Raw genomic sequence first — 72,089 nt, 5'->3', positions numbered from 1 at the left:
AAATATATCAGTAGTACAGTATCATCACAATAGATGCAGCATATCCATTTATTTTTCAAGACGGATATCAAGAGCAAAATTAGTAAAATTAGAGCCAGCTGACTAAGAAGCGAAATCTGGAAGCCATTCTTCATTGAAAGAGCAGTAGAACTGTGCAACTAGGGAAGGTGATGGCCTCGTGGTATTATCGCTTGACTATTAATCCAGAAACTCATCAAATGCTCTGAAGATGTATGTTTAAATCCTGCCACGGCAGATGGTGGAATTTGAATTCAACAAAAAAAATGTGGAATTAACAATCTACTGATGACCACAAAACCATTGTCAATCATTGAAAAATCTATCTGGTTCACTAATGTCCATTTTGGAAAGAAATCTGTTGTCCTTAGCCGATCTGGCCTACATGTGACTCCAGAGCCACAATGTGGTTGACTCTCAATTGCCCTCTGAAATGGCTGAGCAAGCCACTCAGTTCCAAGGGCAATTAAGGATGGGCAATAAATGCTGGCCAGCCAGCAACACCCATGCTTCATAAATGAATGAGAAAAGGGTTTTTGCTCCAAAAGAATCATTGAATCATTGAATCGTAGAGCACATAAGAGGCCCTTTAGCCTATTAAGTCCACACTGGCACATTAGAACCACCTAAAACTGCCACTTAATTCCATCTGCCAGCACTTGGCTCATAGCCCTGAATGTTATGACATGCCAAATGCTCATCCAGGTACTTTTTACAGGATGTGAGGCTACCTGCCTCTATCACCCTCCCAGGCAATGCATTCCAGACTGTCACCATCCTTGGATAAAAAGGTTTTCCCTCACATCCCCCCTAAACTTCCTGCCTTTCACCTTGAACTTATGTCCCCTCGTGACGGATCCTGCAACTAGGGGGAATAGCTGCTCCTTATCCACTCTGTCCATGTCCCTCATAATCTTCTACACCTCGCACCTTGATCAGGTCACCCCTCAGTCTTCTCTGCTCCAATGAAAACAACCCAAGCTTATCCAACTTCTCTTCATAACTTAAATGTTCCATTCCATGGAGCATCCTGGTGAATCTCCTCTGCAACCCCTTCCAGTGCAGCTAAATCCTGTGGACCGAGCCTGTGGAGCTTGGGTCAATTTCAGCTTTCAAGACTAGAGTTGATAGATTATAGTTCAGTAAGGATTTCAAGGGACTTGAGTCAAAAGCAGATAACTGAGTAGAGGTGCAGATTATCAATGATAATGGCAGAACAGGCCTGAAGAACAGAAAGATCCTCTCCTCTCCCCATGCATCTCCTCCCTCCCTCCAAGCTACTCCACATTTCCTTCATCAATATTGAGAAATTGTTCACTTGCATCAGTCCTACTCTTTGGAACTGTCTCCCTAAAGCTTTGCAATAATTTCTTCAGCTGGGTTTCCTGGCATTCTCCCAATCTTTTCCTTTCACCACAACATCCATTTCCCCTGCATTTATTTGTGAACCTTGGTGGAATGTCTTCTCATGTAAAAAGGTGCTGGATAATTGCTAGGTATTGTTGTTGATAACCTATTTGTTTTTGAAAAAAGGCAAGAATGTGCTGAAAGGATAAAGAGAGCTTTGTGTAGAAAATGCAACCTAACGAATTTTGGAGTATTCTCTAAAAGACTGAATCGTTTTCACATAGGAAGCAGTGTCATTTATATATAGGTTTTATATTGAAATTGAGAGCTCCTCTCTGACTGGCGGTATTGCTCTAATGCAGTTCTTGTCATTCCTCATATGTCTCTGATCAACAATCATATGTTTCCCATTGAAATCTGTGCTGACATGCATTTTAATAACATCTGAAAGAATTGCAAGTGCTTCAAATACTCGAGCAGGTAAAACCTTTCCATTGGGCAGAATCATTGTCTGGAGATTCAGTGATTGATGAAATATTTTTTCACAGATGACAACTTTGTTGCAGGAGGTTTGGTGGTTTACCCTCCTGACTGCTCCTCAGCCCACGCTTTAAGAGTGAATTCTTGTGAGCTGGGAAGAGAAAGTGGAAAGTTAAAAAAGAAATATTGAAGTATTGTTTCCTTTGTCAGTTTGCATGACACTGTGAGATTATCTCAGAGAGTTATTTTAATCATAATTGGATCAAGGAATTCTAAAATCAGAAGTATTAGTCGGCCTGCAGTGAGGCTAACAGCGTGTGAGTTTTATTGAGTTACAGGTCAGTTTCAAAGGCACTGAAATGTAACTGTACATGAGGTTAAAGTCTGAAAAGCAATTTAAGGTGGAGCAAGAACACAAAGATTTTCACCACGACAGAGAGAGAAAGAGAGAGAGAAATTGTTTTCATGGTAAGAATAATGGAAATGCCTGAAAGTCCTGAGTCTCAGCTCAAACACACAATCACCATTTTTGCAGGGGTGGAATTGGAGTAGTGTATGTTTTACACGTATGCAATTTATGGAGGCAGCTGGCCATTTAAATCATCAGATATCTCCACTGCAGTGGGATGTCAGTGGGCCAGGAGTGCAAAACCAAAGTGTGCAGATTAAACCATAAAGGAGCAGATCTGAACTTCATGGATTCATTTGGCTAGCCAGGGTATGTCTCTGAAGAGGTATGGTGCAAATTTGGATCTGATCCAAGGGTAACTTTTGGGGGGAGAAGGGATAGGGGATAGGTAGATCAGGTGCTTTGTGAAATTATTATAAGTAGGCATAAATGTATGTAAAGAATGCATAAACTCATTTCCATCAAGTTCATTCGAACTGTTGACAGGCATGTCAAGGTCAACTGTTTAAACTATCAGAAGAACATATCAAAGCATCTGTCAAAGAAGCTGCCAAGCTGTCAAGGCATTTGGACGTCCTACCCGCCAAATATTTGAAAAAAATCTGGAGCGGGAAAAATGTGATTGCTTGCTATTTCACTCTATCTGTGACATAAACCTGAAGGATTCCATGACTGGATTAGTGCTGCCTGACTGATTTCACAATCATCCATTACCACAGTAGGATATCTACCATTTCACAATTTGATTGACAGCTACAAATGGTCAGAGGCCCTATGATGTGGGACCATGAATTTCAATGGCAGTTGTTATAAGGGATTCTGTAGTTAAATTAAATGTTTATTGCCATAAGACTTTATGTAGTTGAAAGATTGCAAACATAGTAAATGGGTTTTTATGAATGAGTTTTTTTCAAAATAATGAAATCTGCAAAAAACACTTGGAACTTTAGTTCACAGCACATTATCTCAATGGCCCTGAGTTCTGCCCACGGTGGATACTAAGTAAGTTTGCATATGTTTAAGGGTAAAGGGTGGAGACATAGAATGAAGGAGTTGGCACTAAGTTGGCACAGGGACTATGAAGAGCATGGGGGTGGTGAAGGGGCATAGGTTGGCATAGAGGGTATAAGAGTTTATGGAGTTGGGTAGGGAAATGAGTTGGCATGGATGGGGCAAGGTGAATGGATGATGGCTGGAAGGATGTTTCATGTTTTATTCTTTATTTTTAAATTGTAGACACCATTCTGGAGCCCCACGACAGGCCTTCCTCCCAGCCTGCCTCCACCCTTGGCAGGCATCCTTCTCAGTTCTTCCTGAGTAGCCCGACCTCATTTCTAATCCAGGCCTCATGCCTCAGACTGAAATTTTAATGTCTGGGCATCCATCTTTGAAGGTAAGGCTCACAGAGCAGGGAGTTCTCACATCTCTGCATGGTTGACCCAGGAATGAATGGATTATAACCCCACAATGGGGGAATCTTGTACTGTTCCTAGGGACATGGATCAACACAGGAGGGGAGAGGTAAATCGAACAGGAGGCCAGAAATCAGCTTCCTGATGAACTTTTTCAATTATGTTCAGGGATGTTTGAAGGCAAATATCGGGAAACACATTTGCCTGTCACGTGGGGTCATTAAAAGGTCAGCTCACCACAATTAAGTTCTCCTCTGAATTAATTCATCAGCAGGAGAGCAATAAGTGCTTTCAGATTTACAAGTGCACCTGAGAGGCATACAGCAGGTGAGGCAGTAAACTTGCTGGAGTTGGACTGAGTAGTCACTGTTTTTTCCTTCTTTGCGGAAGAATGTTCATTGAGATGATGATTGGGCGGCAGCCATATAAGGGAGTGGAAAGGCTGGCCAAAGGAGGGGGAGAGACAGGGGCAGGGAGAGAGCCAGGGAAGGAAGGTGACTGTGCAAGGACGTAGGAAGGAGAGAATGGCCTGGCCTAGGTGTGGGGTCCTTTTAATTAGTGGGGGCTGTCAAGATTGGCAGGAGAGAGAGAGGGTCGTGAAGGACAGGTTCGATGATGACTAAGGTGGAGTCTGGGGATTGGACTGAAGGTTGGGCAGCAGCAAACGGAACAGTCGCAGTGAGGAGGGGCAGTGGGATGTTGTGTGGTTACAGGTCCAGTGTCGTGGCCAGGTAGCTTGTGGTCTCATGGGGGTGCTCACAAAAACAAATAAAACACATGATGCTGAAAATGGGAAGTGTCAGGGTCCAGTTGGGCTTGTGGATTGTAAAGGTGATGGTTCAGAAAAGAAGAAAGGGTATGCAAGGTAATGGGTAGAGGTTCAACGGTATCAGCAGAAGGTTTAAGGTTAACAGAGGGGAGAATAATAGTTAGTTTGGTGATGGGGGAAATGTTGGTGTGGGGTTGAAATTTGATGAAACATGTCTGGGACATTATGAATATTTGCTCAAGGCTCTCCTTCACAATACGCTTTTTCTGTTCATGTAAATTTTCAAAGTGGAGGAGGGTTTTTCGGGTGGATGGAGTTAAAAGTGAACTGACTAAAGGGACCCCCTGTTAATCATGACTCCACTGCACGAGGACCACGCCTGGTGTATTCTCCTCTCTATGGGGAAGCCCACACATCAGCAGGTTTGCCCCTGATTCATCAGTCTCATTATATTGAGGTCCCAGCAAGGCCAAGAGCTGCAGTAAAGTCTGTGCTGATGGGTAAGTCAAGTTGACCAAAGCAGGAAGACCAAAGTGTGGAGTGGAGGGTTAGTTCCCAGGGCATGGGGAGGGGTGACAACAATGTGTCAGTTCAGTGGTGCTGAAAATGGGAGGTATCAGGGAAGGACTGGGGTGCATGGAAATGGCTGATGATGGGGTAGGAAGAGTATGATGGCAAGACAAAGATATCTCAACTACGTTGCAAGGATAGTGGAGAGATGTATAATGGAGGGTATGCAGACATGTCTTTCAATACACCAGTCAATACTGCAGTTTTCCATGCACATGAATGTACAAATGAGAGAAGATCTCATCTGTAGTCCTCCATGGTGGGCTTCACCATGGTGGGGAGAGGCCAGGGTTAAACCGATGTTAGGTATAGAGCTACCCATTTGCTGAAATGCTTAAGGTGAAAGGGACCACTTCAAAAAAAATGCTGTCTAGATGAATCACTGCAATTTGTTGACATATCATCTCAGGCGCACATAATGCTGGTTCCAGGCAATCCTGCACCTCTATTAGCTATGGTCCAACTGAGGAGGAAGCAGTGGGCTTCCTGTCTGGCCTGTCAGAAGATTCAAAGTGCTCCTCGTTTATATATATCTAATGAACTGATGGCGCGTGGCCAGATGTCCCCAGCCCCGAGCAAGAATCACTCTCACCTCTCAAATAATACTCCAGACCAGAAGATTTCACCCAACATTATTAATGTCAGCTTGACTTTTATTCAAAATAGTGTGATTTTATGTAACTGATATAGAAAATGGATTATTTTGCTTGAGGGAAGAATATTCACAAAGACAAGGGAAGACATTCTTGATTCCCTTCGAAACAAACTGTTTGTTCCTTAATCTATCCCTAAACTGGATCTAACAACACAACTACATGGCAGAAATGCAGTACTTCTCTGAAATGTCAACCTCAATTATGTTGTGAAGTGTAGGACTGAGGCTAGAATCTATAACTTCCTGGCCTTATAGGCAAGAGTGCTGTTAACTGAACCAAGACGGACCTGTTTTATTGATTGATAGGTGAAATATTCAGAGCGTGTGAATCGAAAACATATAACTGAACAAATGAAAAGCAATATATCCAAGCTGCTTTTTTTAATAAAAGCACGTACTGAGTCCTTTATTGATTACACTAGTAGTCAGCAGCAGTGGTGGAGCCTGACTCTCAATTTGAGAATGATGACTACTCAAGGGCTTAAGTTTCTGCCTTTGTGCGCCTGAAGAAGCTGATTCTTGATCTTTGGGCACAGAAGGCAGGGTGGCCCATTTGGAAATGAGATCCAGAGTGCAGGATTTGCTCCCTTTTCTTTTCTTCTGTCACTCTGTCTCATTCATAAAATCCCGGAAGTGGCTATTTGGCCCTTCAAGTCTGCACCAACTCTCTGACAGAATATTTTACCCAGGCCCTCTCGCTCGCCCTATCCCTGTAATTCTACATGCTTCCCATGGCTAATCCATCTAACCTACACATCTTTGGACACTACAGTGCAATTTACCGCTGCCAATCCACCTAAGCTCTTTTGAGTGTGGGAGGAAACTGGACCAGCCAAAGGAAACACAAACAGACAGGGGAAGAATGTACAAACTCCAGATAGGCAACCAACCAAGGCCGGAATTGAACCCGAGTCCCTGGAGCTGAGAGGCAACAGTGTTAACCACAGTGCCACCATGCCATCCAATAGGGTTCTTTAGTGTTCTTCTTTACGGTTTACCAGTTACCCTAAGAATGCCCTCATTTGTAAAACTCACTGTTGTTTCTGTACAGATCTATGTATATCTCAATACTGTATATGATGTTGTAGTGCTGTGTCACAATTACTAAATCATGTGACATTGCATCACAGCTACAATAGTATTAGGAGCTCTAATGTAACTCTTAACTCTACATACGCCCAAGTCATTATCCCAATGATATATATCTGCCTATATCTCCCCTCAAAATCTGACTTTTGAGGTAACCTCTGTGTGTCTTGACCAATCTTCCCAATCTGGTCCTGATTTCATTTTGAGATTCAAGAAAAACTGCACTCTCTCAACATTCAATAGCAGTGTCTTCCACCCGGGTGGTTGTAAAGGTTCTATTTGTTTCTGATTCCCTGACTCCATTCTGATCTAAATAGAATGTCCAAGGTTCCATTGGCTTCCTTCCCAAAAATATCATAGAACAGTAGAAACTTACAGTTTAGAAAGAGACCAATCAACCATCGAGTCTGCACCAATTCTCCAAAAGAGTATTCCACTAGGTCCTATTCCCATAACTCCATACATTTATCATGGCTAATCCATCAAACATACACATCTTTGCACACTAAAGAACAATTTAGCACGGTCAATCCACTTAACCTGCACACCTTTGGACTGTGGGAGGAAACCGGAGCACCCAGAGGAAACCTACACAGACACATGGAGAATGTACAAACTCCGCACAGATCGTCACCCAAATTGGGAATCAAATCCAGGCCCCTGGAGCTGTAAGGCAGCAATGCTAACCATTGTATCACCATGCCTTGTATCAATGATCTTCTATTCTTCTTGATATTTCCCTTGTCCATCTCAATTTCAGTTGTAGAGCTCTCTCTATCACAATGTCTTCTCTCTCTTGGTCAGCTATCAACACATTCACCCTTCACTGCCATACCTTCAAGTCTCATTAGAAGGCTGAGGGGGGATCTTGTAGAGACATATAAGATATTGAAGGGGATAGACAGGGTAGAGGTAGAGAGATTCTTCCCGCTTAGAAAGGATAGCAGGACTAGAGGGCACAGCCTCAAGATAAGGTGGGGGGGGTGGAAAGTTTAGATCAGAGTTGAGGAGGAACTTCTTCACCCAAAGGGTGGTGAATCTCTGGAATTCTCTGCCCGTTGAAGTGGTGGAGGCTACCTCGCTAAATACATTTAAGACGCGGGTAGATAAGTTTTTGGTAGGCAAGGGGATTAAGGGTTATGGGGAGAAAGCAGGAAAGTGGAACTGAGCCACTTCAGATCAGCCATGATCTTACTGAATGGCGGGGCAGGCTCGAAGGGCTAGATGGCCTACTCCTGCTCCTATTTCTTATGTTCTTATGTTCTTATGTTCTTATGAAATTCCGAGTTTGACTATCACTTTGTTGCTCCTTATGTTTCCTAATTTTCTCATGATCATGTGAGGTAATTTTAGGCTGCAGGGTGGAAAAGCGGTGGCGGGCAGGAAAAGCAACACAATTCCTTTTCATCAGTATGGTGGGTTTCTGCACCAGATCATCTGCTTTCCTGCTCATTATATATGCACAAATGTGAAGGGTGTTATATCTGGTGGAGGGGTGGGCTGGGATTTGTCCCCTCTGCTGTGATCTCATCGGATCACCTTGCCAGGCATCATATTTAAACTGTATCCAGATACCCTGTTTGCTGCCCAGGAAAGCCAACTGCCTCCACTGGGGACATTTTTGGAGGCTGTGGAAGCACATAGGGACATCCTTTAGCCCCATGGTGACAGAAGGAAGTCCACCAACCTCACTATCAAGGCTTGGGAGGAGGTCATCTGGTGGCCAATGCCAATACTCCTCAGAAGAGAACCACTATCCAGTGAAGGAGGAAGATGAATGATATATAAATAGGTTTTGGCTCATTTCACTGTGTGCCTCTTCTATCTGATGATGTCACAGAATCACAGAATCCTACAGTGCAGAAGGAGGCCATTTGGCCCAACTAGACCATACCAAAAACAATCCTACTCAGGCCCCAACTCTATAGGCCATAGCCAGTCCCCCTGACACTAAGGGACAATTTAGCATTGCCAATCCATTAACCCACATAGCTTTGAACTGTGGGAGGAAACCTGAGGAAACCCAAGCAGACATGTAGCGAAAATGCAAACTCCAGACAGACAGTGGCTCAAGCCAGAAATCGAACCCGGATCCCTGGCAGTGGTGCCAGGGCCATCCTTGACATGGTGGCCCTGGCACTGTGCTACTGAGTAAAAAGCCTGACAACACCAGGTTTTAGTCCAACTGATTTATTTGATAGTAAACTCACAAGCTTTCGAGTGAAGAGGGAGTCCCCTCGAAAGCTTGTGAGTTTACTATCAAATAAATCGGTTGGACTAAAACCTGGTGTTGTCAGACTTTTTACTGTGTTTACCCCAGTCCAACGCCAGCATATCCACATCATGACTGTGCTACTGAGCCACTCTTATACACTCCATTATCAGTCAAGTGTCATAGATAACACTACCCCCATCTCATCATCTGTCTCAGTTCTATGGTACTGAGCTATCTCATTGCAATGTCTGACTATTCTCTTCACAATATCGACATGACTGAAGCATCTGCCTCTAAGAGAGTTGTGGTTGGCCAAAGCACCTCTGAGACCTCTTTCAGAAGTTCAGGTAACATGGCTTCATGAGTTTAGGACCTGATACTGCTTTAGCCCCCCAATGCTTTGGCATTGTAATCTGTTTGATGTGAATCTAACAGCATTTAATAGCAACGAGCATTGAGTCAGTGCATCTTTCATTGGTCTCCATGTACTTTCTGTCAGCCCTGAGTGAACTTTACACGTTCAAGGTTCTTGTGTGCTCCTGTCTGCTTATTGTGTTACATCATCTCCACGTGTACATCTGAACATCACCCATGATTAGTCCCCACCTTCTCATCTCCATGATTTAGAGCTATTAGCCTCACCGGCTCTTGTTGAACCTTCCAATCCCTGCTGGTTGGTTAAATTGTGCAACCTAGCAGGTATGTTCAGAGGCTCCAGACCCCTGACTTGGACATGAGAGAATGCAGCACTGTACCAGAAAGTTTGGCTAGCATTTTGTCACATTAACCCTCTGCCAACTCTGAAATGGCCAATTGACATGATAATGTGCAATGTACAATAATGTGCATCTGTGTGCTTGAGCCCTGTGTCCATATGTCAGACTGTTGGAATGAAAATGTGGAGGCCTCAAATAGGAGGAGAACGAGACTTTAAGAAATCTGATGTGTGTTCTTTATTATCAAGAGTTTGGGCCCTTAAGGCATAGATGGAGTATCAGCATTTTCAGATTCGCAGTTGCGAGGCAACACAAGGAATTGGGAGGCTCCAAATGAAATCATGGCCATGAGTGCTTGACAGATATCAGACTATGCTGCTCCTGAAGCTTTCACAGTGACCAGAAAGGTGAGCTGAAGTGCAGCCTCACATCCATTACTGAGAGTTACAGATAACGGCATATGAAGATATGACTAATACTCAGGGCACCACCTCAATTCTGCTCAAGAAAAGCACTGCAGCTATTATTACCACATAACACAAAGGCCATATGATCCCAAGGCTGCCTTACCTCCAAAGATTGAGGACATCGTGACACAGGATTGTAACTTCTCATTCAGAGATGGATGTGATAATTAGGATCGCAACCAAGGTGGACCCAGCATGGAGGGCATTGGTCAAAAAGATTCATATAACTTATTCCTGATCATCCGCCTAAAGCCGGCAACTATAAGCTCCAACACTGTGCCTGATATAGATGATGCATCTGTTACAGCAATTGGTGGCAATTCTGGATTGTTGTGCAACAGAGGGGGCGATTCTCCCAACAGTACTGAATTAGCGAGTAAACTGGTCTAGATCACGACTGTTTTCTCAGTGCAACTTCAGACCCGAATTTCCCCACTCTGTGCAATGCAGTGGTCACAATCGTAAATATCATTGGACACTCAGGTGGGGTCTATTCACACCAAAGAGCCTGAAATCAGTGGGATGAGTGGGGACTCTGGGAGATTGCGGAAAAGACCTCCCAGCATCCAGATCGCTGCCATCAAACTCCCAGAGATATCGCTGGCCTCATTGCTGGCCCCTACAAACTCCCCCTCAGACATTGCTGTCCGCCCCCCCATACAGAAATCGCTGGCTCCCCCATATAGAAGTTGCTGCTCCCCCCCCCCTCCCCCCATCCACACTCCCCTAATAAGCCAGGGTTGTATATAAGCTGCAGGAATGGACACACAGCCAGTCACACCACAAAGATGGCTGCGTGGAAAGCAGCACCCAGATTCACAGAAGGTGACCAGGACCACCTGCTAGATGCCACGGAGGAGAGGCGTGAGCGGATCTTCCCCAGCCAGGGTCGTCACCCAAGGGTGTTCTGCCATAGCTTGTGGGAGGAGGTAGCAGAAACGGTGAATGCCAGAAGCACTCTGGCCGGCAGTGTCGGAAAAAAATAAACAACCTTCATCGAGCGGCAAGGGTGAATGAGCATCCCACTTGGAACCGCGCACATGCTTGGCACTGATCTTCAACCCTGCTTAGACACCTGAAGGCCATGCATCAAGTGACCCTTCCCCCAGGAGTAGAATCTAACCCCTTCTCCTCACCCCTCAGCGAGTACCCTACCCTGGTGACTGCTTTCACTGAAACTGCCAGCACAACGCCCGAGCCACAGGCACGCATTGAACACCATGCACTGCAATATATTAATACTTGCTATCCACTTTCCGCTCCCACAGGAGAAAAACATTAGCAACGTACGCGAAACTGCACAGACTGGTGTGGTGTGCCTGACCTGCAGCAACTAACCAGCATTGAAGAACGTACCATGGGGCTAGCAGGGGATGACGTGGCATCCAGAATGGTCAGCACCCAGCATGCAAGTGAGCAAAAGGCTAGCTCTCAACCTAGGTCCTCCTTGAAGTAAATGCGATGCTGCATAGAATGGTTCACTTCCCTTCCTCTAATGTGCTTTTCTTTGTCAGCTCTGCACCCAGAGGAACCCAACCCTTCGAGTACTGCTGTCACCCCTACTGCTCTGGGGCAAACTGCCCACCACTCCCTGGATGACACCTCAAAGGGAGGTATTGAAGAATCCTCTGAGGGCAACACCTCTGAAGCGGCACTGGTATGTGCCACTCAACCCACCAACACAGAGACAATCAACATGGTGGGTACCTGAGGCTTCTGGGTCACCAGTGGGTGAGCACATCACAGACTCTGATGCACATCGCGTGTAGGCAGGCACATCCAAGGACTTGGGCACACGGAGGTCTGTCGGAAGCCAGGATCCAGCTGTTCCCAAGCCAGATGCTGGGCCTCGGGATGTGTTCATCCCAAGGCCGGTGGAGATGCATCAGGAAACCTGGGGAGTTGTGGAAGGACTATCATCAAACACGCTGCGACTGCAAGGCTGATCAGGGGAGTGCTGTTTCAGGAGGTGGTGCCGACACAGCACGCGAACTAGGCCAACACTGCAAGGGTGGCGACCTCAGCTCAGGGGTCTGTCCTCATGGGTGATAGGGTTCAGGCCATCCTGGAGACACAATGGGCCACGGACAAGTGTGTTTCAAGAATCCAGGAGGCGCAGCGTTTCATGGTCATGGGTGTTGGGGGATGTGGGAAACACTGCTGGTCGTGGCTGAGACTCTCGCTGGTATTCTGAGACACAGCAGGCCATGGCTGTGAGCCTGGATAACTCAGCCCAGGTTCAGAGAGCTACTGCTGAGGGGCTCCAGAGCTTGGCCCAATCTCATGCCATGGCTGAGGGATCACAGATTAGTCATAGAGTCATAGTTATAGAGGTTTGCAGTATGGAAACAGGCCCTTTGGCCCAACTTGTCCATGCCGCCTTTTTTTGAAAACCTCTCAGCTAATTCCAATTACCCGCATTTGGCCCATATCCCTCTGTATCCATCGTATCCATATAACTGTCTAAATGCTTTTTAAAAGACAAAATTGCGGGGCAGACACACCTGGGCCTCCAAGACTGGCAGAGCCAAGTGACACTGGAGCTTTTGGAACTTAGTCCAGCTACCCCTCAATCCCATGGAGTATCTCTCAGGTCTCTGTATACCCCAAGGGAGGAGGAAGGGCTTCAGCCTTTGCTGGGGTTTTCCACCCAGGAGATCCTGGACATCTGGAGGCCTTCCGATTTCCCCCCTTCCTCACATCGAGGCATCTCAGGGCCAGCTAGATGAACAAGGTGGCACTGAAACAGTGCCATCCACAAGTCAGCCTGGGCCCTGCAGGTCCCGGCCACCCAGGGAATGTCCTCTAAGGGCATCACAGGCAACAGGGTGTGCATCACAGTGGGACACCTCCACCTCTGATGTATGTCCTGGGGTAGCACCAAGAAGAAGCAGTAGACCGCACAGAGTTAGAAAGTTGTAGTTCACTAAGAGAGCGTAGGTGAATGTCACCAGTAGTCAGGATTTATTCATCACTAATGTTAAGAACACAGTAAAATTTTATTTGCACCTCACAGCTGTGATTAATGTGTCTCTGAGTCTCCTCCCCCTGCCCCTCCCCCTCCCCCACAGAGCTGAGTGGTTCCCATTCGCACACATAGAGGTGCTGTCTGTTGTACCTTGGAGACTCAGCCACATGTTACAGAGTGCCTGCTCTACCTTCCCCAACATCCACCAGACTTTTGGTGCAAGTGCCACCCCTGCCGACCTTATTGGCCAAAAACATGTGTCCCCAACCCTTACAGCTACAGGGGCCAGGGTGACAGTGTGTATTCGGAGTACAGGTAGGAGTCAGACTTGAGTGGCACCAGGGGCAGGATTCCAGTGTTCGTAACAGTGAGTCGTTATCACCCTCCAGCCTTCAACCAAGACTCACAACCATTGCCAGCCCAGGCACATTAATAGATTTGGATGTTTTTGAGGGAAAGGGTGATGGGATGAGAGAGGCAGGGAAAGGGTGATGTGGTGGTTTGAGGGCCCAGATTGGTTTGGAGGGGGAATAATGGCTGCACTTGCTCCTGGGGTGTGGTGGATGTGTGGTGGTGCAGCCCCCTCACTGCACGGCACCAGCTAGGTGAAGCGGGCTGCAATCGATGCATCTCTCACTGCCCTTCCCTGCCAGACACCTGCCATCATTGCCCCCCTTTTACCTCCGGTTCATCATATGGTGGGGTGCTCTCCCCCTCCTCCTCCTCCTCCTCCTGCTCCGGCTGGTCCCCCCGCAGCTGGTCAATGTTGTGAAGGGCACAGCAAATGATGATGATGCGTGAAGCACTCACGGGATCATACTGGCGGGCCCCCCAGAGTGGTCCAAGCAGCGGAACCACATCTGCAGTAGGTCATTGACTGCTCATCGACAGACCAGGTGGCTGCATGGGCCTCTTTGTCATGGGTCTCCACTTCGGTCTCCAGCCCCCACATGGAGGTCATCAGTTGTGACCTTAGCGGGTATCCTTTGTCACCCAATAGCCAGCCCGGGAACTTGGGCTGGTCTTCAAAGAGCCCAGGGATGTCCGACTGCCAGATCACAAAGCTGTCATGGACGCTCCCTGGGTGGCATGCATTGACCTGCATGATCCGCATGAGATGGTCACAGACAATTTGGACATTCAGGGAGTGGAACCCCTTCCTGTCCACAAATTGCTATTGTCCTGCATGTGGGGCCCACAAAGCGATGTGTGTCCCGTCCACTGCTCCCTGGACATTGGGGATCCCAGCAATGGCAGCAAAGCCAAGAGCTTGGGTCTCCTGCTTTGCACGACCCACATCGAAATTTATCTACTGCCCCGCCCGGGTATACAGGGCATCTGTGACTTGCCGCGCACATCTGTGCACATAGGCCTGGGAGATCCCAACAAGAATGCCTCTGGGTGCCTGAAATGAGCCAGAGGTGTAAAAATATAGGACAGCTGTCACCTTCACATCAACAGGGAGTGAGTGACCGCCCCTCCCCTGAGGTGCCAGGTTCGCCTCACAAAAACGTCACTCTGAGACCTTGGAGTACCACTACTGGTGACGGCACACCTCCTTCGAGAGGGACTCGAAGGAATTGCAGCACCTGTACCTCCTTGGCCTTTGCACCTTCCACCTTCTGTGCACCCTCTCAAGAGTCTGCTCACCCACCTCCTGATCCTCAGTGGCAGCCTCCTGCCATCCTTCCTGAGGGTTTAAAAATGGCTGCTCCTGTGTTGGTCTCTGCCACCTCCTGAGCCGCTGCCTTCTCCGCCTCCTCCTCCTCCTCTGCTGCCACCATAATGGCCAGCTCCAAACCGATCAGTCCGAGGTTTCCAGAAGGCCTTTGACAAAGTGCTGCATAGGAGACTGTTAAATAAGTTAAGAGCTCATGGGGTTGAGGGTAAGATCCTGGCATGGATAGAGGATTGGCTGTCTGGCAGGAGGCAGAGAGTGGAGTTAAGGGGCTCTTTTTCAGGACAGTAGCCGGTGACTAGTGGTGTGTCTCAGGGATTGGTGCTGGGACCACAACTTTTCACAATATATATTAATGATTTGGGGGAAGAATCTGAAGGCACTATTGCTAAGTTTGCAGATGATACAAAAATATGTAGAGGGACAGGTAGTATTGAGGAAAGAGGGGGGCTGCAGAAGGACTTGGACAGGCTAAGAGAATGGGAAAAGAAGTGGCAGATGGAATACAATGTGGAAAAGTATGAGGTTATGCACTTTGGAAGGAGGAATGGAGGCATAGGCTATTTACTAAATGGGGAAATGCTTAGGAAATCAGAAACACAAAGGGACTTGGGAATTCTTGTTCAAGATTCTCTTAAGATTAATGTGCAGGTTCAGTCAGCAATTAGGAAGACAAATGCAATGTTAGCTTTCATGTCGAGAGGGCTAGAATACAAGAGCAGGGATATACTTCTGAGACTGTTTGAGCTCTGCTCAGTCCCCGCTTGGAGAATCGTGAGCAGTTTTATCTAGGGAAGGATGTGCTGGCCTTGGAAAGGGTCCACAGGAGGTTCACAAGAAAGATCCCTGGAATGAAGAGCTTGTTATATGAGAAACAGTTGAGAACTCTGCATCTTGTTGGAGTTTAGGAGAATGAGAGGGTATCATATTGAAACTTAGGATACTGCGAGGCCTGGATAGAGTGGATGCGGAGAGGATGTTTCTATTTTTAGGAAAAACTAGAACCAGAGGGCACAACCTCAGGCAAAAGGGATGATCCTTTAAAACAGAGATGAGGAGGAATTTCGTCAGTCAGTGGGTAGTGAATCTGTGGAACTCTTTGCCGCAGAAGGCTGTGAGGCCAGGTCATTGAGTGTCTTTAAGACAAAGGTAGCTAGGTTCTTGATTAATAAGAGGATCAGGGGTTATTGGAAAAAGAGGAGAATGAGAATGAGAAAAATATCAGCCATGATTGAATGGCAGAGCAGACTCGATAGGCCAAATGACCTAATTCTGTTCCTATGTCTTATGATCTTATGGAGATCCATCTGCAGACTGGGGTTTGGAAGAGCATAGAATGACGGATTATTATTCATTGGCTGCATAGATCCAGCACAACCCCAATCCCTCATTTGGGCCATACCTCAACTTGTGGGAGTTGGCAACCCCACACAATCCATGGTGCCACGCATGATCCAATTAGGGTTGTGTGAGATTTCTATCATGACAAATGCTGGCACAGATTATGCAGGTCAGTGTGCAGCTATGGGCAATGCACAACCTTGAGCCATTGCTATGTGTGTAACTGCAGCATCTGTTACAGACATGTGCTGCTGGTCCGTGTCACAGGGCAGGGACAGACTGCAAATCAGCACCTGCTGTGTGCCCAGTCACAGCAGATTCCATACAGTCCATGTCTGAACCTCTGCACTCCGGCCTGGAACAACAGCTGCTTCTTCTGGTTAGGCCTCAGTCAGCATATGGTGCACTCTTCCCCCACCCCGGAACACCAGCACTCAGTCGAGTCCGTGATCACACCCTGCAGCAAGACAATGCTCCTGCATAGTGGCCTGGAGGGGAAGGCCAAACAGGACTCCTTGAGGGTGCCTCCCACTCCGAGCAACAACAATGCCCTGGAGGGTAAGATGAACAGGACTCCTTCACGGAACCTCACTCAGAGTCTTTTGAGAAAATAGAAGTCCTACCCCCACCCCAGATATCATTGGTCCACGGGCTAGCAACTGAAGACAGCAGGAGGAATCCCACTAGGCATCTCCAGACCTGCTTGCAATATCCCCTGCACTCTGCTGGCAACACCTACCTCCTCACGCTGCCATGCCAGGTTGAGACTTTTGTACACCTACTCTGATTCTTACAACTTAGAATGCTACAATGTAGAAGGAGGCCATTCAGCTCATCAAGTCTGCGCCAACCACAATCCCACCCAAGCCCTATCCCCATAACCACATGCATTTTCTCTAGCAAGTCTCCATGACTAAGGGGCAATTTAGCACGGCCAATCCACCAAACTTCTGCACATCTTTGGACTGTGGGAGGAAACCAGAGTACCCGGAGAAAACCCACAGTGACCCGAGGAGAATTTGCAAACTCCACACAGACAGTGACCCAAGCCGGGAATCAAATCTGGGTCCCTGATACTGAGACAGCAGTGCTAACCACTGTGCCACCGTACCACCCCAAAAGTGACATCATGCCAAAGAGGTGGAGATGCAAACGTGGGCAGAGATTGCTGTGTCGATCCCGATAATGGCATGCTAAAGTATGGTCTGTAAAGCAAATCAGTGGCACGCTGGTTTTCAACGCGGTCCCAGCAGCACCATTTTTTTCCAGTTGGTAGACGCTAGTGGGGAACCCGCAACATGGCCGACAAGCGCATCTCCTGACCCAACCTTCCAAACAATTTGCGCGTTGCGATGGGAGAATCGCCCCCAGAACTTCTGAGGAAATTGGAAGATTTTTGATCTTGTCAAAAGCATTTTGATGGTCCCCATTTTAGCACCACTGTTGACTCATTTTTTTAATGTATTTGTTCACAGGATGTGGGTATCACTGACTGACCAGCATTAATAGTCCATCCCTAATTGGCCTTGAGAAAGGAATGGTGAGTTGCCTTTGTGAACCACTGCAGTCCATGTGGTATACGTGCACTTACAGCACTGGTCCGAAGGGATTTCCAGCATTCTGACTAGTGATAATGTAGAAACAGTGATAGCCAAATCAGGCTGGTGAGTGGCTTGGAACTCAATGCGCAGGTGATGGTGTTCCTATGTATCTACTGCTTTTGTCCTTCTAGATGGTAAGGGTTGCAGATTTGGAAGGCACTGTTGAAGGAGCCTTGGTGAATTGATCTGGTGAACCATGTAGTTGGTACACACTACTGTCACTGTCATCAGTGGTAGAAAAGGTAAATGTTGAAGGTAGTGGATGGGTGAACCAATCAAGCGGACTACATTGTCCTGGATGGTGACAATCTTCTTGAGATTTGTTGGGGTTGCAATCAGCCAGGCAAGTGGAGGGTATTCCATCACACTCCTGATGTGCGCTTTCTTGATGGTGGACAAGATTTGGGGACACAGGAGGTGAGTTACCCACTGCAGAATTCCCATCTTGTGACTTGCTCTTGTAGCCACAGTATTTATATGCCTTGTCCAATTCAGTTTCTGGTCAATGGTAATCCCCAGGATGTAGAAAATGGAAGGAATTTTTCCTGACCTATGTTTATAAAATCTTTCACAATTGTGAACAGTTCAGTTAGACCTCTGAATTTGTTTTGCTCTATTGGAAAGGGTCCCACTTTCTTTAGTTTCACCTCATAACTAAAGCTCACTCATCCTTGGTCAGAATGACTTCAATGTGCTCACCACAACCTTAACATTTTCATTCATTCCAGCTGTAGACTGCATGACATTTTAGTGAAATACCTGAAAAATTGAGAGAGGAGCCCATTTCATTGACTCGGATGTAAAATTTCTACTGAACTGCTTTTTGACAAAATGTGATTTTCTGTTAAACTTTCAATTTCAAGGAAAATATGTCTCTTTAAATATGAAACAATGTGGCTATCTGCTTCATTATATGAAAAAAAACTGTTTAAAGATGAAAACTTCACATTAGGCTTTGTGGGATTTGAATACGATAATAACAACAGTTGATGTTTCAAATCTGTCACACTGCCATTAAAACTTCCTCAATCTTGTAGCCTATACATCTTTGTTGCAATCTCTTCAAGCTCTCATCTATCACTGACCTTCTACTTTGCTGCAGCTACCCCACTCCCTCTTATACAATATATGGATTAAATATTATATAAGATTGTATTGCATTACTCTCTCTCTTTAGTTCTGAAGAAAGACTTGATGTTTCTCTCTTCACAATGCTGCCAAATCTGCTGAATTCTTCCAGCATTTTCTGTTTTTATTTCAGCTTATCAGCATCTGCAGTATTTTGCATTTATTTCACACAGAATAAACCCTGGGAACCTATTTCTGTTGCAGGAAGTGTGACAACCAGATGGAATAAATTTGATAAGTACAGCCCGTAACTCCCACAGAGTGACAATCTCTGCCAGATTGTCATTTTTGATAAATTTACCTTTGCTATAATTGCACAACATCCATCTCTCCAGAAGGGGAGGGTGAGTGAGAGGGTTGACGGGGTGGGGGGAGTTGGCGTCCCAGAGCGAGAGGATCCTGGAGAGGGTGGAGGGGTCATTAGTTGGGCAGGGACTCCAGTGTGAGTGGGGTGCTGGAGTGAGCAGAGCATAGTGTTGGACCAGTCAAGCTGGAAACAGGGGCAGAGGGATCAGCAGTGACAGATGGCGGGGGGAGGGGTGCAGACTGGAGCTGGCCTGGGGGATTGGACCGGGATGGAAATCAGATTGAGAGGGAGGTTTGAGCCAGAGGGGGGTTGGACTGGGAGGGTTGGGGGGGTGTTGGACAGGAGCCGAGGGGGCGGGGCAAGTGTTGACCAGGAGGGGGTAGTTAGTTTTCAAAACTGGGAAGCGAGTGGAATGGGGTGTGGGGGGTGGGTAGCAAGAAGGGGGCCAGACCAGGATGGGAAGTGAGGATGATGGGTCCCCTGTGAGGCTGGAACTGAATGTTAAGACAGTTACTCAGGAATTAGATGAGATTTTTTTCTTTCTAGCTCTTTCAGAGTAACTATCAGGGTAAAGCTGGCAGATCCATCCAAAGTTAGCAATATAAATCCTCGCTGTCAGATGGTTTCCAGTCCAGTGCAATTGTCTAGAGGAAGTTAGCACTTCTGGACAATTGCTGGATAATTCCCCACATGGCAACTTCCTGGAGGGATCCCCCAGCACATCATTGGGGTACCCACCCAAATGTGACACTGGGAAACCTGAAAATTATGTAACTATATGTTCCACACCTTTCTTTTCAAGATTTATTTCCATCAAATGACTTTTTCTTTGATTAATTATACTTTCAAAGGCACAATTTTTCAAGTGTTTGCAACAACATTTATCCATGGCAATTTATAGGAGTGCCAATTCCCTAAAAACTACATCCATATGGTGACTGCACCATAACATGAGACTTAATCTACTCGGTCAGACTTAGACCTAAAGAAGACAGTCAGTCACTTACACAGAAACAGAGGAGTGTGTTACATGGGTTACATTTGTTGCATGGAGGTCAAGTTCCACAAAACCTCATGAAATTTATCAATGTCTTCTGCAATCAAGGTAAAACACGCTTGGGAATGTTATAGAATCCTTCTGAGATCTTGGATTTTGCACAGCAATTGCAGCCCGAAAGGAACATGCAGCAATATTACAATTGGATCATTTAAACTTGGGTTTAAAACTTAGTGAATAAGGACTGAAAAATATCTTTCCCATATAGGAAATGTTGCCCAGAAACAATCAACACTTATCAAAGGAAAATTTATTTATTCAACAGGGCAATATTTACTCCTTAGTGACAAAAGTGTATGCAAAAAAGTATGTTTGAACATAAAGCTTCAGCTGGCCTGATGAGCTCTTATGCTGTACTACTCAAGTTTCAGGAGACTACATAATTTAAATATAATTGTACAGCATTAAAGTACCCTGTTTTCAATCCTTTTTGATTTGATTTATTATTGTCACACGGATTAGTATACAGTGAAATGTGTTGCTTCTTGCATATATACATGCAAAGCATACATAGAGAAGGAAAAGAGAGACTGCAAAATGTAGCACCTTGTTCGATGCTAATAAAAATGTAGCTGTTTATTAGTATGAATCAGGTATACAGCTTCTGGTCTGCCCAAGACCAGTCAAGTGAAATCAAGATAACTCCTCAAAGTCACCGTGACCTATGAAAAATCGTCCAATTTATACTTGCCATGGAATCAGCTTGAAGAACTCTGGGAATGAAAGTCAGACATTATTTGTAAGTGACAGCTGATCGACATCACCAGTTTTACACTCTTGTTGTGAGCTGAAAATCTACCTCTCTGTCTTTTTCAGAGAATTACAACATATCAACTCTGCAAAATTTCAGAATATTCTTGCAAGCTTAGTAAAAAATCAATAACAATAGACGGCTCTGCATGAGCCTTTTGAAAACATACTCGTTTTTTTGTCCCCTGCCAGGTGTTGCCGGGTCTATTATTCCTTCTTAACCAGGCTGGGTTAGCTCACTTGAGGGGACACTCATCATGTCTTTCCTAGCCTGACTGCAATGATAAGTAATGGTTATTTGGCACCTCATTTGATGTTGTGTATTGTCAAACAAGATTAGAAGTCTCATAGATAATTTTCAAAAGCAGTAACATCGTGGGAACACCATCATTTCTGAGTCATATGCCATTCCTGAACATACATTGCTCTTCTATTATCGTCACTGGGCCAATATTCTGGATTCCACGACCAAACACCATCTCAAGAATACAATGATCAGCACTTCAGTGGATTAAAAAGCATGCTGCACTATTTTCTCAGTCCAAATAGAGATGGGCAACAATTATGGTCTTGTCACCCATATCCAGAAACCAAATAAAATAAGCAAGCAGTTGCCAGAGAAAAGGATGGAGTCAGTAGTTCCTGAGTGGTAGATAGTGAACAACAATTAGTGGGGGAGTTGAGAGAGGTGGTAGTGAGGGTGAGCTGAGTGTCTTCAATGAAAACTACCACTTTACATTCAGCAGATTTCACCAAAGGACAGTCAGTAGTTTAGAAAAATGAGAGGCCAAGGATAGAACCTTGGGGGACATGAGGAATAGTGGTACAGGAATAAAAAGCAAAGCCAGTGCAAGGGATTTCTGGCTGTGAATAGATAGATAAGAATGGAACCATGTGAGAAGAGTCACATCAAGCTAGCTAACACTGGAGAGGAGCTAGTTGGTGGAGGATGATGTGTCAACCATTTCATAGGCTGTAGGTTGAGAAGAATGGGGATGAAAAGTTTACGTTTATCAGTCAAAGAACAAAGAACAAAGAACAACACAGCACGGGAAACAGGCCCTTTGGCCCAACGAGCCCGCGCCGCCATTTTAACATTATGAGTGCCCTCCTCTACCCATGACCTTTGTCTACACCTATTGGGGAAGATTGAGGGAAGACTAATTTAGGGACAATTTGTTACACCAATCAGCCTAAGAGCACGTTTTTGGGATGTGGGAGGAAACCGGAGCACCCGGAGAAAACCCACGCAATCACGGGGAGAATGTGCAAACTCCCGCAGACACTGGCCCAAATCCATGTATCTGCACATCAAACAGTGATAGTCACTGAGCTGTCATGTTGCCTGTCAGATGGTCCAGTTTAAGCGTACAGTAACGACGTGAAGCACTAGGCAACTTTCGAAGCAACATCCAAGAGCAGCCATCGCACGACCCACCACGTGTATGCCCCTTGTTGGTCAACAAGGCGGACCGAATCACCTGTGAAGTAAAAGAAAAGACATCAATAAACATGCAAAACTTAGACATTTACAGAATCCCCAGAAGCGCAGAAGAAAAGCAAGTGAGCCATGAAATAGTTTGGAAGGTCCATAGGAATCAATTGATTCCCAAGGACATCCCAAAGCTCTTGATCTTTATTTAGAAAAGTCTCCTGTATCCCTCCATCTCTAGTCCGCTCATGTGCCTGTCTAAGTAAGCCTTAAACAACCCAAGCGTGCCTGCCTCCACTACCCTACTTGGCAGTGCATTCCAGGCCCCCACCACCCTCTGTGTGAAAAACCTCCCTCTAACATCCGAGTTATACCTCCCCCCCCCAACCCTAAGCCCGTGGCCTCTTGTAATTATTGTATCCAACCTCGGAAAAAGCTTACCACTGTTCACTTTATCTTAATCTTCATAATCTTATACACCTCTATTAGATCTCCCCTCATTCTCTGCCTTTCTAAGGAGAACAGCCCCAATTTGCCCAATCTTTCCTCGTAGCTCAGTCCTTCCATACCAGGCAACATCCTGATAAACCTCCTCTGCACTCTCTCCAGAGTCTCCACATCCTTCCGGTATAAGGCGACCAGAACTGGACGCAGTACTCCAAATGTGGTTGAACCAATGTTCTATACAACTGCAATACTATACGTCAGCTTTTATACTCTATACCCCTCCCTATAAAGGCAAGCATACCATAGGCCTTCTTCGTCACCTTCTCCACCTGTACTGCCACCTTCAAGGACTTGTGTACTTGCACCCCCAGGTCCCTCTGCATTTCTATACTCTTAATAGGCCTACCATTTATCATGTAACTCTCCCCTACATTATTTCTTCCAAAATGCATCACCTCGCATTTATCTGAATTAAATTCCATCTGCCATTTCTCTGCCCAATATACCAGCCTATCTATATCCCGCTGTATTGCCTGACGCTGCTCCTCACTATCAGCAAGTCCAGCCATCTTTGTATCATCGACAAACTTGCTGATCACACCACTTACTCCCTCTTCCAAGTCATTTATATATATTACAAATAACAAAGGTCCCAGTACTGAGCCCTGCAGCACACCACTAGTAACAGACCTCCAGCTAGAAAAGGACCCTTCCACTACTACTCTCTGTCTCCTATTACCAAGCCAGTTCTTAATCCATCTAGACACCTGTCCTTGTATCCCATGAGCCTTAACCTTTTCCACCAACCGACCATGAGGGACTTCATCAAACGCCTTACTGAAATCCATGTAGACGACATCCATGGCTCATCCCTCGTCGACCATTTTTGTCACCTCCTCAAAAAATTCTACCAGATTCGTAAGGCACGACCTCCCCTTTACAAATCCATGCTACCTATCACTAATCAAATTGCCACCCTCTACATGTCACATGGGATATGAGTTCATTTATGTTGTTATGCAGGCTGCATGCATTCATCCTTTGATTTTGCCTTTTTGCTATTTTCACTAGTCTGTTCCAATTTGCTGGTGTACTCTTATGTTTAGTAAGTTCCTCCAAGCTCTGCTATCCTTACCTTGCCCTATTGCATGTGATTTCACGTTAACTTTTCAAATTTCCCCTTACTTGAACCCACATCCTAACAACTTAGTTTAAGGCCCTCTCTGCAGCTTTAGTAATTTGATTCACCAAGACACTGTTTCCAGTATTGTTTAAGCAAAGCTTGTGCCAGTCACACAAGTCCCTCTATCCCCAGTACGAGTGCTGCATGAACTGTACCCCAAAGGCCCCAGGCCAATATTTCAACTCTTTGCATTGGATTTTATGGGGCGACATAGTCCCTGCACCCCCAGATAAAAAGTCAGGAGGAACCTGCCCACAATCCCAACAACTTTCCCCATTGCAATTTAATGCTGAGAGCAATATTAGTTGCTTTAAGATGAGACTTCCATACCTATCTTGTGATAGACCAGTAGACCTGTAGTCTGAGCAGTGCCACCGGGAGTCATTACTGGGACTGCAAGCAGTGCCCATTACTGAGGAGCTCAGGTTAAATCCAGGTTTGGGGGTTGCAATGAAGGGACAAGTGGGGACAAGGGATTAAGTGGCAAGGGCAGGTTCATGAGGCGGGTGGAGGTGGTGGGAGAGAGATAAACAGGGCTGTTGAATTAAGTGGGAAAGTTGCATCTGATAGGCTGAGGGGGCCTCAATGGAGGGCCCAACACCAACACATGCCACTAAAGATATTGCATGGCATGGGTCACCCCTGTCATGGGTAAAATACGAGCAGAGGTGGGATGAGGCTGTGACTTGGCCATTTGGGCCACAATGAACCCAAGGGCTGGCAGGCCACCCATTGCCTTCACATACCCCTAGTAAAATGTCAGACAGGCTGGGAATGGGTAGGTAGATAGGAAAACCAATAACTGGATTTGACATGCCACCCCTGCCTTCAAACGGACTAGTGGGACAGCAAAAAATCCAGCTCACAATTGTAATGATCCAATACCAATTCTCTTGTGGCTCAGTTAGTAATGCAAAAATGTTTACCTTTGTGATTCTGCTTTTCAATTTAGTCCCTAAGTGTTTATGTTCCTTCAGGACAACCTCTTTCTATTCCCTTAGGAAAACTCTTCCTATTCCCTCAGGAAAACTCTTTCTATTCCCTCAGGAGAACTCTTTCTATTCCTTCAGGAGAAGCTCTTTCTATTCCCTCAGGAGAACCTATTTCTATTCTCTCAGGAGAAATGCTTTCTTAGCCCGTCTTATGTTACTGAAATCCATGTGGGTGATGGCAACTGTTTCTTTTCTCTGTGACTCCAATTTCCTTTCCAGCAACATTCTAGCTGGAAAGCAGCTTTCCATCACTTATTGCATCAAATGGGCATTAGTTGCTCCATTATTCTATCACTTGCTTGCAGAATCAATCGTGCAATTAGATATCCTCTTCCTTAATTTTTTTCCAAGGACATTTATCCTTGCAAAGACTGCAGCCAGGATTTTCATGCAGTGGATTTGGTGAGCCATTGGCCATTGGTGGGATCTTCCAGTCCAGCGAAAGCCCTCGGAGCTTTCACGCAGCTCATCCAGCAAACAACCCTTTGTGAGGGGTTGACTTCAACAGGACCAGAAGATCCTGGAGTGGCTAGATAACCCAGCCCTGAATAGATCAACAATGCCTTTTCAGTCTTTCAGTTTTTTGTTGCTTAATGACATGTTTTTAATTATCTCATTCTTTTGCTTCCTTGCAATTTCCTGCTCCCACCTGCTCGAGGTGCTGATATGCAAATAATTTCTACCCAAGGAAAGCTACTGCTGACTTGTAATAATGAGCTCACCTCAGAAATTGGGCACCAATGGCACATTTTCACTAATGTCTGCAAAACTGCTCCCAGATGGAAAATTTGTATGGAGTTTAACCAGCCCATTATTGAGAATGGTAACTGAGAAGTAAAGCTGGAAGAGACTGTAGACCGGATTCACCCAATTCATAACAGAAAAGAAGCTGGCAAACCACTGTTCGTGTACCAAAGAGAGCAGTTTCTCTGGGGACAACCTAATATTCACAGATTTCAGTGAGTTAGAAAATGATCCCTGTGCTCTTAATAATAGTATATACCCTGGCAGCTATGAACTAGCATTCTCTCCAACTGAAACTGGAAAAAGGAAGGATTTTCTATATATCTGCCTCATTGTACAGATAAAATTATTGGACATATACCCAAAATTAGCAATACAGTTTCACAATCAAAGAAAAATACCTCAGATGCTGGAAATAAAAAATAAAAACAGAAAGTGCTGTAAAAACTCAGCAAGTCTGCAACATCAGCTGAGCGAGAATGTGTCAGTGTTTCAAATCCAATATAACCTTTCTTCAGAACCAGCAACACTGTCGGCTCTTCCATCTTCATAGGACATTGTAACTTAATGCACAGAGGAAAATGGGAAGACAGAATATCATGCAAAATTTTGATGATAGTGCAATGACTCAGGAAGTCCTACTAGAAAGAACATAGTTTCTTACAGAAGGCAAAGTAAAATCATTACTGCGGTGTACACACTGTAGTTCCCTACCTGGGACTACAATTCAGCAAGCCCAGTCCTGCACCTGCCTTATAAAAGGCTCAGGTAATGAGTTCTAACTGAGCAACCCACTGCCTGTTACAAGAGGAACTCATGCTTAATGAGCCCCACGGGGAGATAAATCAATGATTCTCCACGGACCTAGTGTGGGTTATCACAGATAGTAAAATTCAACTTGTAATAATGGATGAGATTTTCAGGCCCTGCCTGGTAACAAGATCATCCGGTCTTGGTGAATGCTGCTGAATCTCCTGCAGTGGATCCCATCATAATAGGACTGGAAAATCTTTGCAATGTCTTCTTCTACTTACATGCACTACATAGTATAGGGAGAATGGAGTGTGCAAATCCTATTGAATTACCAGTGTGTTCTTCTATGTTGGTATGTGAGAATTGCTGGCAAGGCCAGCATTTGTTACCTGGCCCGAATTGTCCTTGGAATGAGTAGCTTGCAAGGCCTTTTCAGAGGATCGTTAATTGTGAACCAGATTGCTGTGGTCTAGCCATGTAGGTTAAACTAGCTGATTGTCTTCCTTAAAGGATATCAGCATTTACAACAATTGATATCACTATTACTGAGGCTAGCTTTTAATTCCAGATTTTATTAATTGAATTCAAATTCTACAGGCTGCGATGGTGGGATTTGAACCCATGTTGCCAGAGCTTTAGCCTGGGCCTCCGGACTTTACCACTGTGCCATCAAAGGCCCCTTGTGGCGGTTGAAGAGGTGCAATGCGTACTTATTTATTCACAGCAGCAGCCGCACCAGCCACCACCCCCTACAACCCCACCCTCCCCTCACCATTCCATCTCAAATTATGTGGAAGAAATATTAGGACCAAATTAGATATTCACGGCATACTCCTGCCTCCTAGCAGCTAGCTTAAAGCAATACTGATGAATACCTGAGAGATGCTTCTTCCCTCAATTCTCTTAGCCACAGAACACAAAGGGAAGCTATAAATCCAATGTTTATCTTCTTTTGGACATCAACTGTGGCTCTTCCATTAAAACAGCATCTGGAATGCGGTTCTTATTTCATGTGTAAACTCAGGAGATTTTTGTTTTCAATCTTGCATTATACTTTGATTTACCTCTCATCTGCACGCTCATTTCTTAGAACTATTCCTCGTGATGAACATTCATGATTCACCACATGTTTGCTTCCTGTATCAACAGCTAGTTTGACTGCATGGTAATTGGTGTTTCACAGGGATATCTTCCTTCATCTGTGCTTTTTTTCCAAATAGACAATTCCCACGTTGGACAGATTTTCATGCCTCATTTCAGACAATCGTTTCCTAAGGTAAATTTAGTGACATATGGATTTATTCTGACACAGTCCTGCATATATTGAAATTTGCTACAATGCCACAAGAATGCAACACCCTATTCTTGTTCCTGAAGTATGCTTTGATTTTCTCAGTCTTATTTTTGATAGATCTGTGCTTCTGGTGATATTTGAGACATGAATGACAGGGGCTTCATTTACCCTCAGTGTAAATCAATGCAAATTTAATGCTTAGAGCTGCAAACTTTTGAGTTTCTTGTGAAAAGAGACCTCGCTTGACAACAGAAACAAAAAAAGAAGGGAATGGAAGTGCACTATAATACCAACATATTACAAACTTGAGGAATGCTGTTTTCTTAAATCCCTTCTTTTATTCTGAATTTCTTTTTTGATTTGATTTGATTCATTATTGTTACATGTATTAACATACAGTGAAAAGTATTGTTTCTTGCACGCTATACAGACAAAGCATACCATTCATAGAGAAGGAAACAAGAGAGTGCAGAATGTAGTATTACAATCATAGCTAGGGTATAGAGAAAGATCAACTTAATGTAAAGTAAATCCATACAAAAGTCTGACAGAGGCAGGAAAGAAGCTGTTCTTGAGTCAGTTGTAATGTGACTTCAGACTCTTGTGTCTTTTACCCAACAGAAGAAGGTGGAAGAGAGAATGTCTGGGGTGTGTGGGATTTGTAATTATGCTGGCTGCTTTGTCAAGGTAGCAGGAAGTGTAGACAGAGTCAATGGTTGGGAGGCTGGTTTGTGTGATGGATTGGACTACATTCACAACCTTTTGTAGTTCCTTGGGGTCTTGGACAGAGCAGGAGCCATACCAAGCTGTGATATAGCCAGAAAGAATGCTTTCTATAATGCATCTGTAAAAGTTGGTGAGAATCGTAGCTGACATGCCAAATTTCCTTAGTCTTCTGAGATAATAGAGGTGTTGGTGGGCTTTCTTAACTATAGTATTGGCATGGAGGGACCAGAACAGGCTGTTGGTGATCTGGACACCTAAAAGCTTGAAGCTCTCGGCCCTTTCTACTTTGTCCCCATTGATGTAGGCAGGAGCATGTTCTCCTTCATGCTTCCCAAAGAGAATTTCTGTTCTCAGCTACTGCACTGTGTGATGGAAGATTGGACAAAAAGTTAATTTCGAAGTTGCACATCTTAGTATAGCCAACTGATGGCTGGGTTTGATGGGAAAGTCTCCCTTTGCCATGTTTTCCTGCACTGGGCAGGGAAATCTACAAAGGGGGAAATATGTTTCTTGTTTCTATGGGTCACAGTTTGAAGATAAGGTGTAAACCTTTTAGAACTGAAATGAGGAGAAATTTCTTCACCCAGTGGGTGATGAATGTGTGGAATTCGCTACAACAGAATGTAGTTGAGGCCAAAACATTGTCTGATTTCAAGAAGAAATTAAATATAGCTCTTGGGGCTAAAGGGATCAAGGGATATGGGAGGAAGCGGCATCAAAATATTGAATTCGATGATCAGCCAAGATCAAGATGAATGGTGGAGCAGGCTCGAAAGGCCAATTGGCCTACTGCTGCATCTAGTTTCTATGCTTCTATGCTAGAAAACAAAAAGCATTTTATAATTTCACTTCAAGAGTATGTAAAGCACAAGATAAATTATCTGAAGACATTTACAAGACTGGGTCAATGAGGGCCCCTCGGTACAGCTCTAATCCAGCTCTCACCATGAGGAGAGCTCCGAATGCTGTAGGAAGACTGATGAGCCCTATCTACAGGTCAAGATCTTTAAGGTGAAGGTAATTAATTCCTTACTGAGAATGAAGTAGAAAATACTGCACATTGCAACCGCCTCAAAACAACCAAGTATGATATATAGTGACGCATTTGTTTGAAGGCTGAAAGAACAATAAAGATGGAGGAAAAGATAACAAACTAGTTCAAACAAAAAAAGACTGGAGCTAAATTAGGTGACTCTCCCAGCAGAGTTTGTCTAGATAATCTACAAATCTTAGATTTCAGAAGCATCGTAAACAATGGACCTCATTAGTCTTCTGACCGGGAACCCTGAATGAACTCTTAGGGCTGGATGATCCAATGAGCCTTTTTATGGAAATGAACCACAACACAATAGTTCTGAGATTATCAGACGCATGTCATTGTGGTAATATTTCTGAAATTTCAAAACCAAAGTTGTTTTAACATCAATATGGGGTTTAAGGGATTTACATATGCAAATTTGCTGTATATTAGTTTGTATAACTTCACAGGAAGCCTGGAAAATTTATTAAACAGTGAAATTACTCATTGCCCATAGCACACTGACAGCTTTACTTTACAAAAAATACCTACAGGCTAAAAATGTTTGTCCCTTGATCCTGAAGAAATGTATTAGCTTCTGTAAAACAGCACGGTAATTGAAGAATTTCAAAGCATACATGAACATGCATCAAAGTGATAGAGTGCAAGATTAAAGAACAAAGCAAAGGTTGGAATATAAGGGCAAAGTGAAAAAGGGGATGAAAGCTAACAAAAATAGCTAAATGGTAAGGCTGAAAAAAGAAGCTGTTAGCACACTCAAAGAGGCATGGAGTAAATATCATCTTCCTCCAAAACAGTATTGGAACAAAATATTGGCATATTATGACCATAAGGAGACAATCCTTGATAACATAAAATGCAAAAAATGAAGAAAAACATGTATAATGCTCTCCATATTCTCACAACGTTACTTTTGATGTAACTATTGCATCCCAGACTTCCAGCCAATCCCAGCTAATCCACTGTAGGCCAGTCTAGGGCTGTGATTCTGAGTGATGAGCGCAAAGGTTCTGAGAGCATCTCAACACCTTCTTCTTCTTTTAACTCCCCAGCACCTGTGTCAGAGCTCTCAGCTGCAGTACTTGTCCCAGTGACAATACTGTCCCTACAAAAAATGCATCATCTGAGGTAGGTCACCAAAGGGTCGCTGCATGAAGACACTAGCCACCATGTTCCTCAATGTCATATATCGTGAGAGGTGAGCAGCCTGTTTCTACCTCCTCTGAAGCAGGCCTTGCCGGGGTATGGGAGAGTGCTGGGAGTGAGTGGGTGAGGGGGTGTGGGGACAGCAGTGGTGTGGGTTGCAATATGTAGGAGCATTTACGAATGTAGGACACCATGTCACCTCAGTCGTTGTTGGGTTCATCGTTCATTTTATTCACTTTATTTATATCACAAGTACGTTCATTACTATTGCAGAGTGTTTTTCTCTTTTTGTTCTTTTACACTAATAGCTTGAATGAGAATATTTACAAAATGAACAAGGTTCATGGGTGCTGAAGACTGCATGTTGAAGTCCATTCTCACTGACACCATCAGGAACAGTGCTATGTCTATGCATATCCAGCAGTGAAAGACTGTTTCCTTCTCGAGGACAACATATTTCCTTCCCTAAAGAACATGGGTGAACTTGATGGGATTTTACAATAATCAGAAATGTTCATCATTTAACTTTTAATTCCAGATCTTTTATTGAATTCATATCACATCACCTACTGTGGGGGGAATTTGAACCCAGTCCTCAGAGCATTACCCTGGGTCGCTGGATTACTAGCCCAGTGACAATACCACCATGCCACTGGCTCCTGGTAGGGTTGAAAGGATTCCTTGTCAGTGAAGGTCTGTGGTTGATTATTTGATGCCCTAATGGTGACCTGGTGATAAAATCACCTGATATTTCACAAATCCTTTCGTCTTGTGTGTCTACACCACCAGCCAATTGGGTGATTTATGTGTTCCCCTCTCAAGCAAAGAGGGCATCTGTAATGGCCTTGACACACCTGTGAGTAACTGATAGTGAAGTGCTGCAGAGGGCAGTGACTAAACCCTGGAATGAGAGAGACAGCAGCATAATCATCTAAAGCCATTGTCACCTTAAGAACTGCTGGCATTGAGTTGTAGGTTGGGTAGGCTTGGCTTTTCACTAAAGCAGAGAAGGCTGAGGGGGACATGATTGAGGTATGTAAGATTATGAAGGGTGTGGAAACGCTGAATAGCAAGCAGCTATGCCCCTTGGCTGAGGGGCCAATCACAAGGGAGCATAGTTTTAGAGTAAGACCCAGGAAATTCAGAGGAGATTTGAGGAAAGAAAACTTCTCTCAGAGAGCGGTGAGAATCTGGAATGCACAGCCTGGGAAGGTAATTGAGGACAGAAATCTTACAAGCTTTAAAAAAATATTTGGATGAGCACATGAAATATCATAACATTCAAAGGTATGGGACAAGTGCTAGAAAATGGGATTAGCACAACTTTTGTGGTAGTTATCGTCAGCACAGACCAGGTGGGCCAACAGGTCTTTTCTGCACTATAGAACTCTATGGCTCTATGGCAGTACATATGGATCTGCAGGATATAGTGTCAGCTTTTGTTACACCATGACGTGTATCTCTGTAACCATTTCTTGTGAAACTCTTAGCTTTCTATACTTGTTTTCGGTTATGTCCAAAGATGATCTTCGGAGTCGGTATACCCTTACCGGTGGTCCTCTTCCTGCCTGGTGTGCACAGTGCACAGGGCAGGCTCGAAGAGTGAACTTGATTACTTCTGCTCCTAATTCCTATGTTCCCATGTGCTGCCTCCAGCTCCTGTAATGATTCTGTAGCTCTGCCCACACAATTCTCCTACAGGATTGCCCTCTATGGCCTCTAAATGCAATGGTCCCATCCCCATTTCAGCAACTGTTTTGGCCCACTGTGCACATGCCGCCTTATCTGGCTCCATCTGGGTGTCTGAGTAGAAGGACAGAAGAAAATTGCCATTCTAAGGCCATTAACCCCATCCTCCAATTGCCTTGGGCGTCAACTATATTGTACTTGTGCTTATGGGTCTTCAGTGGTATGTCTTTCACTTTAGAGAGCCGTGGGTAACTAGGGATATTGAGGACCTGGTCAGGAGGAAGAGGGAGGCGTACATTAGATCTAGGCATTTGAGGACAGAGATAGCGTTAGAAGAATACAGAGAATGTAGGAGAGAACTTAAAAGGGGCATCAGAAAGGCAAAAAGGGGCCACGAAATGGCTTTGGCGGGTAGGATTAAGGAAAATCCTAAGGCATTTTACTCCTATGTTAGAAACATAAGGATGGTTAGAGGGAAGATTGGTCCTCTCAGGGACAGAGGAGGGGAACTATGCTTGGAGCCTGGGGGAATGGGGGAGATCTTGAATGAATACTTTGCGTCGGTATTCACGCAGGAGAGGGGCCTGATGTCTGGTGCTGTGCTTGAGGAGTTTGAGGATCCGTTGAGGGAAATAGTCATCACGAGGGAAGAGGTGTTGGGACTTTTAGACAGTATAAAGACGGATAGGGATCTAGGTGTGTGTGTACATAGATCCCTGAAAGTTGGGAATCAAGTAGATAAGGTTGTCAAGAAGGCGTACGGTGTCTTGGCGTTTATTGGTAGGGGGATTGAATTTAGGAGTCGCAGTGTAATGTTGCAACTGTACACTACTCTAGTGCGGCCGCACTTGGAGTACTGTGTGCAGTTCTGGTCCCCGCATTACAAGAAGGATGTGGAGGCGTTGGAGAGGGTGCAGAGGAGGTTTACTAGGATGTTGCCTGGTATGGTGGGGAGGTCCTATGAGGAGAGACTGAGGGATTTAGGGTTGTTTTCGTTGGAAAGAAGGCGGCTAAGAGGGGATCTTATTGAAACATATAAGATGATTAGAGGTTTAGATAGGGTGGATAGTGATAGCCTTTTTCCTCGGATGGAGAAAGCTAGCACGAGGGGGCATGGCTTTAAATTAAGGGGGGGTAGCTACAGGACGGATGTCAGGGGTAGGTTCTTTACCCAGCGGGTGGTGAGGGATTGGAATGCCCTGCCTGCTGCAGTTGTAAATGCGTCTAGTTTGGGGGCGTTTAAGAGATCTCTGGATAGGTTTATGGACGTAAAGGGATTGGTATAGGCTAGTGGGTCATTGTTTTTGTAACTGGTCGGCGCAACATCGTGGGCCGAAGGGCCTGTTCTGCGCTGTAATGTTCTATGTTCTATGTTCTATGTTCTATGTTCTATAAATCTCCGGGGCCTGATGGCATCTATCCCAGGCTGCTAAGGGAGGTGAGGGATGAAATTGCTGGGCCTCTGACGCAAATCTTTGTCTCTTCTTTGGACACAGGTGAGGTCCCAGAGGATTGGCGGATTGCAAATGTAGTACCGTTGTTTAAAAAGGGTCAGAGGGATAACCCAGGGAATTATAGGCCGGTGAGCTTGACTTCAGTTATAGGCAAGCTAATGGAGAGGATCCTCAAGGATAGGATGTATGAACATCTGGAGCGCTGCAATCTGATCAGGGATACGCAGCATGGCTTCGTTACAGGGAGGTCGTGCCTTACGAATCTAGTGGAATTGTTTGAAGAGGTGACAAAAACGGTTGACGAAGGACAAGCCGTTGATGTCGTCTATATGGATTTCAGTAAGGCATTTGACAAGGTCCCTCATGGTAGGCTGATAGAAAAGGTGAAGGCTCATGGGATACAAGGCCAGGTATGTAGATGGGTGGAGAACTGGCTTGGGAGGAGGAGACAGCGGGTAGTAGTGGAAGGCTCCTTTTCCAATTGGAGGTCTGTCACCAGTGGTGTGCCGCAGGGCTCGGTACTAGGACCTCTTCTATTTGTGGTATATATTAATGACTTGGAAGAGGGGGTAGGTGGTGTGATCAGCAAATTTGCTGATGACACTAAGATGGTTGGATTGGCAGGTACTGAGGAGCAGTGCCTGGCAATGCAACAGGACATAGACAGGCTGGTAGATTGGGCAGATAGATGGCAAATGGAATTTAATCCGGAGAAATGCGAGGTGATGCACTTTGGCTGGAATAATGTGGAGGGGAGTTATACGATAAAAGGTAGAACTATCTGGAGTATAGATACGCAGAGAGACCTGGGGGTGCAAGTGCACAAGTCCCTGAAGGTGTCGGTGCAGGTGCAGAATGTGATGAGGAAAGCGTATGGTATGTTAGCCTTCATAGGAGGGGTATAGAATATAAGAGTAGGAGTCTGATGTTGCAGTTGTATAGAACGTTGGTTAGGCCTCACTTGGAGTACTGCATCCAGTTCTGGTCGCCGTACTACCGGAAGGATGTAGAGATCCTAGAGAGAGTGCAGAGGCGATTTACCAGGATGCTGCCTGGTATGGAAGGGCTGTCTTACGAGGAAAGATTGAACGAACTTGGGCTGTTTTCCCTTGAGAGACGTCGGCTGAGGGGGGATCTAATAGAGGTTTATAAGATTATGAAGGGGATAGATAGAGTAAATGGTGGTAAGCTTTTTCCGCTATTAGAAATGGATAGAACGAGGGGTCACGGGCTTAGGGTGAGGGGGGCTAGGTATAAGACAAATATTAGAGGGCAGTTTTTCACGCAAAGGGTAGTGGGGGTGTGGAATGCACTGCCGAGTAAGGTGGTGGAAGCAGGCGCGCTAGGGTTGTTTAAGAGTCACTTAGACAGCCACATGAGCGGTCTACATATAGGGGGATATAGCAGGCCTTACTAAACATTGTAGGCTTGGGATTACGTTTTTGCCTCAGGGATGTTACAGTCTTTGCCTGTTTAATAATGAATTTTTTGTCTCCACAGGCATTTAAGTCCACCTTGTTGACCAGCAAGGGGCATGCATGCGGCAGGTTGTAGTGGGCTGCTCTTGGACGTTGCTTCGGGAGTTGCCTATTGCTTCATGTCGTTAGTGTGCTTAAACTGGACCATCTCGAGGGCAACATGACAGCTCAGAGACTATCTCTGTTGCTGTGCGGACACATGGATTTGGGCCTGTGTCTGTGGGAGTTTGCACGTTCTCCCCGTGGTTGCGTGGGTTTCCTCTGGGTGCTCCGGTTTCCTCCCACATCCCAAAGATGTGCTTTTAGGCTGATTGATTGGGTAACAAATTGTCCCCATATTGGACCTCCCTGATCCTCGCACATTAGGCGTAGACTAAAATCAGGAATAGGTCACTGAGACAATGGGACGGCGGCGCGGGCTCGTTGGGCCGAAGGGCCTGTTTCCCGTGCTGTGTTGTTCTTTGTTCTTTGTTCTTTGTTTTTTGTTCCAGACTTTCCAAAGACCTTCTGCCAGTTCTACAACTTTTGCACAAAGATGCACATTTGCTTGTCAGTCAGGTGCACTTCTTTTAAATGTCTCGTCAGTTCCATGGAACGCACAAATGTGGAATACATTCAGCCCCCTATTCCCCCATCTCAAAGTAAAAATAGTTTGTGCCAGATATGTGGGGGGCCAGACTTCTGGGTAGAGGGACCTGGCACCATTTTGGATAATGCACAGACGACTCTGCAAAAATCTAGGCAAAGATTTAGAGCAAATCATTGGATAGGGGACACCAAGGCCAGAATTTTACGACCTTGCTCGGACGAGGCTTGTAAAATTCCACCCAAGGCCAACGGAAAATTCCGTTCTGCGAGCCGGTAAGATTCCAGTGCAAGTCTTCAACTACTTCCGTACACACACTTACCTTTCGCTGAAAATGCTGTAGCTTTTAGAGGAAGCAGCAATGATCATAAGTCACATTTTTTTGTCATCATTGCCATAGCAATGCTGGCCACATGAGTACTTTAATGACTTCAAGTATTGCTGGGGCCAATAGAAAAGGTTTAAATGTAAATGTTCGTCACAGTTAGTGTAATCAATCATTGTGCAATCAATACACTGTTTCAAATAGGCAAAGATTTTCCACAAATAATGAAATCCAGCACTTCTGTCTGCTTACATGACAGCTGGGCCACATAAGCTGCTGTAGGCACAGGAGATTTTATATTCCTCCAAATTGCTGCAAGGGATTGATTGGCATCCATGTTCTCCCCTCAGCTGTCTTGATTCTGTTACTCTTGTTCTATTGCTTCTGTCTTTCTCTTTCTCAGTAACTGTATTAATTGAATTTGTTAACCCAATTCTCAGGATTTAGGATTTATGATCTTTCCAAGTAAAATAAAGAGTAGCTTTAGACAACAATGTAGCCCAGACCTTTTTGCACGAGAGATAACTGCCAGAACTCTTATCACCCTGCTCGTCATGGAATCAGAGGGCCGAACAACGGAGATGCCTGCTGACCTCAGATGGGAATTTCCGAATTTGCTTGGACAAGGCCGCCACACATTTTAATTTTTTCTTACTCAAAGGGCCAATTAGCAAATTTCAGAAGGCTAAGTTTTGGTGCAACATGAATTAAACAGAAAGCAATGTCAAAACAATTAATTGATAATTAAACAAAAAGAATGAAAATGACCACTAGGCCCTAAGACCAAGGATAGGATGGGGATGGAGCTGAGTGAAGGAGTTGGATTTAATACTGACCTTGCGTCCACCAATAGTGCCATACATTCTGAGTGGGCCTCAGTAGAATTCAGTTCAAAGTGTGATTTGGATGGGGGTTTCTTTTCAACCTCAGTTTGTTCCTCTCCTGGCCTGCTTTGTGGAAAGGATCTTCTGGAAAAAGGAGAAGGAGAAGAACTTGTGTGTCTGGCTCACTCCCAGGCTGGGATTTTCTGTCCCATCTTCAGGGGAGGCGGGAATGGTGGCAGGAAAGGAAAATCCTCCAGGAACCCTGTGTTCCGTGGTGGGGGTAGGCGGGTCATTGTATTGAGGGTGTCAATTAATTTTTATTCTTTTACATTAGAGCACCCTTTCCAAAACCTAAGTTCGTGATGGTGTGAAGTCAATCAACATTACATCGTGACACCCACCCCTTACAGAGATCCAGCCAACTCGGTGAGCTGGCGTCCACTTCTCCTGCCTGAGATAACAAAACAATGGCAAAATTCCATCCCGTCTCAGCACTTTCACTTTTACACAGACTCATTCATATTCCCTCTCCCAGTCTCACCCAGACTCACTCACCCAGACTCACTCACCCAGACTTACTCACCCTCACTCACTCACCCTCACTCACTCACCCTCACTCACTCACCCTCACTCACTCACCCTCACTCACTCACCCTCACTCACACTCCCTCACTCTTACTCCCTCACTCACACTCACTCAGTCTCACCCACCCAGACTCACCCACCCAGACTCACCCACCCAGACTCACTCACCCAGACTCACTCACCCAGACTCACTCACCCAGACTCACTCACCCAGACTCACTCATCCAGACTTACTCACCCTCACTCACTCACCCTCACTCACACCCTCACTCACTCACCCTCACTCACACTCCCTCACTCACACTCCCTCACTCACACTCACTCATTCACACTCACTCAGTCTCACCTGCCCAGTCTCACCCACCCAGACTCACCCACCCAGACTCACTCACCCAGACTCACTCATCCAGACTTACTCACCCTCACTCACTCACCCTCACTCACACCCTCACTCACTCACCCTCACTCACACTCCCTCACTCACACTCCCTCACTCACACTCCCTCACTCACACTCCCTCACTCACACTCACTCATTCACACTCACTCAGTCTCACCTGCCCAGACTCACCCACCCAGACTCACTCATCCAGACTCACTCACCTGGACTCACTCACCTGGACTCACACACCTGGACTCACACACACTCACTCACCCAGACTCACTCACCCAGACTTACTCACCCTCACTCACTCACCCTCACTCACACCCTCACTCACTCACCCTCACTCACTCACCCTCACTCACACTCCCTCACTCTTACTCCCTCACTCTTACTCCCTCACTCACACTCACTCAGTCTCATCCACCCAGACTCACCCACCCAGACTCACTCATCCAGACTCACTCATCCAGACTCACTCACCTGGACTCACTCACCTGGACTCACTCACCTGGACTCACACACACTCACTCACCCAGTGTCACTCACCCAGACTCACTTGCACTCACTCACTCACGCTCATTCACTCACCGGGTCTCACTCAACTCACTGACCCAGGCAAGAGTGGCCCAATCTCACTTACACTCACTCACCCAGACTCACTCACACTCACTCCCCCAGACTCACTCCCCCAGACTCACTCCCCCAGACTCACTCACACTCACACTCACCCAGACTCGCTCACACTCACTCCCCCAGACTCACTCCCCCAGACTCACACATTCACACTCACCGGGTCTCGCTCACGTTCACTGACCCAGACAAGCGTCACCCAATCTCACTCACACTCACTCACCCAGTCTCACTCACACTCACTCACCCAGATTCATTCATACTCACACTCACCGGGTCTCACTCACACTGACTGACCCAGACAAGCCTCACCCAACTCACTCACACTCACTCACCCAGTCTCACTCACACTCACTCACCCAGACTCACTCACACAGACTCACCCAGCCTCACTCATACTCACTCACCCAGACTCACTCACATTCACTCACTCAGACTCACTTACACTCACTCACCCAGCCTCACTCACACAGACTCGCTCAGACGACTTACTCACACCCACATGATTCACTCACATTCACTCACCCAGTCTCACTCACACTCACTCACCCAGACTCACTCACACTCACTCACCCAGTCTCACTCACACTCACTCACCCAGACTCACTCACACAGACTCACCCAGCCTCACTCATACTCACTCACCCAGACTCACTCATACTCACTCACCCAGACTCACTCACATTCACTCACCCAGACTCGCTCACACTCACTCACCCAGACTCACTCACACAGACTCACCCAGCCTCACTCATACTCACTCACCCAGCCTCACTCATACTCACTCACCCAGACTCACTCACATTCACTCACCCAGACTCGCTCACACTCACTCACCCAGACTCACTCACACAGACTCACCCAGCCTCACTCACACTCACTCACCCAGACTCGCTCACACTCACTCACCCAGACTCACTCACACAGACTCACCCAGCCTCACTCACACTCACTCACCCAGACTCACTCACATTCACTCACTCAGACTCACTTACACTCACTCACCCAGTCTCACTCATACTCACTCACCCAGACTCGCTCACACTCACTCACCCAGCCTCACTCATACTCACTCACCCAGACTCACTCACATTCACTCACCCAGACTCGCTCACACTCACTCACCCAGCCTCACTCATACTCACTCACCCAGACTCACTTACACTCACTCACCCAGTCTCACTCACACTCACTCACCCAGACTCACTCACACAGACTCACCCAGCCTCACTCATACTCACTCACCCAGACTCACTCACATTCACTCACTCAGACTCACTTACACTCACTCACCCAGCCTCACTCACACAGACTCGCTCAGACGACTTACTCACACCCACATGATTCACTCACATTCACTCACCCAGTCTCACTCACACTCACTCACCCAGACTCACTCACACTCACTCACCCAGTCTCACTCACACTCACTCACCCAGACTCACTCACACAGACTCACCCAGCCTCACTCATACTCACTCACCCAGCCTCACTCATACTCACTCACCCAGACTCGCTCACACTCACTCACCCAGACTCACTCACATTCACTCACCCAGACTCGCTCACACTCACTCACCCAGACTCACTCACACAGACTCACCCAGCCTCACTCACACTCACTCACCCAGACTCGCTCACACTCACTCACCCAGACTCACTCACACAGACTCACCCAGCCTCACTCATACTCACTCACCCAGACTCACTCACATTCACTCACCCAGACTCGCTCACACTCACTCACCCAGCCTCACTCATACTCACTCACCCAGACTCACTTACACTCACTCACCCAGACTCGCTCACACTCACTCACCCAGACTCACTCACACAGACTCACCCAGCCTCACTCATACTCACTCACCCAGACTCACTCACATTCACTCACTCAGACTCACTTACACTCACTCACCCAGTCTCACTCACACAGACTCGCTCAGACGACTTACTCACACCCACATGATTCACTCACATTCACTCACCCAGTCTCACTCACACTCACTCACCCAGACTCACTCACACTCACTCACCCAGTCTCACTCACACTCACTCACCCAGACTCACTCACACTCACTCACCCAGACTCACTCACACTCACACACACTCACTCACCCAGACTCACTCACCCAGATTCACTCACCCAGATTCACTCACACTCACTCACCCAGACTCGCTCACACTCACTCACCCAGATTCACTCACACTCACTCACACTCACTCACTCACACTCACTCACTCACCCACACTCACTCACACTTACACAACTCACTCACCCCAGAGTCACTCATACTCACACGACTCACACACTCACAGATTCACTCACACTCATTCACTCACTCACTTAGACTCTCACACTCACATGACTCACTCACTCATACTCACACAGACTCAGTTCCTCAGGCGACAGGCAAATTGTAGCCCTCAGACCATGCATTGGACAAACCTAGCAATCATTTCAATCATTACGTCCAACATTTCAAGTCAAAAATATGCAAAATATTATTCGATCAATAAATACAGTTATGTATTTAATTAATTTTTAATTTAGGTTGCTCTTACTTTTTAACATTTAACTACCAGTTACTGAGAAAAAAATGGCAAGTGAAAAGAAAACTATGGGAGTATTTTGAATAATTCATGGGAGTCTCTTGCCAGATTTTACAGCGATCAACTATTCTAAATCCAGCTATCAGAGCATAATGGGAACAAATTGATGCGAAGTATGAACAAGGAAATCAAATTGTGCTGTCTGGGAGTGGGTCTGTAAGAGGCCCAATTTCTGTCTCTGAGGCTGGAATCCAGAGTTGGGCAGTTTCTCAACATCACAGTCTCATCCCTGACTGACCCTACCCATCTATCATATTTTCATGCCATTGAATTGGGGAGGTCTGGAGTCAAGCCATTGATTCTTGTGCTGGAATGAAGGTACAATTAATAGCATAAACAGTATCGGGTGTGGGTCCATCCCATCCCAGGGACCAAGAAAAGGTCCATCTCCAGTGCCATCTTGGTGAAACAAGAAGTCAGAGTCCTTAATTACTCTCATGAATGATGCTCACTGCTGGCTAATAGATTGTTTCCATGTGAAAGCAGTGAACTCCCAATGCATTGCATGTTCTGATAGCTGTCCTAATCCCCTACCCAGCTCTGAGAACTCTGCTAGAATATCCTTTCTCTGATCTTTCCTGTATGTGGCTGTATTCTTCCAAAAATCCTTAGATTCTGAAAGGATGCCAATAGATTGAAAAACATTTAATTGAAAATAGTTAATATGTTTATTCAAGAAAAGACGGAGACAGAAAGCAGGAAACTACAGGGTGGTTAGCCTAAAATCTGAATAAGGCAATTGCTAGAATCCATCAATAAGGAGGCCATAGCAGGATACTTAGAATCAACATGCGTTTGTGAAATGGAAGTAATGTTTAATTAATTTATTAACATTTTTTGAGGAAGTGACAAATAAGGTGGATAAAGGGGAACCAGTAGATGTGACATATTTGGATTTCCAGAGGTATTTGATAAGGTGCCACATAAGATAAGTTTACATGATGTAGGGAGTAACATATTCGCATGGATAAAGGATTGATTAGTTAACAGGATGCAGAGGTAGGCATAAATTGGTCTTTTCAGGTTGACAAACTGTAATGAGTGTCACAGGGAATCAGAATTTAAATTCAATTAATTAATAAATATGGAATTGAAAGTGATCCTCAGTCAATGGTGACCATGAAATTATTGTTTGTTGTAAAAAGAAATTGGTTCATTCATCTCAGGAAGGAAATTTGCCATCCTTATCTGGTCTGGCCCTACATGTGACTCCAGACCCGCAGTAATGTGGGTGATTCTTAAATGTCCTTTGAAATGGCCCAGCAAGCCAATTATTTCAAATGACAATTAGGGATGGGCAACAGATGCTGGCTTCACAATGTGATTCCCACCCCATGAAGGAACAAAAGAAAACTGAGTGAACAAAGAACAAAGAACAACACAGCACGGGAAACAGGACCTTCGGCCCAACGAGCCCACACCGCCATTTTAACATTGTGAGTTCCCTCTTCCACCCATGAGCTTTGTCTACGCTTATGGCACTCCACATTGGAAACCAGATTGAGGGACGCCTAAGTTAGGGACAATTTGTTACACCAATCAGCCCAAGAGCACATCTTTGGGGTGTGGGAGGAAACCGGAGCACCCAGAGAAAACCCACGCAAGCACAGGGAGAATGCGCAAACTCCCACAGATACTGGCCCAAATCCATGTATCTGCACAGCAAACAGTGATAGTCACTGAGCTGTCATGTTGCCCATCAGCTGGTCCAGTTTAAGCGTACACTAATGACGTGAAGCACTAGGCTACTCTCGAAACATCCAAGAGCAGCGCTCGCATGACCCATCGAGTGTATGCCCCTTGTTGGACAACAAGGCAGACCGAAGCACCTGTGGATTAAAAGAGAAAAACATCAATAACATGCACATCTTATGCAAACATTCAAGGGAATCCCCAGAAGCTCAAAAGTAAAACAAGTGAGCCAGAAAATATGTTGGAAGGTCCATAGGAATTAATTGATTCCCAGGAATGTCCCAAGGCTCTTGATCCTTATTAAAACAGCATCCTATATCCCTCCATCTCTATTCCACTCATATGCCTAAGTATCCCTTAAACAACCCCAGCGTGCCTGTCTCCACCACCTTACTTGACAGTGCATTCCATACCCCCACAACCCTCTGTGTGAAAAACCTCCCTCTAACATCTGAATTATACCTCGCCCCCCTCACTCTAAGCCCGTGGCCCCTCGTAATATTTGTTTCCAATCTAGGAAAACGTTACCACTGCTTACTCTATCTATACCCTTCATAATCTTATACACGTCTATTAGATCTCCCCTCATTCTCTGTCTTTCTAAGGAAAACAGCCCCAATTTGTCCAATCTTTCCTCATAACCCAGTCCTTCCATACCAGGCAGCATCCTGGTAAACCTCCTCTGCACTGTCTCCAGGGTCTCCACGTCCTTCTGATAGTAAGGCGACCAAAACTGGACGCAATACTCCAAATGCGGTCTGACCAACGTTCTATACAACTGCAACATTAGATGCCAGCTCCTGCACTCTATACTCCTTCCTATAAAGGCTAGCATACCATAAGCTTTCTTCTCAACCTCCTCCACCTGTACTCTATCTTCAAAGACTTGTTCACTTGCACCCCCAGGTCCCTCTGCATTTCTATACTCTTAATAGGTCTACACTTTATCATATAACTCCCCCCTACATTATTTCTTCCAAAATGCATCACCTCACATTTATCAGAATTAAATTCCATCTGCCATTTATCTGCCCAATATACCAGCCTATCTATATCCTGCTGTATTGCCTGACACTGCTCCTCACTGTCCGCAAGTCCAGCCAACTTTGTGTCATCTGCAAACTTGCTGATCACACCACGTACTCCGTCTTCCAAGTCATTTATGTATATTACAAATAGAAGAGCTCCCAGTACTGAGCCCTGCGGCACACCACTAGTGACAGACATCCAGCTAGAAAAAGACCCTTCCACTACTACTCTCTGTCTCCTATTACCAAGCGAGTTATCAATCCATCTAGATACTTGTCCTTGTATTCCATGAGCCTTAACCTTTACAACCAACCTACCATGAGGGACTTTGTCAAACGCCTTACTGAAATCCATATAGACGACATCAACAGCTCGTCCTTCATCGACCATTTTCGTCACCTCCTCAAAAAATTCTACCAGATTCGTAAGGCACGACCTCCCTTAACAAAGCCATGCTGCGTATGCCTAATCAGATCGCAACGCTCTAAATGCGTATACATCCTATCTCTAAGAATCCTCTCCAACAACTTCCCTACCACTGACGTCAAACTCACCAGCCTATAATTACCAGGGTTATCCCTACCACCCTGTTTAAACAATGGTACTACGTTCGCTATCCTGCAGTCCTCTGGGACCTCACCTGTGTCCAAAGAAGAGACAAAGATTTGTGTCAGAGGCCCAGCAATTTCATCTCTTGCCTCCCTAAGCAGCCTAAGATAAATGCCATCAGGCCCTGGAGATTTATCAGTGTTAATGCTACCTAAAAACCCTAACACTTCCTCCCTTGTAATGGATGTTTCCTTCAACTGGTCTACAGCTCCCTCCAAGACAGTACCTGACATCAAACCCCTCTCCTTCGTGAATACTGACGCAAAGTATTCATTCAGGATCTCCCCCATTCCCTCGGACTCTAAGCACAGTTCCCCTCCTCTGTCCCTAAGAGGACCGATTTTTCCTCTAACCACTCTTTTGTTCCTGACATAGGAGTAACATGCCTTTGGATTTTCCTTAATCCTGTCTGCCAAAGCCATTTCATGCCCCCTTTTTGCCCATCTAACTCCCCGTTTGAGCTCCCTCCTACTCTCTCTGGTTGGTTGTATAGGAAGTGCACTGGCCTCACATCTAGTGATTGAAGCTATCTGTTGTTTTTGTATTTTTATAACATCCCTCTTACAGTTGGAAACCACAGGAGCGTATGTGTTTATGAGCAAAAAGATTGAACTCACAAATACCTAAAGGCTATCCATTACAAAATATTACACAAAATTTATGGAGCTCATATCAAATGACACAAAAGTATGCTAGCAATGTTCTTGAGGAGGAGGAGAGATGGTGGGAGGATGGGTGTCTGATTTATAAGATTGCACTAGTTAAAGGATGAGGCGTATATTTGGAGTATTCATCATTTTACCATTCAATTACCACCAAATATAAAATAGCACTATAAATGTAACAGTGCAAGCATTTTTACTCAAATTTTATGTTTTATTACTGCTGAAGGCTTAAGTCGATAAATGTAATTTCATTTTCTCTACAATACAGAATTTTTTAGAATGAATTATATTTATCATGTGTCCACAAAAATAATTTTACTTGAAGGTTAGCAGGACAGTCCCAATGTGTCGAATGGTCCTCTTTTTGAACTGTACACTTATCTGATTTCCATCACATATTTGCTGTTGAACTATTAGCAGTATTTTGTACACCTCTATTTTGAATAGACCATTTTACTGCCCCACCCACCACAGGAATTGGAGCAGGCAAGGGGCGCGGACAACGGAAAGATTTGTTGACCTCAGGCAGGATTTTATGGTTTTGGGATGAGCGAGGCTGTAAAATCCACCATTAATGTCACTTAGCACTTTGTACAAAATAGAAAACAAAAAGCATTGTTTGATAAATAAGTAAACTATCTCACTGTATACATGAATCCAGGAAACCGTAACTCTCAGCCCCAGGATATTGCTGCAGGAGTTCCTCTAGGTAGATGGGTTCCCACAACTTTTCAGCTGCTTCATTAATGACCTTCCTTCCATTATAAGATCATGAGAATTAGGAGAGCTCAATAATGATTGCACAGTCTTGAGCATCTTCCGCAACTCCTCCAATACTGAAGCAGTCCAATATCAGTGGATAAGTAGAAAGTGGCATTTGTGTCACACAAGTGCCGGGCAATGACCATCTCTAACAAAAATCTAACCAACTCCCCTTGACATTCAATGGCATTAGCAGCTCTGAATCCTCCACTATCAACATCCTGGGAGTTACAATTGACCAGAAAAGGAACTGAACTAGCCAAATCAATACTGTGATTACAAGAACAGGTTAGATTGGGAATTTTGTGATGAGTAATTCACTTGCCCAAAGCCTGTCCATTTACCATTTACAAGGCACAGGTCAGGAGTGTGAAGGAATGCTCTCCACTTGCTTGGTTTGGTGCATTTCCAGTAACTTTCAAGAAGCTAAAAAAATCATGTAGGCAAAGCATCCACCAACTTGAACGTTCACTGCCTCCACTGTCAACAAACAGTGGCAGCAGTTTGTACCATCTACAAGATGCACTGGAATAACTTGTCAGGTCTCTTTTGGCATCACCATCAAAACCCAGGGCAAAGGTATCAAATGTATAGGAACATCACCACATCAAAAGTTCCCTTCTAAGCCACACGACACCTTGATTTGGAACTATATCAGTGTTTCCATACTACTGCCTGGTCAAAAACCTAACAGCCATGTGGGTGTACCTACATTGAAGTGAGGTGGCTCATTGTCTTCTTCTCAAGGACAATGAGGGATGGGCAACAAATGCTGGTCTTGTTAGCAAGGCAGCATCAAATTAAAGAAGAAACAATGCTTTAATAACATGTTTCTATAAAATTAGGTTGATATGGATCATGGTGTGAATTTGTTGCTGAACTGAGTTTTACAGTGAACACTAGCCACAGTGGAAATACAGTAAACACCAGCCACAATGGGACCACAGTGAGCACCAGTTACAGTGGGAACACAGTGAATACTAGTTACAGTGGAATTACATTGAACACCAGTTACAGTGGGGTTATAGTGAACACCAGTTACAGTGGGGTTCTCGTGGACACCAGCCACAGTGGAGATACAGTGAACATCAACCACAGTGGGACCACAGTGATCACCAGCTACAGTTAGGGGGTTATACTGAGTACCAGTCACAGTGGGGTTTTCGTGAACACCACCTACAATGAAGTTATACTGAACACCAGTTACAGTTGGGTTACACCGAACACCAGCCACAGTGGGGTTACGCCGAACACCAGCCACAGTGGGGTTACACCGAACACCAGCCACAGTGGGGTTACGCCGAACACCAGCCACAGTGGGGTTACGCCGAACACCAGCCACAGTGGGGTTACACCGAACACCAGCCACAGTGGGGTTACACTGAACACCAGCCACAGTGGGGTGACGCCGAACACCAGCCACAGTGGGGTTACACCGAACACCAGCCACAGTGGGGTTACACCGAACACCAGCCACAGTGGGATGACGCCGAACACCAGCCACAGTGGGGTTACACCGAACACCAGCCACAGTGGGGTTACACCGAACACCAGCCACAGTGGGGTGACGCCAAACACCAGCCACAGTGGGGTTACACCGAACACCAGCCACAGTGGGGTGACGCCGAACACCAGCCACAGTGGGGTTACACCGAACACCAGCCACAGTGGGGTGACACCGAACACCAGCCACAGTGGGGTGACACCGAACACCAGCTACAGTGGGGTGACGCCGAACACCAGCCACAGTGGGGTTACACCGAACACCAGCCACAGTGGGGTTACGCCGAACACCAGCCACAGTGGGGTTACGCCGAACACCAGCCACAGTGGGGTTACGCCGAACACCAGCCACAGTGGGGTTACGCTGAACACCAGCCACAGTGGGGTTACACCGAACACCAGCCACAGTGGGACCACAGTGAATGCCAGCCACAATGAGGATACAGTGAATGTCAGCTGCACAATCCATGTGGGCCAATCTTCAAAAGCCTGAAAGATAACACTCCAGGTGACAGTTTTTGTGAGCTGCAAGGGGCGTGCTGGTTTCTGATCAACATGGTAGGCAGATTAACTATCAAACCAATCTGCTCTGTCAATTGTACTCAGGCAAAGTACTAATACTGAGTAATATTTATCATTGTCCATCTGCAGGACACTAGCTTCCATAATTTTATCATCATTATGAGCATCTTCATTTATAGGATGAACACCTTTATTCTTTTTGAGTACAGCGTTAATATATAGTGGATGGTAAGTAGGAAAGTGTCTATTTCAGAGAGCTGATCTGTCTTAGTGAACTCATCAGTACTATCCAAAGATAGTCACATTAAGGAGCCTATAAATACATACTTATTTGTTTTTTCATGGAATGTGAGCCTCGCTGACAAGATCAGCATTTATTGCTCACCCTGAATTGTCCTTGGACTGTGGACAGTTACGAATCAACCGCATTGCTATTTGTCTGGAGTCACGTGAATGTCAGACCAGCCAATATTCTAAAAGGAAGTAGTGAAGTAGAAGGATTATAATAACATTGACAATGGTTATCATAGTCAATATGACTGAGACTGGATTTACTAATTGAAATTAATTCCACTCGCTGCCTATGCTGGGATTTCAATCCAAGTCCCCAGTGTATTAACCTGGACCTCTGGATTACTAGTCAAGTGACAATTCCATTACCCCACCATCTTCCCAATATCTGAAGCACTTTGTCGATTCAGCCCTGAGTCTCTTGTCTTCAAGAGCTGCAGCCTGTTCTGCATTGCCACGTATCTCATTATTATCTTTATTACCCTTTCCTTCTAGTCATCAAATAGTGATGGGGTAGAGGAAAAGTATCCAGTGGGGATATGAAAGATAATTTGTTAATTAACTTTAGATTATCTCCGAACTACATATATATTCATATGATGGTTACAGAAGACAGAAAACCAATAATTCATTTACATCAAGTAATAACGGACACAGAACATTGTATAATGATTTGCAAGACTTTACTGCGTATTATGAGCAATCCTGTTAAAGATTTTTAATGAAAATTAATACAATCGTATTTCTGAACAATAAATACAAACATATTTCATTTGCTAGAATTTAAAGGTGAGGAGACAAGAAAACAAGAATGAGCACACATTGAAAATAATGCTCCAAGAGGGTGAATCTCTATACAAAATAAGAGCTTATGGTGTAGGGGTAGCATTAACATGGATAAAGGATTGGTTCGTTTTATATATTGTAATCCAGTGCATCGCTGTGTAGTGTGTCACATGATTATGTGGTAGCATCAATCGAGGCATTTGGGCGATTTTCCCTCTCTTCCATCCTGGACCATAACCAAGCAACACTGATCTAATAAAGCTCCACAAACTGGTTAAATAACTCAATGTGTGGCAACCATTTCATTCTTTTATCTTTGCTTACCACTTTGATACTCAACAGTAAAAGACAAAATTGGTGACAAATATGGGTTTCCAGGAAAATAGAAGAAACAATTCAGGCCTGGACCTCGAGTCAAGAATCAATTTTTAGAGATCACTCCACCATCGATTGAAGTGTGGTAAATCTGGCTGTGGGAAACAGGCTCTAGGCCTCTGCTAAAGGTGTACGTTAATTTTAAAAGTTGATGAAAAGCTATCTGGAACATTCCTTTTTTTTATTACTTTACTGGGACCTAGAGAGCACTCAGAGAGTCAGAGGTGGGAAAATAAAACAATAATTCAGCGAATGTGTTAACGATAATACCAGTCAATTAATACAATCAGTGGGCTCAAAATCTCTTAGAAAATGAGCAGAGTAAGAAAATAAGGGAGTAGGCTGGCTGGAAACAACTTTACTTTCAAAAGCTGAGGAGTCTTTTCCAGCCACGTGCCTTCGCACATGGCAAATTGCAACATCAGGTCCTTGGACTCAGTGAGAGAGAGAGAGAGAAACTTGCCTTTGAAGAAGACACTGCTCAAAAAAAAATGAATCACGTGATAGTAACCAAGATTAATTAGAATTAACGCTGAAATCTCCTGGTTTTAAAACAGATTGGTGTTTGCAAAAGAGCTACTGTCCAACCAAGATTTTTTTTAAAGCAATAATGAAACAATAATACAAATTAAGTTGGAAGAGAAAATAAATTAGAGAGGAGGAAAAGTGAAAGAAAGTATTGCGACTTAAGAAGTAACTGGTAACTGATTGTGGGAAAAGGTGGCGATATGGAACCATTCGATAAGAATGCAGACTCATGGAGTATCTAAGAGGAAAGATTTCAATATTATCTTGTGGCAAATTGGACACCAAATCAAACTAAAAGAGCAACTTTCTTGAGTGTAATAGGATGGAAAACTTTCACTGTATTATGAAGTCTTGTCCAAACTGCTACAAAAACTTATGAGGATTTGACTAAGACCCAGAAGAACACTTCTCAGTCAAACCTTTAATCATAGCAGAGAGATTCAGGTTTCATCAATGGAGCCAGGAAGAGGGTGAAAATATTTCACATTCAGTAACCGTACTATGGACAGTAGCAGAGAGTTATGAGTTGGGACATCCCTTGAAGACGTCTGCAAGTCAGACTTGTTTGATGTCTTCGAAATGAACCAATTCAAAGATTGCCAAAAACTCTTTAACATCAAAACTTGTTGTTGAGATTGCAGTGTCTGCTGCTAAAAAAGCTTCCCAAATCAGAGCTGGCACCAAAGTACACAAGATGAATACTGAGAAAAGAAGACCTCTCAACATGCAAGCATGTCATAGGCATGTTCAGGTGAGGCATTTTCCACAGGGTCATAATCGTGGCAAGAAAGGTCACATAACAAAGGCGTGTTGGACCAGACAGAATCTTCATATCTCGAAGAGGGTAAATGCAAGAAACACCCAAATCCACAAAATAAGCGAAGGCAATGAAGATCCCCAGGAAGACACAATGAGGACAATCTTACCATCATGTCCTGCTGGCTGATAGGTGGGGCAAGCCAGCAAGATTGTGAGTGAGCCAAAAAATTAGTTTCGCACCCAAGCTCTCATCTCTCGCTATCTTACCGACACTGGCTATTTCCGGCATGAGGCTGAATAAATTACTTAAATTAAATTTGAGCACAATTTAAATGAAGTTAGTGAACCGGGGACATTATTGTCCAGGCTCATTTGCCTCTGTGGCCTCATCGAGAGAAGTTCTCTCCGGCGAGAATCGCAGCTGACCTACAGCAACAGGGACCAAGTGCGACGGGCTTGCTGGTAGAACCAGATGCCAAAGAGGCTTGCCAGGAAGGGTGGGGGAAAGGGAGTGCCCTTGGGCAATGTCAGTCTGGCACTGCCAACCTGGCACCCTGACAGTGCCAGCCTAGCACCCTGCCACTGCCCACTAGGCACCCTGGCACTGTCCTGACATTGTCTACCTGATACGTTGCAAGAAAGGATGTCCCGAAGCATGGTACATTGGGGAGACCATGCAGACGCTACGACAACGGATGAATGAACATCGCTCGACAGTCACCAGGCAAGACTGTTCCCTTCCTGTTGGCGAACACTTCAGTGGTCACGGGCATTCAGCCTCTGACCTTCGGGTAAGCATTCTCCAAGGCGGCCTTCACAACACACGACAGCGCAGAGTCGCTGAACAGAGACTGATAGCCAAGTTCCGCACACATGAGGACGGTCTCAACAGGGATCTTGGGTTCATGTCGCACTATCTGTAACCCCCGTGACTTGCCTGGGTTTGCAAAACCTCACTTACTGTACTGTCTGGAGACAATACACATCTCTTTAAACTGTGATCAGTGCTCCTTCCACTCACATTATCAGCCACTTCAGGTCTTGAACAGCAGGTTAGGTGTAAAGATTCGCATTCTAATCAGTAATCTCTAAACTGTCTGTGCTTTATATGCTCTGTCTGAGGCCAGAACTCTCCATTCACCTGACGAAGAGGGTGTCCCTCGAAAGCTTGTGAGTATATTATCAAATAAATAGGTTGGACTAAAACCTGGTGTTGTCAGACTTTTTACTCTGTCCACCAGGCACAGGGAGGCCAAGAAGGTGGGGCCTGAAGTGGGCAGAGTCTACTGGGGGCAGGCAAGACCAAAGCTGGCCAATTAGTAGTGGGGAAGAGGGATGATTTTGCACTCTACCACAATGATCAGTGGGGGAGCGAGGAGGTGAGCAGGGCTGTCCATGGAGGAGAAAGTGGTTGGAATGGCCATCCGAGGAGTTGAGCTGGACATGGGTGGTCAGGCTGGCCATTGGGGGTCAAGGCTGGTGATAGGAGTGAAAAGGAGGGGAGCCCACTATCACACTGCATTTCAATTGGTAGGGGGGTGGGAAAGAGGGATAGATTGGTCCAGGCTGGTGTGGGGGGGGGGGGGGGGGTATCAAGGAGGTAGATCAGGCTGGGTGGGTGTGGGGGCATCGTGGGGATACATCAGTTCAAGTGGGTGGGAGGTGGTCAAGGGGATAGATCAGTCTGGGCAAGTTGCGGGGGGGGGGGGGGGGAATGATCACTGGGGTCGATCAGTCTGTGCATGTGCAGAGGGTCATGATAGACCGCAGGCTCCCATGGTAGCTGGGGAGGGTGCCTGCTTGATGCCACAGAGGTTAGCTGAAAGCACCAGAGGCTGAGTGACAACCTCTCTGCTCTGACAGCGCTCTCTGCTATTCTCAGCAAGCATTTTGTTTTGAGCCCTACCTCGCCCCTACAGGTGAGAAATGGTTTTTGCTGTTTTTTCACTCGAAATGCATAGGATCATAGATTTGGACTCGCCGAAAAAACAGATCAGAAACTGTCCCATTTCCATGCTCATCCTGGAATCTAAACTTTTCATAAGATTGCCCCATCCAATGTCTATGGAGATCAAAGAAGTAAAACTTGGAGTATTATTGATGCAATGAGATGTACAGAGACTTTGAGTCTAAAACTGAATGGGACCAAAATGAAAATGGACATAGATACTGGAGTCACTGTATCTTTTATTGCTGAAAATTTATATTAACAAAAGCTCAAGAATGTACCATTAAAGACATCCAATCCTGACAACTTATATGAAGAGGTGCTTCCAATGAAGGGTTAAGCCATGGTGCAAGTAGAAACTAATGGCCAATCTGAACAATTGCCGTCACGTATAGAGAAAGGAAATTTTCCTGCGCTTTTCGGAATGTGGTTAAACAAAATGAAATGAAATTGGCAAGAAGTTGACTATTGATGAATGGAAAGAACACATTATAGAAACTCTTTGAAAAATACAAGAAAGTATTTGAAAATACTTTAGGGGAAATGGCTGGAGCTGAGATTATTGATAGCAACCCAAAATGCTTAAAGGCCAGAACTGTACCTCACGCTATCAAGGGTATGAAAAATTAATCAAAGATTTAGTGATTGAGTCCGCAGCCATGAGCTATTGGGCAATTCCTATCATTCCTATCATTAAACTAAATTGTTCTATAAGAATTTGTGTTGGTTTCAAAATGATGACAAATCCAGTGCTATGTGACAATCAGTACCCATTAATTGAGGATCTATTCACTGGACTGTCTGGGGATCAGCAGTTCAGTATGATAGACTTGCCCTAAGCATACCTCCAAATGTAGGTGGCAACTGAGTCAGAACCACTGCTATCTATTGTCACTCACACTGGATTGTTCCAATATAAATGACTACCATCCAGAATAACATCAGCTCTGATCTTATTCCAAAAATCAATGGATCAAATCCTAAGTGGCCTGAGCGGTGTCCAGTGTTATTTGGATGATTTTTTAATCACAGGCAAAGATGAACAGAAACATTTACTGAACCTGGAAAAAGCATTGAAGCGTTTAGGGAAGCACAATCTTTGTGTGAAGAAAAGTGAAAATTTTTCAAGTCACCAATAACCTACCGAGGGCATGTGTTAGATGTCTTCATTTCCACAGAGACTCAGGCTCCAGTTGTTAAATTTCAATGGCTTTATTCAGCATCCAAATGTGCGACATACCACTCCAGTGGTTCCCAAGGCAAGAGAGAGAGAACTGTTCACACGTTTAGTTTATATACCTGTCTTAATCTCATTGGTGTGTTTAAATTGCACTGGCAGGCCCTGATTGGCCTTCACTGGGACTGGAGCTGAAATTGTCCTTGATTGGTGGTCAGGGGCACGTCACTGGTGGCATGATATCAGATGCCATGGTGTCACATGGGCCGCGGGACTGAAATCAGGAGATGGCGGCAGTTATTTTGCACAGAGAGATGTTCCCCAATTTCATAATTGAGGATTAGCGACGGTGGAGGAGAATGTCAGCTCCATCCCCGAGGTCAGCACTGCTCTCGGCACAGCACAGCCCCATCATCATGTAATTGATAAAGATGGACTCCATGAGGAACTAAGCAAATGACTGTGATTTTAGATGAGCCTAGGCTGCAGAATATATCGTAACTGAGAATTTTTTTAGGACTCATCAATTACTATGCAAGATTTATTCTAAATCTCGCTACCATATTCAAACTACTCCATACATTATTAGCATAGAATCATAAAATCTCTATAGTGCAGAAGGAGGCCATTCAGCCCATTGAGTCTGCAGCAACTCAGCATTTTAACCAGGCCCACCGCACATCCACCCGACCCCCATAACCCCTAACCACTTTATCTACACAATTGGAGCATTAAGTGGCAATTTAGCAAGGCCAATCCACCTAACCGGCATATTGCCCCTTATGTGGCCTTGTGGAGTCCGTGGGCCATGTCTTTGTTTTGTGTTTTAGATTGCACTCCCTTTTTGTTTTCCTGAAGAACATTTTATTAATGTTTTGTTTGCACTTCAGTCCCCCGCCCCTGATCTACGGACACCTGGTGCGGAGAGGGGCAGGTCGGGATGGCAACCTCCTCGTGAATCTGCTCCTGGGCCTGGTGAGATGCACTATCAATAGGTCCAGGCAGCGGGCAATCGACAGAGTCATCCATCCCGACTGTCTGCCCCTCTACCACAGCTACAATCATGGCCAGGTGTCCCTGGAGAGGGAGCATGCACTGTCCATGGGTGCAGTTGACGCCTTCCGCACCCATTGGGCACCTCAGAGGCTGGAGTGCATTATAGTCCCCAATAATCACGTTTTGATTTGACGTTTTAAGTTTCCTTTGTACTTCCGTTCTGTCTGGGCTGTTCCCTCTCCTTTTGGGGAGCTGGCCCTTTTTACTTTATCCCTGAGTTAATCTGAGTTGGTTTATTTGGTTTGCCCTAAAAGAGGCCTAACTAACATGTCTTTCGACTGTGGGAGGAAACCGGAGCACCTGGAGGAAACTCACGCAGACAGAGGAAGAATGTGCAAACTCCACACAGGCAGTGAACCAAAGTTGGAATCAAACCTGGATCCCTGCTGCAGTGAGGTAGCAGTGCTAACAATTATTTTCCTTTGATGGTTCGCTCTGTGTATTTGCTGTCTGTCCCCTTATCTTCTGTACTTCTAGAATATTAACAAATGTGTTTTCCTAGTGCAATTATCTACCCAAAATGTTTTCTATTAGCAGAATGATGACTTCTTCTAATCTGTCTACAACTGCTAATCTCATTATTAGGACTCACATCCTGTGAAATATCTTGTGAAAAGCTGATGACTTTTAACCTGCTGGTACATTCACAACACTCTGTAGAAAATTTGAATATTATTGTACTATCTTTCAAATGTTCTTCGAAATATTTTATGAATGTAGTGTATTTTTGCAAGAAGAAGTCCCTGCTAATACTGGCTGCCAGGCAGCCATTTATTGCTCAGCAACTTTAACTGCCGAAGGGTGAGATGGCTAACCTTGTCTGTAAGGAAGACCACCTTAGAGAACTTCCAACCAATCAGATTAGCTCTGTTGTCTCAGCAGCGCCAGCTTTGATTCGTGGCCACTGCTGCCAGTCCCCAAAGAAGAGCAGTTAAAGGCAGACCCCAGCAATAGGAGTAAGGGCACAGTAAGAAGTCTCACAACACCAGGTTACAGTACAAACTTGGAATCACAAGTTTTTGGAGTGCTGCTCCTTCATCAGGTGAGTGATAAGGGGATTGGGGAGCTGAACTTAAGAGCCAAGGGAGAATGGTAAGGGTAGAGGGAAGGCAAAAAACTCCCAATAAGCACAGCCCTTCATTCTGGCACCACCTCACCCAGGAAAAGCTGTTGGGACACTCACTTCATGTTGACCGCTGCCTGCCAATGGTATAATAGTGGTGAGGAGGAATGAGGCATGTAGGTGGTCATGACTCGGCCTTTTAAAGGCCTCAGTAGGCCCAAGGGTCAGAGGGCAATCGGATTCCTCCACCACCCCAGTAAAATGGGAGACAAGTTGGGGGGGGCGGGGACAGGCAGATAGGCGTCAGGCAGGCCATGTGCTGCATTTTACCAGCTCCCCAGCCTTCAAACCTGTCAATGAGGAACCGTACAATTTTATCCAAATGTTCACCTTTTACAATTGAAGTGAAAGCAAACTTTTAACCACCATATGTTAGCAACATTTTAAATGTCGCTAGCTTTCCTAAACACTCTTACAATTCTGTGGAATAGATAATATAGGAAATGTTACAGCTATATTTAGGATGTTGCTAACACACAGCAAGCTCGAGGTGACTACTGACTTTGATGAAATCATATTAAGAGGTAGATGATCAGAAAACTAATATTAAACTATTGGTTAAAGTGCTCTTATGTCTGACAATTCAACCCAATATGCAAGAGCCACTGCAATGTGGGATATTGGCAGAATGAAACAGATTCTAATCAAGCACAGCAGCAGGAGGCAAGATTACACTTGAGCTCCTCATGCCATACAATACAGGAAGGTGAGAATCAAACAGCTCACAGGAAGAACAACGCCAGGATACAAGTCAGCCAATGACAATAACCTTTGGAAGTATTACTGTGGTCACCCAGATGTCAGGAAATTATATCGGATTCAAAGATGCCCAAGTGTTACTGTGCAAAAAGAACCCCTGTCAGAGGTTAAGAAAATGATACCACAGAGATACAAAAGGCTTTTGGGTTGACTAAAAAGCTTATCATTGCATTGAATAAATATTACATGTGAGCATTATGGATGATAAAACCAATAAAAATGAATTATAAACTTATATGGATTTGTCTTGCAGTTCTTTGACTCTGCTACTTAAAAACATTCATTGAATTTTTTTAAGGGAAAAGTATGAATGTCATTGGGACAGAGTGGAAGGCAAAGTATATTGAGGGACCAACAGATTAAATATAGCAACTCTTGAGCATTTGGAGAAATATGAAGCAAAACGCTTCCATTATTCAAATAAGTTGGATGGAAATACTTCTGGGCCCATTTTCAGGCCCGGATCTGGCAAAGGGCCTGCAGCAGGTGTCTAACTGCATGGATGCAATTAGCAGATAAGAGGGTACACATTATCAGGAAGTAGCTTGGTTTCCAGGGCAGCTTTCACTATCAAAATAAAAGCAAATTACTGCGGATGCTGGAATCTGAAACCAAAAGAGAAAATGCTGGAAAACGTCAGCAGGTCCGGCAGCATCTGTAAGGAGAGAAAAGAGCTGATGTTTTGAGACCAGATGACATTGGGCTGATTTCTGAGCTCGATTTCATTTTAACCCATTCCCATACATTTGGTTGGTGTGTTATCTCAACACTTGACCACAGACTTCACATTTATCTTGATGACTTTATCCCAGACTTTTGTTTGCCCTCTGTGTCTTGTGGCTCAGTGGGTAATGCCTCTATTTCTGAGCCAGAAGCTTTGGGTTTGAGTCCCACCCCGGGACTTGATGGCCATGGAAGGTATGTTTATAATGTGGCCACACAGGTTGATTATCAACCTGTAAATCCTACCAATGCACCTATGGCAGGTGATTAGAGCAGAAGAATCTCCTGGTCAGTCAGAACTGTGTTGTAGCTGCAGTGCAACAGCCTCCCCCAACACTGATATACTTCACATACAAGCTCTTGCCATGGTCACTGTGAAAAATGACTGCCTTGCTTTGAGGGTGGCATGGTGACACTGTGGTTAGCACTGCTGCCTCACAGTGCCAGGGACCCGGGTTCAATTCCGGCCTCCGGTCTGTGTGGAGTTTGCATGTTCTCCCTGTGTGTCTGCATGGGTTTCTTCCGGGTGTTCTGGTTTCCTCCCACAGTCCAAAGATGTGCAGGTTAGATGGATTGGCCATACTAAATTGACCCTCATGTCAGAGGGATTAGCAGGGGAAATATGTAGGATTACGGGAATAAGGCCTGTGTGAAATTGTGGTTGGTGCAGACTTGATGGGCAGAATAGCCTTTTGTGTTGTAAGGATTCTATGATTCTATGAATTGGAGAATTTACTTATGTGGGCTTTGCAAAAGCTGAGCAACAGTTGGAAGTTTTTTCTGTCTTTGTAACCAATTCTTTCCCCCAAGAAAGCTTTACCTTTGAGCAGCTACGTCCTGTTAAATTATAGTGAAAGCTTCAAATAACTGTTGATGCACGGTTGACCAAAGATTTGGCCAATTTCTACAGCCAAGCTCAATACGGACATAAAGCTCGATCTAAATAATTAATTAGAACTGACCTTAGACAATAGAAGGGTGAACTTTAAACTCCCAAGCCCAATTGGTCATGATGCTTTAGCAGCAGAACTGCAAAGTCTTGCTCCCTGGAAAGAGAGAATGGTAATTATTATTTTCTATGGTGATGAAAGTGGCATATGTGTTACTTTTACAGTGTCAAGTTGTTGCAATTTACAGGATTCTGTTGCAGCATTCGGCAGACACAGAGTTAAGGCTTAGATATTTCTCCTCACTTTTCTCAAAATGTAGGTGAGTCAAAATGAGATTGTGTCCAATTTATCTGTATTACTAAATTTTTATTTTCATAACATATTTGTGCAATACAATGACCTATATACATTATTTATACTTCTGTACACATGACTTTGCATTCTGTATTAACAAGGTGTAGAAATGAATGGGTTAGAGATGTATTTTTGTGAACTTGGTGTTCTGCCTATAAATTTTGTTCTGTGAGATCCCATGCCAGAAACACCCACAAAACGTGATGACTATCATATTGGTGAAAGTGTTATACGGAGCCCACTACATTGGCCTCAATAAATTCTGTAAATATGGGCTCTGTGCTTGTACCAAGATCCCATTGGGATATTGGCATCTGAAAATATTTCATTCAGCTAATTCTTAGGACCAGCCAGAAAAAAGACATGGGCCAGGATTTGTAGGATGTCGGGGTGTCCCTTGCTGCCATCTGAAGAGTTGGCAGAGAACACACCCTCGCCCATACAGCCAGACCCACAGCCATTTAACATTCCAAGAAGCATTATTTTTCTGGAGATGGGACATCAGTCCCATACTTGGGTGGAAATCTGGCCTCAGAGAGATGCCAGCCATTTTGTTGGTCAGCAATTCTCAAGTCCATGTCGCACCAGAAGCTGCAACAGGCAAGAGTGGGACTGCAAGCAGTCCTCGGCACCTAAGTCTTGGAAGTCCAGAACTGGGTAAAAGTGGGGGTCTCAGGACCCATAAAGGAAATAAGGCCCAGGGGAGAGGCAGACAGTGGGATATTGGTAGAGAGGCTGCGGGGATGAAAGTCCTACATCGCCTGGGTCTTCAGGGGAGAGTGCGGGGCACTGGGCTGGGTGTTCAATGTTAAAATGGGGCTGCTAATTGAGCACCCCTCTTCTCTTCCTGGTAGAGGTAAGAAAACTACATTACTGAGTTCCTCCGAGTCCCAGAACTCCTCCCGTCAGTCTGAAAATTGAGGCTGGTGGCAAAAGACCTTCAAGTGGTCAATAATTTGTCAGTTAAAGGCATCATTTGAGGCAAGGTAGATACACCAGTCTAGACCTCACCTTCCAAATGTAAAATAATGGAGAGCTTGGAGAGGCCCATGGAAAAGCAGACCGAGAAATTTTATGGTACCATCGAATTACAAACTCTCAGAAAACTGGTTGAAAATGCAACATTTGAAGGAAACTAACCTGCATCAAAGTAAGTCTTTTTTTAAAATCCATTTGTGGGACATGGATGTTGCTGGCTGGCCAGCATTTATTGCCCATCCCTAGTTGCCAGAGGGCAGTTGAGAGTCAACCACACTGCTGTGGCTCTGGAGTCACATACAGGTCAGACCAGGTAGGTTTAATAGATTTCCTTCCCTAAATGAAATTAGCGAATGGGTTTTTTCAACAACTGTTTTATGGTCATCAGTAGATTCTGAATTCCAGATTTTTTTTTGTCAAATTCAAATTCCAGCACCTACCGTAGCAGGGTTCAAACCCGAGTCCCCAGAACATTGACTGAGTTTCTGGTTTAATAGTCTAGCAATGATGCACTAGGCCTTCACCTCCACAAGTCTCTGAATTGCTGTTTCTGATTTCTGAGGCCATTTTGAGCTATTCTTTAGCTGTTTTAGCTGAATTTTGTCAGTTTTGGATACAACAGTGGTTTTGTAGAGCTGAAGTTTTGTTATGAAGATAACTGTGGCTCTAAACCTTGGTTCCACGAGTTGATTTCAAGCAGTAAATAGGATGTACTATGTCTAAGTGACTGCTTCCAGTGAGTAGTGACAATAAAAGTCAATAAAAGTCACTGGTCTATGTCAGCATTACAATTGGAAGTGGAGCCAAACAGCCAGGCACACACTGCACTGCCTGTGACAGCCAAGATCACAATGGCTCTCAACTTCATTCCGACAGTCTGACCACAGTAGGTTGATCCAGAACAACAACCAGCTTGTTGTCCATATAGGCATCACATAGGTGATTTAAAGGACAGCAATGTATTGGTTTCTCAATGTAAGATGTTAATTAGGGGAGATGACCACATTTCATATCACTCTTCATGTGAGAGCAGAGAAAGCTGAAATTGCAGACCTCACCTAAATTTTCCTTCCTCTCATCCTGCAATTTTAAAACTGGACTGAAGATCTTAACAAAGAATTAGCAGCAAGAAAAATAACATTTTGTCCACCTAGATAGCTGAGAGGTTTCAAAATAGGTTTGGTTATTTAAGCCACATTTATCCCCTATTACCTTTCACAGTTACTCCAAAGGGTTTGAAGGATTCATTCAAACTTATTCTACACTGCAGTCTTCACACTATTAGGCATTGCACACCCAATTTAGTGAAAAATACTAGCTAGAATAATAGGGCTGCTCTTTCCAATTGTATGATTGTAATTCCAATTGTAAGATTATTGTTATAACCAGTATTTTTTCACTGAAATCCTGACAGAGAACCATAGATTCCCTATAGTGCAACACAGCCCTTCGAGTCTGTACCAACCCTCCGAAAGAACATCTTACCATGAGCAGGAAGAATAATCATTTTAGCTAATATGGAATCTAATATGAAAGCCAAAATGGTAATAGCTTTTACTATTTCATGCAGTTAAAGTAAACCAAAAACAAAAGTGAGAAAATGTACCACTTGAATGCATGGTCTGAAAACTTATTAACGTGGGTGAAACCAATGAATGGAACTGCCCAATGATTATGGTGTACGTGGAATGAATGTTGATGATGCTACAATGCACGTTCTCAAAGTGTGGTGGAGGGTGCCCAATATAAAACTTAAGAACCACGACCCAGAACTTGTGATGAGAATAATATGAGATGATCATCATCCATGTGCATTTAAATGGAGAAATCAGATTTTGCCATCTGTGGCACCATGTTTCTTTACATGGTGCCTTTAATGGTCCTAGTCAATAGACATGACACTGAAATGACTGCAATGACAGGAGTTACCTGTGCTCACACACTAATTGCACAATAAAAGTAGTTGAAAGGGTTAGGCCTAATGCATTCAGAAACAAATGGGTTTTTATCATTATTTCAAGTGATAATTATTGATGACCAGCCTCTCTGGTCCTGAAAAAAATGAAGTATTAAGTTTCTTTCCCTCAAAAGAAAATTAGCATTGGCATTTAAAACAATACTCTCTCTGCCCCTTGAGTCTCTCTTCTGTAATACCAACTCTATTTCCCAACATGTATCCACTCTCTATTGTTTAAATATAATTCCTATTTCATGCCTCATCTTTCCTGGCTCTTTGGTTGAAGAGATTCACTGTTTCTTTGCTGATACCCATATGTCACATGTCCTCTCTAGCTACTCTGAAACAGTTGTTGATTCACAGATAATTCTCTGTTTATAAGCTTACAAAAAGTGAGCAGAGAATTTTTTGGGCAATTGTCAACAAGGTGAATGGTGAGTGCCATTCTTTCACTACCATCATAATAACTGAGCCATCATCCGGACAAAGCAACACAAACAAATCACAGCATATCACCAATGTTTTCATGCCAACTCTATTTTTATGAGTTCAGATTTTATACTTTGATATCCCTTTTCATTTTCTCTGATGTCTGAGAGCTTGGCAAGGCCACTGTTTATTACCCAGTCCTAATCTCCCTGAGAAGGTGATGGAAGCTTTTCTCTTTGTATATTTGAGATGGTGGCATTCTCAGAATGGTGGTAGGTAAGGAATGTTAATCATGTTTCATTTAAAAACCTCAAAGTATATTTTCTAGTTGTGGAAAATGTATTTGAAAGTGTTTTTTTTTGTCTATTGCTCCTGTTTACAGTAATAACTAATTCTGCAATATCAGATCATATTTCGCTAGAACACATCTATTTGGGCGCAGCTGATTGAAGCAGGAAGTCGCTTTAAAAGATTTTTGATTTAAGTAAACATTGGTCGTAAAATCATTTATATTAAATTCTTTTTGTTTGGGTGACCTAAGAAATTTGAGAGAATGAAAATAAGCAAGGAAGAGAAACGTGTTTTTTTGAGTGGCGCAGTTTGAGTTTTTGAGGAATGAAGTCAGTAGATTGTAACTGACAGCATCAATTACCTGCACACAGGCGCAAGACATGTCTGTCTTTGAGCCTGAGAAATGGACCTGGGAAAAGGATGAATTAGTCTTAAGATTTGGAGAAAATATGTGGCAATTCAAGCAGAAAATTAGCAATTACATTTCATGTCATCAGTAATAACTATTTCGAAAAGATCTTTGGTTAATGTTAGACACTGCAACTGTAAATCAAATAGCTACACCTGTGTTCAATCAACTAGAATGTCCTTTGTGTCGCATTTGGCATTTTGGTTTAAATGTAGTTTTTACTACGATAAGCAAAACCGCTGACATCAGTTCAATGAAAAAAAGTCTAAGAATTCGAAAGTAATTCATTTCATGGCATAACCTGACCTTGGTTCAAAAGACCAGACATCTATTTACTTACTGGAAAGCAATATGTCTTATCTGTAGCAGATTTCAGTGCCTTCAACAGATACCGACACAGGTACTTTAAGAAACAGTTCAAAGCTGAAAGAGGCATAAAATGTGTAGCAGAAGGTTTACAACTTTTAGTCAAAGCTTGGAGAATCCACATAAGCAATGGTTAAAAGAGAAACAATTCTATAAGCTATTATCAGAACACTGCTACTTCTATTTCTAACAACAAGCATGAAACCACAGTAAGAAAGTGTCAGCCCAATGGTTTAATATTTGTTTCAGAGAAACTATCAAGATGCACTATATTGTAATAAAATCACTTTTGGTGAAGTCAGCCCATGTGGTGATTGTTGCTGTAGTTTTGTTAAGATGTTGGTTGTACATGGATTGGATTATTACGCAGACTTAAAGACAAGGAGGGTGGGGGCATCGCATGCAAAATCCAGTGAGTGGCCTTCCTGCTCCTGACCTGTCTGAAATTTTGCAGGAATCGGGGGAGGCATTGGATGTCCTGCCCACCATTTAAACCAATTGAAGCTCCAGTGAATGGCAACCTAAGGGCTTCATCCAGCTGTCAACCAGTATTTTACCCACTGTGCACAGGAGGGCCACACCATGCAGGAAGTCTGACAGCTTTAATTATGTAGGCTGTTGTCAGACAATGGTGGCAGGACCTTCTTTGTGAAACCCCCTCAGCCCATCAGAGGCAATCCAGTCCCATGGTCATCCCCTCTTAATCCTTCGCACTGGACTTTTGAATGCAGCGATGCACCCTCCAGTTCGAATTCCCCCATCCCTGTCACGGTGACCCCAAAACTCCTAATCCCAGTCTACCTATCAGCCTAGCTTCTTCAACATTGGGTACTTCCTGTACCATGGGTACATGGCTGCTGCCGGAAAAAGCTGTTCTCTATTAAATTGACCAAGGAAGGGGCAGAAATCACATCTTAAAACAATTAACACTCTTTCCAGCATTGAATTGCTGTGCAGCAGCCAGAAGGATCATGGGCATGTTTCCCTCTGACTTTTTAGTTCAGGTGCAGAGACCGTGCACTCTTTAAAATCCCACACATCTATTGTTGTGTACCAACAAGCACATGCAACTAGTGTGACAGAAAACTAGAAACAGCAACTTTAATGCAGGGGTAATAATTTTACTAAACTGATATATTAAAGCCCCAGTATAATAAAAGCCTTTGGTCCCTAAACATCTCATAGGATCATTGAATCCATATGGTGCAGAAGGCCATTCTGTCCATCGAGCCTATACCAACAATCCCATCCAGCCCCTATCCCTGTAATCCCATGTACTTACCCCACTAGGTGCCTGGCACAAAAGGCAATTTTAGCACGGCTAATTCACCTAACCTGCACATCTTTGGAGTGTGGGAGGAAACCAGCGCACCCAGAGGAAAACACACAGACATGGTGTGAACATGCAAACTGCACACAGACAGTCTCTCAAGGCTGGATTTGAACCTGTGTCCCTGGTGCAATGAGGCAGCAGTGCTCACCACTGTGCCAGACATGTCATTCTTTTCAAGAGTGTCTGTGATAATTTGAGTGCAATCTCAGAGCTGATTCTGGATGCGGTGGAGCTGAGGAAGTATATTAAGAATGCATTGGAAAAGTTGCAACTGGGGGTGACTAAAACAAAAATGAATATTTCACCATTGATGGGCTCCATGAATCTAGAATGCCAATAGTTGATAGTTTGGGAAAGGAAATAAGTGATCTCAGTGAGGGACTGATTTGCAATTTGAAACTAACCAGCCTCCCATTCATTGATTCCCACTGCCTCAGCAAAGCAGCCAGCATAATTAAGGACCCTATGTACCCCGGACATTTTCTCTTCCATCTTTTTCCTTCGGGAAAAATATACAAAAGTCTGAGGTCACGCACCAACTGACTCAAAAACAGCTTTTTCTCTGCTGCTGTCAGATTTTTGAATGGACCTACCTTGCATTAAGTTGATCTTTCTCTACACCCTAGCTATGATTGTAACACTACATTCTACATTCTCTTGTTTCCTTCTCTATGAACGGTATGCTTTTTCTGTATAGCACACAAGAAACAATACTTTTCACAGTATGTTAATACATATGGCAATAATAAATCAAATCAACTCAAATAAATCAAATTTTCAAGGTGGGTGGTGTGTCAAAATCAGAGTTCGGATGTGGAATTGAATCAGGCAAGAATTGAACAAGGTGACTTTAGTCATTCCTGTGTTTATATCGAGAAAATCCTGGCTCACACACACTTGATGTTTGACAGGCAATCAAACAGCTGAGCAACAGCTTTGGAGATGAAGCACTGTTGAGGAGTTAAAGCTGCATTCGTAGGGAAGTGGAACTACTGATTACAAACAATGTTGTTGAGAAGGAGAACACAGATGGGAAATACAAGGAAATTGAAAGTAGAAATTTGAAATGCACAGGAGATGACATTGGAGGAGATAAAGGAAAAAAACAGATGGCTGGGGAATTGATTTCTGAATAATGGAATAAACTCAATGTCCTGTTTATAAAATTTGCCAGTTCTAAAACATTGGAATGAAGTAACATTCTGTGGTTGCTCACCTTGAATGCCCCAGGAGTGAGGTAAATTGTTAATCAATTATCTAATCTGCTGATTGTCAATTGTTTCTTCATTAAGCCAATCAATTTTGTTCAGGAGATTCATATGTACAAAAACGGTGACCTAATCCTGTGTCCTAACAAATTCTTTGACAATGCTGTCCTAGAACACAAAGTATCATTGACATTTTCTGCATTATATCCCATCTTTGATGTTATTTTTGATATGCCAGCTGGGCTTTTCAACATGATTCCAGGCATTATATTACCCACCACACATGTATTGGGTGCTCATGATGTTGGTGTTTCTTTAATATTTTTCTTAACACTTTTTCAATTTCCCATGTTTTCATAGAATCTTACAGTGCAGAAGGAGGCCATTCGGCCCATTGAGTCTGTACGAACCACACTTCCACCCAGGCTTGATCCCCATAACCCCATGCATTTATCCTAGCTAGTCCCCCTGACACTAAGGGTCAATGTATCATGGCCAATCCACCTAACCTGCACATTGTTGGACTGTGGGAGGAAACCGGAGCACCCGGAGGAAATCCATGCAAACACAGGGAGAATTTTACCATTGGATGTTCTGATTTTTCTAATGCAATGGAACCAAACGCATTAGAGCATCACTGTAATCTGTTTGAAGACAATCGCAGAGCTCTGTGCCTGCCAATAAATCAAGCTGACATAAAAAAGCAAAGTTAGGACGCAGACACTATACAAAGTCAAAAATAATCTGTGAATAATTCAGCAAAATTCAGCAACCTGCATCATCATTTTTTAGTTATTTCATGGCGTGCGGTCATTGCTGCCTCGGCAATAATTGCTGGCCTAGCCTGAAACACCCACATCCTGTGAAAGAATTAAAATGAATGATGCCCTTTACTGAATTTTAAAAATGAAACCTCCCCTCCCCCTACTTTCTGTACAATCTGAAGCATGGACATTATCAATTTATGCTGCTCTAAAAATGAAGCACCTCAGCAATTTGAGGTCAGAGCATGCTGCAAGATTTTTCACCCAACTGGAATCTGCTGACTTCCTTCCCTGAATTTCACACCTGCCTTTCTGATGTGCAAAGTCTGAGGCTTAGAAGCAAGAATTCATAACGTCTCCTCCTTATTTGCATCCAGTGTGAGGTTCCTTTAGATATAAATGTATTCCGTTAACTCTTAATAGTATAAGAGAGCGGAGGGGAAATGCAAGCTCTCCACTCATGTTAAAAGTTTCTGAAATAAGTTTGGAAAGTTCCAGCAAAGGTCCAACAGGCCATGTTGGTATCTTGAAAACATCACTTTTCAGCAGACTGGAGTCTGTGCTGTCTCCAACCTACTGGCTTTGATCACCAGCTCTCAGATCAATGATCTGACTTTCAAACGATCAAACATCCTCCCATTAACATGAACCCAAAACCACTTAATTGGATCAATAAAGAAAGAGCGATAAAATAGAACTGTTAGTGCAACATGACTGGTTCACTTCATGTGATTCAATGGTTAGCTGTTAATATTTAATCAATCTTTTCAATATTTATCATGACTTTCTATAAGCAATATATTGTATGATAATCATGATTGCTTATACATTTCCCGTTGAATGCAAAATAGCTCTGATTCTCATTAAATGATGGCTGCTGTTTCATTTTATCAGTGCAGCATTGTTCATTCCCTCATGCACTTTGAACATATTATAACTTAAGTATATCATGCAAATCTACAACCTTATTGAAATCAAGTAGTGTCCTCGGCCTGGACACCCTCAGCTGCTTCATCAGCGATCTTCCCTCCGTGATTCGGTGAGAAATGGGGTTGATTATACAATGTTCATGCATTGTCAATATTGGAAAATTCCATGCCTGCATGCAGCAAGATCTGAACAACATTCAGCCTTGGGCTGAGAAGTGGCAAGTATCGTTTGCACCACAAAAAAAGGAATGATCACCTCTGACAAGAGAACAAAGAACAATACAGCACAGGAACAGGCCCTTTGGCCCTCCAAGCCTGAGCCGCTCATGTGGCTATCTAGATGAGTCTTAAACAATCTCAACGTGTCCGTCTCAACCACCTTGCTTGGCAGTGCATTCCAGGCCCCCACCACCCTCTGTGTAAAATACGTCCCCCTGACATCTGTGTTGAACCTTGCCCCCCTCGCCTTGAACTTGTGACCCCTTATGTTCGTCACCTCCGACCTGGGAAAAAGCTTCCCACTGTTCACCCTGTCTATGCCTTTCATAATTTTATACACCTCGATTAGGTTTCCCCTCATCCTCCGTCTTTCCTGGGAGAACAACCCCAGTTTACCCAATCTCTCCTCATGGCTAAGACTCTCCATACCAGGCAACATCCTGGTAAACCTTTTCTGTACTCTCTCCCAAGCTTCCATGTCCTTTTCGTAGTGTGGCGACCAGAACTAGATGCAGTATTCCAAATGTGGCCGAACCAACGTTTTATATAGCTGCAACATCACATGCCAACTTTTTTACTCTATGCCCCGTCCAATAAAAGCAAGCATGCCATATGCCTTCTTCACCACCCTCTCCACCTGTGCTGCCACCTTTAAGAATCTGTGAACTTGCACACCCAGGTCCCTCTTTGTGTCTATATTCCTGATGGTTCTGCCATTTATTGTATAGCTCCCCCCTACATTAGATCTACATCTAACTAATCTAACTAATTGCCCTCAACATTCAATAGCATAATCATCACTGAAACCCCCATCATCAATGTCCTGGGGGTTACCGTTGACCAGTAACTTAACTGGAACAGCCATATAAATACTTTGATCTCAAGGGCAGGTCAGACGCTGGAATATTCTGCGTGAGTAACTCACCTCCTGATTCCCCAACACAGCTACAAGGAACCAGGCATGATTGTGATTGAATACTCGCCACTTAGCTGGTAGAGTGAAGCTTCAACAACACTCACAAACCTTGACACCATTCAAGGAAAGCAGCCCTCTTGATTGGCACCCCATTATAAGTGAGCTTGTGTAGTTATTTCTAGCAGAGCCTAACCCGTTTTAAACTAAGACAACAAGGCCAAAGAAAACATTTTAATCCTAACATGTGGCTTCTTTTAAAGATTTTGTATTTAAAGCCAGGGCTGAAACAGCTGATCACTTTAAGATTTGTACCTTGATTAAGTTATAATCTGTGAATCAATGTAATAGATAATCATGTTGGAAAGGCTGGATCTTTATTTTTAAAATACTATATAAACCTAAATGTTTTTGGAAAATGTAGAGGCAGCAGAAAATGATTCAGGCAAGGGAATCTTTCCAATTTTTGATGAAGAACATCATGATCTGCCAACATCTGGCTAAAGAATAGAGATCGTTATTCACGATCTGTTCAAGATTAAGAGGTAGGGAACTATTGTTTTCCATGAACTGTCCATTTGAACCAAACATTGTTATCAATGAAAAATGTAGTTGAAGAGCAATGGATATCTAAGGAAATAAAAGATGGTATCAAATTGAAAGAAAATGCATACAAAGTGGCAAAGATTAGTGGGAAACTAGAGGATTGGGAAATCTTTAAAGGTCAACAGAAAGCCACGAAGAAAGGTATGAAGCAAAGTAAGATGGATTATGAGAGGAAACTAGCTCAGAATATAAAAACAGACAGCAAAAGCTTCTGCAAATATAGAAAATGAAAAAGCGTGGCGAAAGTAAACATTGGTCCTTTAAAGGATGAGAAGGAAAATGTAATTAATGGAAATGAGAAAATGGCTGAGGCATTGAACAGGTATTTTGTGTCAGTCTTCACATAACATGCCAAAAATTGATGACAGGAAGGCTATGGCAGGTGAGAACCTTAAAACTTTCATTATCATGAAAGAGGTAACGTTGGGCAAGCTAACAGGGCTAAAAGTTGACAAGTCTCCTGGCCCTGATGGAATGCATCCTGGGCAAAAAGAGATGGTGGAGAAAATAGCAAATGCATTAGTAAAACGCAGCATGGGTTCATGAAGGGCAGGACATGTTTGACTAATTTGGTGGAATTCTTTGAGAATATTACATGTGCAGTGGACAATGGGGAACCTGTGGATGTGGTGTATCTGGATTTCCAGAAGGCATTTGACAAGATGCTGCACCAAAGACTGCTACGTAAGATAAAGGTGCATGGTGTTATGGATAATGTATTAGCATGGATAGAGGATTGGTTTACTAACAGAAAGCAAAGACTGGAGGTAAATGGGTGTTTTTCTGGTTGGCGATCAGTGACTAGTGGTGTGCCTCAGGGATCAGTATTGGGACTGCAATTGTTTATGATTTATATAGATGACTTGGAGTTGGGGACTAGGTGTAGTGTGTCAAAATTTGCAGGTGACACTAAGATGAGTGGCAGGGCAAAGTGTACAGAGGACACTGAAAGTCTGCAAAGGGATATAGATAATCTAAATGAGTGGCGAGGGTCTGGCAGATGGTATACAATGTTGGTAAATGTGAGGTCATCCATTTTGGTAGGAATAATAGCAAAATGGACTATCATTTAAATGGCAAAATATTGCAGCATGTTGCTGTGTGGAGGGACCTGGGTGTCCTTGTGCAAGAATCACAAGGAGTTGGTTTGCAGGTGCAGCAGACAATTAAGAAGGCAAATGGAATTTTGTCTTTTATTGCTCGAGGGATGGAATTTAAAAATAGCGAGGTTATGTTGCAATTGTATAAGGTGTTGGTGAGGCCACATTTGGAGTACTGTGTACAGTTTTGGTCTCCTTACTTGAGAAAGGATATCCTGGCACTGGAGAGGGTGCAGAGGAGATTCACTAGGTTGATTCCAGAGTTGAGAGGGTTGGCTTATGAGGAGAGACTGAGTAGACTGGGGCTATGCTCATTGGAATTCAGAAGAATGAGGGGAGATCTTATGGAAACATATAAGATTATGAAGGGAATTGACAAGATAGAAGCAGGAAAAGTTGTTTCCAGTGGTGGATGAAACTAGAACTAGGAGGCATGGCACCAAAATAAGGAGAAGCAGATTTAGAACTGAGTTGAGGAGGTACTTTTTCACACAAAGGATTGTGAATCTGTGGAATTCCCTGCCCAATGAAGCAGTTGAGGTTACCTCATTGAATGTTTTTAAGGCAAGGATAGATACATTTTTGAACAGTAAAGGAATTACAGGTTATAATGAGCGGGCAGGTAAGTGGAGCTGAGCCCAAGAAAAGATCAGCCATGATCTTATTGAATGGCAGAGCAGGCTTGAGGGGCCAGATGGCCTACTCCTGCTCCTAATTGTTATGTTCTTATGAAATGGTCCTAGCAATAGCAAGAACCAATCAATGAGCTAGCAGTAACCTTACCTGACATAGCATGACGTCCGCTAAAAGGGATTAAAAAAACAGGATCCCGTGACTGCACCATTGTAAGCCAGACACTGGAAACTCCTGAATAGACAAGATTCTGTTCAATAATTATTGTCAAAGAAGAGGTGCCAAGTGTTACAATTTTGCGGCCTCATCCCCCAGTGACAGTCATAAGGTCTGTTTTGGGTTGGTAGTTCTCCCAACCTGCCTGTGGTGGTTTTAATGACAGGCTGGCGAGGTGAATCTGGCAGGAGCCAAGAAGCCAGAACCCTGCCAGCATAAAATTGCATAGCAATTCTTGCAGTGGTGGGTTAGTCTTCCTGCTGCCATTTGCATTCATTTGCATCTCAGGAGTGCCCATTAAAATAGCTGGCCACTGGCATCCCATCAGGCCTTTCAATTTAATATCACGCCAGCGGAAAATTACATTGACATCAAACCCGAATGCTAAACAGTAGCATGCACCCGGCAGTTCTCAGTTCACCAGAGGTTTTGGGGTGAGTGCAACAACTTTCTGCCCCAGTACTGCACTGCCCCTGATACACTGTACATCACTCTGCCAAGGCAGACCAGTTCCTTCCTATACCCATGCCAAGCTGTCTTCATGGACAGCACCATACTGCTGGATCCATGGACCCTCTTGTATCACCACTTCGGATCAATACTGTGCCGGGGGTTGGAGAGTACACAAGTCTCCTTGCTTCTGGTGTTACTCAGCTAGACAGGACTGTGCCATGGGACTTGGTCCCACTGCAAAAAAAGATCCGGATTTCAAGTGGGCTGGAGTGCAAGCTGAGGCCGGTGGGTAAGGGATGTGTGCTTTAACAAAGACATGGGGGCAGGGTGGGGTGGGATGGGCAGATATGGAAGGAGAGCTGTGCAAAGATAAGGGGAAATGACTGAAGGCTCACAATGGCAGGCAGGGTTGCAAGGAGATGGATGAAGAATGTGA

Source organism: Carcharhinus amblyrhynchos, chromosome 5, assembly GCF_965287045.1.
Source record: "Carcharhinus amblyrhynchos chromosome 5, sCarAmb.v2.hapA, whole genome shotgun sequence".
NCBI classification, from domain to species: domain Eukaryota; kingdom Metazoa; phylum Chordata; class Chondrichthyes; order Carcharhiniformes; family Carcharhinidae; genus Carcharhinus; species Carcharhinus amblyrhynchos.
The sequence above is the reverse complement of the archived record's forward strand: the minus strand, read 5'-3'. Positions refer to the sequence as shown.